Below are 72,089 nucleotides of genomic sequence, written 5' to 3'. Positions count from 1 at the left end.
GACTGAAGAAATCACTATATGGACTGAAGTAGGCTTTGAGGTAATGTTATTTAAAGTTTGATCAAATAGTGACTTCTTTTGGTTTTGCTGAGAATGCGATTGATAATTGCATCTACATGAAGTCTACCAAGGGCAAGTTTATTTTCTTGGTACTTTATGTTGATGATATCCTTCTTGCTAGCAGTGATCTTGGTTTACTTCAGGAAACCAAGCCGTTTTTGTCCAGTAACTTTGAGATGAAGGACATGGGAGAGAGCACCTATGTACTTGGCGTCGAGATAAGTCGGGATAGAAAGAGAGGTCTTCTTGGTCTGTCACAGAGGGCTTATATTGACAGAATCTTGAAGAGATTCAACATGTCTCAATGTTTAGAGAATGATGCACCTATTAGTAAAGGAGACAAGTTGAATAAGCAGTAGTGCCCGAAGAACAACCTTGAGAGAGACTCCATGAAGGACAAGCCATATGCCTCGGCTGTTGGTAGTTTGATGTATGCACAGGTATGCACTCGACCGAACATTGCCTTCACAGTTAGCATGCTTGGGAGTTCCAATCTGATGCCAGATTGGCCTATTAGACGGTAGCTAAGAAGGTAATGTGGTACTTACTGAGGACCAGAGATTTTAGGCTTGCTTACAGAAGAAGTGAGAGACTAGAGGTGGTCAGATACTCAGACCCTGATTTCAGTGGCTGTACTAATGACATGAAGTCAACTTCTGGATATGTCTTCCTGATGGGTGGAGGCGCAATTTCATGCAACAATGTCAAGCAGACAATCATTACTTCATCCACCATGCAGGCAGAGTTTGTGGCAATGTTTGAGGCAACCAAGCAGGCAGTTTGGCTGAGAAACTTCATTGCAGAACTGAAGGTTGTTGACTCCATCTCCAAACCGTTACGACTATGGTGTGACAACAACTCAACAGTCATCTTCTCAAAGAACAACAAGAAGTCCAACAGTTCAAAGCACATTAAAATAAAGTATCTTCTTGTCAGAGAGAAAGTGACTGAGGGAGAGGTTGATGTGGTACACATCCCTACAGAGAAGATGGTGGCGGATCCTCTCACTAAGGCTCTTTCCGTGGGAGTTTTCAGAGGTCATGTTACTAGCATAGGACTTGCAGAGTGTTTTGATATGCTTGTCTAGTGGGAGTCTGTTTTAATGTACTTGTTTAAATGAAGTTTGTTTTGAGCTCATTTATTCAAACCAGTGGTTTCTATATTCATTACTATTTTAATATATTTACTGGTTATGTTCTCTTATTTGACATGTCTTGCGAAATGCCAGTTAGCCATAGGCGGTAATTAGCCAAAGTTTTCAAAATGACAATTAGCCATAGGTGGTATTTAGCCAAAGTTTCTAAAGTGGCGGATAAGCCACAGGCGGTTAGCCAAAGCGTGGTATTAACTCAAGTTTATGGCGGTTTAGCCCAAGTATGAGTTAATGTCAAAGTATGCTACCTGTGAGGATTTTCAAGGTAGAGGACCTACAGGGAAAGAGTATCACTTACTAATCACTCGTCATGCTCTAGTTTCCTTGTTTATACATATGCCCAAAGTGGTTCGCGTTGATAGATCATTTGTGGCTATGATGACAGAAAGTCATATGCCGTATATTGAGGTATATCTTCTGCTGTCGTTCGACACAAATGGATGTTGACAGAATCAAAGTTATTTGAGTGAAGAATGGGACTCTGGCCAATTCCAATGAAGATACATGTGTTAATTTTGCCCAAGTGGGAGATTGTTGGGTTTTGGGCCTCATTAACACAAGTATTTTTAATTGGGCCCATAAAGGTTATTAACCCACTCTAGTTAGTCAGGGGCATAACTGACCTAACGCATTGTGGGGATGTGATTAGGGTCAGGGAATATGCTATAAATTCAACCCAAGGTCCCCACAGCCGTCATTCTGAATATTCTATTATTCCTACTCACGGGAGAGAAAGGTGAAAAGCTGTGGAAGGCTTTTGGGGAGAAGTTCAAGCTTGGGGATCAACTACAAGTTTCAACCGAAAAGGTATGAATCTATCTCTCCTTTATTTGTTTGTTTTCCATATCTGTGTAGGATCACTGTTTAGAGATCAAGGTACTGCTTTGAATCTCACACTCATTGCAATGGGCATTCGCCTAGGGTTCCAATGAGTGGCAGCAACCTCCATGGAGAAGGAGATGAACCAGGAACTATCCAACTTGTTATCAGTTGTTTTTACCTACTAGTATATATTGATTAATAAATTCTCTTGATTATTACTTCATCACTGCCTTTTGTTTAATTTTACTTTTTGGTTTTCAAAATTTCTTTGCCAATGAGAACATACGAGGAAGCATCAATAGGAGCAAAATTTTTGCCTTTCATGGAGGGAAAGGTGGTCTGGGGAGCTACACTCCAGGGCAGTCCTTTTACCTACTTTTTTATTACTAGAACAATCCACTACAAGTTGGTAGTATGATTGAGTTTAGCCATCAAAGCTTTTCAATAGCTAATCTAAGATGACCTTTCCTTTTCATATGGTTGCAACTTATAGGTACCCAATTTTATCACCCGAAGGTGGGTATGGTAATGATAAATAGGTGCCTTAAAATGAGGGATTCAAATCCTCTCCAACACGTTTAGCACCCATTGGATGGCTGGGCACTATCCCTTGGGGTGCGTGCTACCCGTCCAGCCATCTGATGCGCATTGAAATCCTATAATGAGGTAACGATCCATTTTTATTCTCAAAGAAAGATTTCTGTGACCTTAAACATGTTTGGAGTCGTTGTAAAGGGTCTAATGAGAATAATATAGGAAATGATGAAAACAATTCTGAAATTAATTTAATCTCTAATATCTAAAAATGGTATAAAAATGATTCAATTTGGTAAGTGTTTTACAAAAGAATTCGAGGCCGTTTGATAATACTCCAAGAAACGCATTTTTTCCGTTTTTCTGTGATAAGAAATGAAAAAACACCCTAAATAGTGTTTGATAAACTTGTTTCGTTTCTACTATTTTTTAAAATATAAATTAAAATTTACGGGCCAGAGAACGGATTCGAAGAAACAAGTATGAGACAAGAAGAAATTCAGTGCCAATAAATAGAAACACCCTAAATATTGTTTTTCTATTGCTTAAAACAAAAAAAACCTAAAACTGTGCCCAATAAAATAAGGAGGGGTGGGGGAATCATTTGAGACAAGAAGAAATTCAGCGCCATCGTCATCCTCAAGCTCCTCCAGCGGCCAAGCTCCTGCAACTCGCCATCGCCATCTAGGGTAAGAAGAAACTCAACGCCATCGTCATCCTCAAGCTCCTCCAGCGACATCCTCAAGTTGCAGCGCCTGCAACTCGCCTATTGCTTTTTTCTTCTGTATCGCCGCTGCCTCCATTCCCTTTCATCATCCATTACCACCACAAGAATCCAGAAGGGCCCCTTTCGATTTGTTATCAGAGCTTTAAACCCTCTTCTATTTCTCCATTGAAGGCAATATGTTGTCGAAAAGAAGCTGTTCGTTTTACTGATCACCGTCGTTCATCCTCCCTTGGTATCCAGACTCTTTCGGCGTGTTGAGAAAAGTGTGAAAATCCTTTTCCACCTGTGTGCAAAGAAGACTGGAGAAAATACGGCAGTACGTGAATAGTAACTATAAATAGTGTGATATAAATAGTATCACATAAATAGTGTCACACGAATAGTGATACGTGAATAATGACTACTTGTGGGACACACGTTAACACAAAATGAGAACGTACAAAGAGCGTATAAAAATGATAAAAGCAAACAAACTCACAGACACAAGTATTTACGTGGTTCGACAATGCCTACATCCACGGGTATAATTGGGACTTCTTCAATAGGAGAGAACTAAGACAACAATCGTACAAGTCATAACACTTGGATTTAAACCAAACCCAACCCTGTATCCAAAGTCAGATACCCCTTGTACACCCTCTCTCAACTCACACTCTCAAACCCCTGAAGAGAATACACTAAACCCAATAACTCCAAACAGCTCTCCTACACTCACAGCTCTTGAACTTGAATGTTCGTTCAATGTGTTCATTGAGTCCTTGCTCTTAACCCCTATTTATAGGAAATGCAAGAAGTGAACTCACAGCATTCTTCACGTTGTTTGAGCGACACAAAGTAGGTGGGAGGCACCCCCTCCCTATTTTTTTCTTCCTTTAATGGCCGATCCATATTTTAGCCATTAGCCCATTAATTTTCCAATTCTTCTTCCCTTTTTGTTTTTTCTTGACTTGTTTACACAACACACCACTGCCCAACCCATTTGTCAAGGGTGGTGGCTGGCCCTCATAAATGAGGAGGACCCAAAAAACTCCCCCTCCGACTCATAAGGAGGGATCTACCATGCCTGTAATGCTTTTGCAAAAGTCGTGCTTTACTTCAGATAAAGCATTTATCATCATATTTGCTCCGTTTTTGTCAGTATGAATCTTTTCAAGCTGCAAAAGTTTCTGCTCCAATGCATCTTGTATTCAATGATACCTTACATTGATGTGCTTGGTCTTGCAATGGAAACTCGGGTTTTTAATTATGTGGATAGCACTTTGACTATCGTAATGAACGACATATTTATCTTGCTTCAGGCCTTGTTCTTGAGTGAACCACTTCATCTATAGCATCTCCTTACAAGCTTCTACAACAACTATGTATTCAGCTTCTGCGGTTGATAAGACCACACATTTCTGCAACTTGGATTGCCATGAGACTGCTCCCCCTGCAAAAGTAAAGAGGAATCCTGATGTGGATTTTCTTTAGTCAATGTCACCTGCCATATCAGTATCTGTGTATCCCTATAACACAGGTTTACCACCTCCAAAGCACAAACAAGAATTAGTTGTACCTTTAAGATATCTCATAATCCATTTCACTGTTTCCCAGTGCTCTTTGCCTGGGTTAGCAAGAAATCTACTTACAGCTCCAATTGCATGTGCAATATCCGGTCTTATACATACCATGGCATACATCAAGCTTCCTACCGCCGACGAGTAGGGTATATTCTTCATTCCAATTCTTCCTTCTTCAGGTGAGGGGCTCTAGTCACTGCTCAACTTGAAATGATATGCAATTAGGGTACTTACATGCTTTGCTTTATCCATATTGAACCTTTCAAATACCTTCTACACGTATGTTTCTTGTGATAGCCATAGCTTGTCGGCATTCTGATCACGGAAAATCTTCATCCCTAAGATTTGTCGTGCATGCCCCAAATCCTTCATGGCAAAGGACTTGCTCAATTCTTGCTTTAACCTGTCAATTTTATTGACATCTTGACTAACAATCAACATATCATCAACATAGAGCAAAAGAATAATAAAGTCATTTTTTGAAAAGTTCTTAACAAATACACAATGGTCTGATGTTGTTCTTGTATACCCGTGATCCATTATGAATGAATCAAATTTCTTGTACCATTGTCTTGGTGCTTGTTTCAAGCTATACAAGCTCTTTCTTACCTGCAGATCATATGTTCCTCACCCTTGTCTTTGAATGCTTCTGGTTACTCCATGTAAATTTCTTCTTCTAGATCATCATGAAGAAACGCTATCTTTACATCAAGTTGATGAACATCCAAGGTCATGCTTGCAGTCAGACTTAATACTACCCATATGGATGATATTTTTACAATGGGTGAAAAAATTTCTTCAAAGTCAATACCTTTCTTTTGCCCAAAACCTTTCACAACCAACCTTGCCTTGTACCTTGGTTGTGGGCGTAAGTACCGTGGTCCTTGGGACGAGGGTTCCTCAGCCTTATGGCGACAAGGATTGGCTTTGATGAATAACGGCGTATTGTTCCGATATATCATCATGGGGATTGGGATCATGCTTTATAAAGAAATGGAGTCGCCACCTAGGATTAGGGCCTAGGACCCAATGGGTGTAGCCCCATCTGGGGTTAGCGGAAAGGGCTACGTGATTCCATATGGTCTGGTCAGAGATTCAGGGTAAGTAGTCAGGTTACGAGCATGGGAAGTTGTTAGGTACCCACCTCTCCGGGATAAACCGGTCTTTCTACTGGATGCTAGTTTTCGAATATTCTCCCTTAATAATATATCCTATACTAACATGTAAGGCTAAGTTATGATGCACTAATCATGACAAAGAAGGAAAAATCATTTACTATGTACACTAAAACGAGTTACTTTATAGTCTACATTATGCCAAAAATAATAAAAAGAAAAGATATAGATACCTGTAAAGAAATACATGAAATAAATGAAAGCGCACCGAGTGCGAAATATGTGATGTCCCACGGCTCAAGTGGAGATGGATGATCGGCTTGTCTCTCTCTTATCGGACAGAGTAAGGACTATATGAGATGGGTTTCGCTACTCAAACTTCGGGCAAAGTAACGGCTATATAAGGGATTCTTGTTATCTGTATGCAGACAGAATAACAACTATGAAGGGGATTTTTTGTTATTCGAACACTAACGGGATAACAAAGTTACGGGATAAGAACCGCTCTTTACTCGAATGGGTAATCGAAGGATCTACCCATACTTTTGGAGTCTCGCTCCAACAGACGCTCAAGAGGGAGAGAATCAAGGGAAAAAGGGGTAAAAAATGAGCTGGGAGGGTCTCTCTGCCCAAAAAACTCTGAAAAATAAGGGAGGGGGACCCTCCTATTTATAGGGGAGGGGGGACCCTCAGCCCTGGCCAGATAACACCTCCACGGAGCCGTGGAGGTGTCCACGGCGTAGTGAGGGATTTTTTCACGACGTCGTGGGTGACGTCAGCAGGCTGATATCACATCCCTTTACAGCGTCGTGGAAAAAGTACACTGGTGCCGTGGTGGGCCCCCACGGTGCTGTGGAAGTGTCCACGGCACCGTGGGAGCGCAGTGTCACTTTTTCCTCAATTTTGGGCTTTAAATGGGCTCCTCTGATATTGGGGTTCTGTTTGGGCCTGTGGGCTATCTTTTTGGGTTTTTGTCTCCCTTCTGACTCTTCAAAAAAATTTCTCTCAGGGGGCTGCCTGCCCCCTACACCCCCACGGCCCACTAACCGGCTAGCGGGACTATCGTGGTTGGAGAAGGTGAGCAATACCTCCTTCAGTGTTTTGGTAAAAGGGTCTTATAAGTCATTTTAGGGATGTCAGGGTGATTTGGCTTAGATGTAGGGACAAGAGTCCTTCTTGAGAGAGATACCAATGTCTGTCCGTGTCCTGTTGTCATCATCACCGAGGGGTGACAAAATTCAGCGTCTACAGTGGGTTGTTCTCTTCGGTCTATAATTTGAACACCCATTTGTTTCTGGGTGTCTTCTTACCCTTAGGTAAACTTACCAGATCATAGGTTTGGTTCTTATGCAGGGATTCCATCTCCTCGCGCATAGCTTTAAACCATTCAGCCTTGTGCTTATTAGCGTTTGCTTCTTCGATGCACTCTGGTTCACCTACATTTGTTAGTGTAACATACTGATGAGGAGGGTACCTGGTAGATTATTGTCGCTCCCTAGTGGATCTTCTTAACTGGGATTCAACTGGTGGCTCTTGAGTCACTTGCTCCCCTTGTTCACCATCATCGGTACTATCTGTAGGAGTATCATTTTCACCATCGACATCATCGGTTGCATCTTCAACGCCTTCTTGCGCATCTCTCCCATCATCATGTGCCATGGGTGGAGAATCTGGATTAGAATCCACAAGGTCATCAATGAAAGGCTGAGATTTTTCAATCTTGTCAAAATCTTCAATTGTTTGATTTTCAAGAAAAACCACATCTCTGCTTCTGATCATCTTCTTCTCAACCGGATCCCATAACCTGTAACCAAACTTGTCATTAGCATATCCTAAGAAAATGCATTGTTTAAATTTGTCATCAAGTTTGGACTGTTCGTCTCTTGGAACGTGCACAAATGCTCTGCAATCGAACACCTTTAGATGGTTGTAGGATACGTCTTTTCCGCTCCATACCCGCTCGGGAATATCTCCATTCAAAGGAGTTGATGGAGACAAGTTAATCAAGTAAATGGCTATCCGCATAGCTTCTCCCCAGTAACACCGTGCCAATTTTGCATGTGAAAGCATGCATCTGATTCTTTCTATAATGATGTGGTTCATCCTTTCAGCTACACCATTATGTTGTGGGGTCTTGGGAATTATTTGTTCATGTCGAATTCCATTGTCTTTGCAGTACTCTTCAAATGGACCAATGTACTCACCACCATTATCAGTACGAATGCATTTGAGAGGTTTTCTTATTTCTCTTTCAACAGAAACATGAAATTGTTTAAATACACCAAAAACTTGATCTTTAGTTTTTAATGCAAATGCCCACACTTTTCTTGATGCATCATCTATGAAAGTAACAAAATAAGACGCAACACCAACTGATTTTACTTTCATAGGTCCATAGACATCAGAATGTACCAATTCTAAGATGTCTCTTTTCGTTTGGGGAGAACTTTTGTTGAAGGTGACTCGGTGTTGTTTACCGACTAAACAATGAACACAATGGTTAAGGGATGTACCTTTAATGTTTGGTAAAAGATTACCTTTTGTGAGAATTTGCATCTCTTTCTCACTCATGTGGCCAAGTCGCCGATACGACACGTCCGTAGTGGACTCATCCTCCGTTGTGTTTATTTCAACCTTGCAAATTTGCACTTTTATTTTGTACAAAATGCAGCACTTACTTTCCCTTGCCATCACAAGAGATCTTTTGGTAAGCTTCCATCAATCGTTACCAAAGTGATTGTGAGATCCTTCTTCATCTAATTTTTCTGCAGAGATCAAATTTAAACAGACGTCTGGTATATACCTCACGTCCTTGAAAACCACTTTACAACCAACATTTGTTTCAATGCTTACATCATCCATCCCCATAATTTTGGAGGTACCACTGTTGCCCATTTTTACAACACCAAAATCACCCATTTTAAGAGAAGTAAAAAATTCTTTATGAGGGAAAACATGGTAAGATGCACCTGAATCGATGACCCAATCTGAGTCATTGCATGCGAAGGTGAGATAAGATTTTTCACAGCTTGAGATGATGACAATGTCTCCATCTGAGCTCATGGCAGTGGTGTCATTTTCTTCTTTCTTGTTATCCTGGTTCTCCTTTTTTGCTTTAAGCTTTCTGCAGTACTTTTTCATATGCCCTACCTTTTTGCAGTAGTAGCATGTGATTCTTCCTTTTGACTTGGATCTTTCCTGTGACTTCTCACGATCTTGTGGCCGTCTGATTCTGCTTCTCCCTCGATTTTCCATGATAAGTGTCTCATACTGAGACAGCCTCAAGGATTTTCTCCTTGTCTCATTTTTCAATAAAACCACTGTCACCTCATCAACTTCAAGGGTGTCTTTTCCAACCAATAGGTCAGTCACCAGTATATCAAATGAAGATGGAAGAGAAGCCAAAAGAAGAAGAGTTTTATCCTCAGCTTCAATTTTTACTTCAAGATTTAACAGTTGAGTAACAATTCTGTTAAAAACATTCAGATGATCCATGAGGTTAGTTCCTTCTTCCATCCTCAATTGATATAATTTTTTTTCAAAAACAATTTGTTTGTGAGGGATTTTGACATATATAAACTTTCTAGTTTTAACCATAATTTAGAAGCAGAGGTTTCATTCAACACATTATACTTTACCTCAGGTGCGAGACATAAGCGGATGGTACTTACTATCTTCATTTCAAGTTCTTCCCAGTCATCATCAGATATGGATTGCGGCTTCTTGGCTTTGCCTGACAATGCTTTGAACAACCCTTATTGCACTAAAATATCTTTGACCGTGTTTTGCCACAAACTAAAGTTATTTTTGCCATCAAAAAGCTCCATGTCAAACTTATCCATCGAGATTCCTTTTTCAGTCATCGTACTACAATCAAACTTTTACACACAGTCACGCAAACTAAAGCTCTGATACCACTTGTTGGGAAAAGTACAAAAATCCTTTTCCACCTATGTGCAAAGAAGACTAGAGAAAATACGGCAGTATATGAATAGTATCACATGAATAGTGATCACGTGTGAGACCCACGTTAACATAAAGTGAGAGCATATAAAGAGCGTATAAAAATGATAAAAGCAAACAAACTCACAGACACAAGTATTTATGTGGTTCGAAAATGCCTACATCAACGGGTGTTGTTATACCCGTACCCCGGGATATAATTAAATATTATTCCTTCTCGTGACGTGTAGATATCGCTGCCATGTATGCTGGTGACCTGTTCTCCATGATGGTCAAACCTAGTTACAAAATCATTGATCATAGTACGGGTTTGCCTGTGGAAGAAAGATTCCTCAACCGCCAGTGGGGAAAGTTCGTTGACGGCGACTTTGTTGACTATCCTCTAAGTACCAGCCCGAGAAGCGAGGAGTTTAGGAAAGAGCATCCTAGACCATCGCCTCAGTTGGACACTTCATTCAGTGATGAGCTTGGCATTGCGGTGGCGAAGCTATTCGAGGTCATGGGTGATAAACCATGACAGGGGAAAAGTAAGTTCTAGCCCTTAAGTCTTATTATTTATTCTTTCCTTGGTGACCTCGAAGTGCGGGTCAAGGCCTGAATCGCTCGAGCTATTTCATGTGAGAAGGGAATATTTTAATTTCGGGTCCCTCATTGAGGACATATACCCATCTCATGTGAACCCATCTTAAAGTGGGCCTTTTTCCCTACTTAAAGCTTGTGGGCAGGCCCATTTAACTTAAGAAGCCATTTAACTTGTATGGCCCATTTCACTAAAGGCCCATTTAACCTATGGACCCCATGATGGGTTATTCCATTCACTTACGCACATAGAACTAATGGGTCAACCCATTAGGTCCTCATGACCCATTTGACTTGAGATACCCAAATACCCACTTATTATAAATAAGTCCAAGGGAGAGAGAGAGAGAACATTTACTTCTCCTTCATCATTCTCATCTACCCTAAACGTGGAGGAGTAAAGAGGAAGGAGAGAAGGAGGGAGAAGAGTGCAGCAGAGTGGGAGGTTAGAGACCCCACCTCTTGAAGCCTCAATGTGGCTTCTCCTTAAGGTAGTAGCCATTAAGTGTCTTCCTTCTTTTGTTTTGGTTTGGGATTTGGAGAAATGGGAGAGAATCGGTCTAGGGTTGTCTTTGAACCCAAGGTCGATTGAAACCCTTGGCTATAATTATTGTGGAGCTATTTCACTCCATGGCCAGTCCTAAAGCTCACAATCCCTCTCCAATCGAAAGGCTTAGGGTTTCTACCCTATTATGCCCTCAAATAGGATTCTTGTTGCTTTCCCTCTTGAGTTCTTGGGATTACATGGACCTAATGAGGTCATAGGACCCTACTAAACTTAGGGAAGCTTTCTTGAAGCCTCCTTACCCTCAAACCCCTTGGGAAGAAACCCCTAATGAGAAACCTTTTCATTTTTGGTTACTGCGGTATGTGGTTTTACATACGGTTTCGATACCTACGAGAAACCACCCTGAAACCACCCTCTGAGAAAGCTCTGTTAAAGTCGATTTTAGGTGTGGTTTCATGTTCTGAGATAAACCACCCAAAAAACCACACTTGGCGAGAGACCTTCCTAAGCCCCGGTTAGCTAGGATTTACATGTGGATTCGTTTTGGGCAGAAACCACCCATAAAATCACCTGTCTCGAAACCTTAAACTTAGCTAAATTATGGGGTATCTTTTGGGATTCTTCCCTTTATATAATTACCCTGTTTCCCTTTTCCATTAGGTTGTATTTTCATTTCTTGCAACGTGTTACTTAACCTCGACGGCAACCCATAACTTGAGAAATAACACATACGGTGAGTGGGTTTGGTTGTTTGGCTTGATATTATTATTGCATTGTATATTATGTAATCATTATAATTATTAAGCATGTTTGCGCATATTGCATACTTTTATATATGATTGTTATAATGTTGATTGGAGATGTTTTACTTTGACGGTCTCGGTGCGGTGGATACGTGGACCGTACTATATACATTTATGAAGTAATTTATGTTGAATGTCATGTTGAATCGATGTGCCGTGCCGTGTTGGTAATCGGGCACTAAACCAGATGAAAAGTTGATGCGCCCGGATTACCTCTCGGGACGATAGGACTTGCATATAGTATATCTGCGGCTAGGATTTCACACCCTTATGCTACGACCCTTACCAACAGGGGTTTAGGTGTTGGGTAATCAGTACACCAAATTCTGTGGAGGTGGGAGAGGCCAGTCATGGTAGTATTGGTTATCAGGGGTCTGCCACTGAGTGGTCTTGGAGGCTTCGATCGGCGTAGGTCCTAGGTGACAATTGAGGTTTCATTGTGGCGATAAGTTAAGTAACCCACAGTGTCTCCCGAGTTGTCATAGTAGCATATACCATTGACTTAGTTGTTTGTTAGGTGGAAAAATAGAATTAACATGTGCATGTATCATTGGACTATGTGAATTGCATGTTTGTGCATCCCCATCCCCTCACTGGCTCAGTGGAGCTAACCCCCTCTTGCGCACATTTTTTAGATTATAATGCAGGTGACGGATATCTCGCGGGACTTGGAGTTCAGCCCTCGGGATACGATGAGATTGGTGAGGGAGAGCTGGAAGTCGTGTTTGAGGAACATGGTAATGGTTGTCCTTGTGATGATTGCGCCTACGGGCCGTGAGGATATTCGGGACTTGGTCCCTTTTTGATTTACTTTTGGGGCTTAGGCCTATGTTGAAACATTTACTATTATACCCTTTTAATAGTTATTAGATGGTCATTGGAAATATAACTAACTACTATAATTATCATCTAGCCTTTGAACATTTTGTAACTATTTGATTTTATACGCTTCCGCAATACTACTGATCTTTGGAATGTAATATTCCTTTTTCCCGCATTCTGATATTATATTGTGTTAATATTGGTTATGACTGTGCGTTGGGACACTGTGTCAGTGATCCGGGTGGTTTAGTAGGATGACATGCGTCTTCCTAGTCACCCTTTATATTATATTATATTTCTTATCTGGAATAGGGGCGTGACATCGTGGTATCAGAGCGTGATGCTCTGCACCAGCCACAGTCTTGCGGACTTATGATTTACTCTATACAACTAGGGTCTAATTTAAAAGCCTTCAACAAGAATAATTGGAATGTGTGTGTACTTTAGGGAGAAGACAAGGCAAGGTGAAAGCCGGTGATAATAGTGAATAATAGGAACAATGGTAGAAGGAAAAGACATATGCATATATATATTCCTAGATTTTTTCAGCTGTTTAGTACATGGTTCCCAAGTCCAAAAAAAAAAAAAAAAAAAAAGGGGGAATTACAAAATTTCAGCTGAAGTGATAACTGCGAGTTCTTACAACCAGGGAAGAAAAAGAAAATGGTAAATAGTGAGGCTAATAACTGGAAGTTCCAAGGAGAAACATGCTAGAAAGGGTTGGGAGTCTATAAGTCCATCTCATCATCACTGCCTGACTCATCATCGGTCCCTTCATCATGAAGATAGGAATGTATGTCATGCACCTGCCTCTCGAGGTCCTCGATGTGCTGGTCGGATACATCTAGCCGGGCATTTACACCAGCGAAGCCCTGAGTCATGTCAGTGCTCATCTGACCCAAGGCCGTAAGAATCCTGTCTATGTCTGACCCTCCTGGAGCAGTGCCTGATGTCGAGGCCACGTGTGCAGCTGGCTGAGGAGGAGGCTCTGGTACCTGAGGCTCAGGCCCGTAACCCTCTACTGGGGGGATTGGTTCCCCATCACTGTATGTGTCAACTGCAATCCGCATCCTCGCCATGGCATTGCGATCTAGAGGTGGATCTTCAGTTAAGTCTTGATCCTCCCCGCTCAAGTCAACCTCGAAGTGTAGAAAGATAGTTGTAAGCAACCTCCCATAAGGTAAATCTAAGTTCTTCTTAGGATTCTCCCCAGCATGAGCCATGGTGCGCATAATGATGTAGGGTAGGCAGATTGGTATGCCCTTGTAAAGATGATAGGCCACACACCCCACAAAGATAGAAGGCATGGTGCGGTGACCTGCTATGGGCACGATGTTGTGCTGAACGATTCGGCTCAGTATCCTTAGAGACGTAGCAAATGAAGTTTCAGGCACCTTCTTCTCAAATGTCCCGTGGGTAAGCTCCTTGTATAGTCCTATGTAAGCCTCTCGCTTGAGGAAGGAGTAAGGACTCTTTCCCGGTGCACTATAGGTCTTCTCTCCCCAAACACCCACATTTAGGATACCTGCTAGCTGTGCTGCTGTGAAAGTTATAATAACTCCCTTGACATATGAGATAATTCTATAGTCTCTTGTGCCCAAATTCTCGGTGACCAGATTGGAGTAAAAGTGACGGATGAGCTTGGGATAAAATGGTTCTGGGAGATTGAGGAGGTTGGTCCACCCCAATGCATCAAATCTTGGCCCCACCTTGTAGGCTTTGAGGTCTTCCAATACTACATCCCGTCCCTCCACGATACTCTTGAGGCGGAAGTAGTCTCGGTAAAGTCCCTGTTTCTCTATGTCTCGAAACCACAGTGGATCCAGAACTCTAGGTGCAACTTGTTCAGCCCGTGCACGACGTGTCCTTGGGGCCATGGATTTTGTTAACCTGCAGCCAAAACCAAACATGTATAGCAGGTTAATATATTGAATGCTAAGGCATGCACAAATGAACAAAGTAAGGAAAATGAAGCTTAAATTTTAGTCCATGATTTTCCTTTTCAAGTAACTAAATTATAGCAGGATTTTAAATTTGAAAGTTCAGATTTCTATCAATTTATGGCCTAAGATGCTAGAAAAATAGGAAATGCATGGCCATTGTGGGGGTGATTTGGTAGATAACAAAGGTCTATGGTTATATCTCATACAAAACATCAAGACCAAACAAGAAGAAAAAAAAAAATATATATATATATATATATATATATATATATATATATATATATATATATATGGATGTATTGGTATAAAGCATGCTCAAAATTTCAAAGGAAATTTTCAGATGTGGTGCTTGGAGTTACATCATGATGAACAAGTAACTATGTCTTGAGGCAACTAAATTAGAAGAAACTAAGCATATATAGAGCAAAAAAAAAAAAAATTCAATTCAGATTTGACAAAAAGGAGAACAGAAATTTTGGTCCAGACTTGGGGTTGGGAATTTGAGTAATGGAAAACAAAGTAAAGATGATAGTGACAATCCCAAATAAGTGCAAATTGATACTACATAGTAAAACCGAATTCATTTGGGGCAAAAAGAAAAGGAATTTTTTGGATAGGGTTTGGGATTTCTCCAAAACCCAACCCAAATCCCTAATGTAGGTGCAAAATCGTGGGAGATTCCTCATATATGTTGCATATGGTGTGAGATCAATTAAGATTGGGCTATAAACAGTCTATCTTACAAAAAGAAGTGAAACCCCAAGTTTCCATAAACCAGAAAACGCATATTGGGGCTTCTCCATGAGAGAAATTGATGGGAGAGAGAGAGGGATCGATAGAAAAGGAAGAGACCATACCTGAAATCGATCTAGTGCTGTGGTGGAGTGATTTGAGTACCAAAATCTACCAAGAAATGGTGGAGAGAGAGGCTACGGTTGCTCCTAAGGTTCTCCAAAGCCTTTCAAAGGTGTTTTAAAAATAGAATAGTAACCCTTTAAGTCGCGGGTTTTTAATTTTTAAGTTTTGGGCCATGTGGTTTTACCTGTGGTTTTAGTCTAGTGAAACCACCTGTGAATCCGCACTTAACAGAAGCTATTTTCTGGGCTCTATTAAAGTCGGATTTACCTGCGGTTTTGAGAATTAAGTGAAACCACACTTAAAACCACCCTGACCAGAAAGAGTTTTTGGCCCTGTTTTGCTTAACCAACTTGTTTCTAATGCTTATTACCCTCATTATTGTTTCCCTTACCCCTCTTATGGTCTATGGTTACCTTTGTAAAGCAATTTTATGGTTAATTGCTTATGATTGCTATTGTGCCCATAACTGTGGGTGTTGACTGTAACCAGGTGTGAACCATGGTTAACACGCGGTCCAATGCCAACCGTTCCCCTGTTAGGGAAGAGGTCGGTGAGGCTTCAAATACGGTTTTATCGGTTGCACCGCCAGTTAATAATAATGCGGATGTCGCCGCCTTGTTGAGCAATAGGTTGCAATCCATGGAACGAGAGCATAGGGAGGCGCAACAAGAACAGCGCCAATTTATGCAAAATATGACTGCTATGTTCCAAGACTTTGTTAAGGAAAGGCAGCCAGTGCCCCCTCCTGTGCAAGTCAATCCTCCCCCACCTGCCCCTGTGGGTTCTGCAGTACCTAGTGTTCCTCTAGCTCAAGCTACTGCCGGAATTCCTTTGACACAAGAGGTGCTAACACCTACTCTACCTCCCACTTCAGTGGTTCCTCCAGTCCAAGCGGTGGCTCCAGCTTGGATAGATGCTGCTAGGCTATCGGAAAGATTTCAGAAACATCGTCCTCCAACCTTCTACAAGATGGCCCATGATTCCTTTTTCTGGCAACATTTATAAGGGATCTTGAGAGGATCTTTGAAGTGATACAGTGCAATGACACGGACAAGATCCGATGTGCTACCTACCAGCTCCGGGGTGATTCTGATGCTTGGTGGCTCTCCTCTAAAGACCATTTTTGGGCAACTTACCCAAAGGCAACTTGGGCTCAATTCAAAGAAGTCTTCGTCAAAAATTTCTTCCCTCAGAACTTCCGTGATAAGAAGGAGTCTGAGTTTATGAGCTTCTTTCAAGGATCCAAATCAGTCCTTGAGTACCAGCAAGCTTTTGAGGAGTTGTTTTACTTCACCCCGGTGCACATGATGGCCGAGGATGTGAAGGCTAGGAAGTTTGAGAAGGGGCTTAGACCTAGCATTAGTACTTCTGTGGTGCTTCACAAGTACCTACTTATGCTGAGACGGTCCAGCCCGCTAAGGTGATTGAGGACCAACAGAGAGAGAACTACAGGGCCATTCAGGCTGGTAAAAGACCCATGACCTCTCATGAGCCTAAGGGATCCACAAAATTCCAAAAGAGAGGATCCTACATTACTGCTTTTCCGATCCAGTCCCGTAGGTTAGATGCGGTGCAAGCACCTAGGCCTACATCAACTCCTCACTATGGTTCCCAGACCCTTATATGTTACAATTGTAAGGAGTCCGGGCATATGGTTCGAGACTGTCCTCATCCTCGGATGACAGGTCCTCCAGGTGCAGCTACACAAAAGGCACCCCAAGTCAAGGCAGTTGTGCATTCTCTTCTTCCTACTTCGGGCCACAGATCTCAAGGTCGGGAGTATTCTGTGACAAATGAAGAGGCCCAGGCCGATCCTAGTGTTATTACAGGTAATGCACTCTACTCTTAAGATGTGCATATTTATAGCTTTTGTTTCTATGATTGGTTATCTGTTGCTTGTCAAGTGTGGTTCTTGTTTGCTCTCAGCCTGCTTATGCTTTGTTTGACTCGAGGGCATCACATTCTTTTGTGTCCCCTAGCTTTGCTAAGAAGATACCTGTCGAACCAAAGCAAATGGCCCAGAAATTGATAGTCAATACACCAACGGGAAGCAAGGTTAAACTTGACTCGAGTTGTGGTCCTTGCCCTGTACATGTGTGTGGTCATGGGCTCGAAGCAAGTTTAGTACTGCTGGCTATGAAAGACTTTGATGTGATTTTGGGAATGGATTGGCTATCAACTCACAAGGCCAGCCTAATCTGCTCAGAGAGGAAGGTTTTGTTCAAACCAGCTGAAGGTGAAGAGTTTGTGTTTATGGGTACTAGGCGGGAGAGACCCAAGAAAGTTATCATCTCTGCCCTCCAAGTACAGAAGTTGTTGGCAGAGGGATGTCAGTGTTATCTGGCATCTGTGATAGACACTGAAGCCAAAGTCAAGCCTTTGGAAGAGTTGTGTGTGGTGAAAGACTTTCCAGATGTCTTTCCTGAGGATCTAACGCGGTTGCCACCAGATCGCGAGATAGAGTTCATGATAGATCTGATTCCTGGTGCAGCCCCAGTATCCAAGGCACCTTACAGGATGGCCCCAACTGAGTTGAAGGAGCTACAAGAGCAGTTGAATGACCTGTTGAAGAAGGGTTTCATTAGACCCAGTGTATCTCCTTGGGGAGCACCTGTGTTGTTTGTGAAAAAGAAGGACGGTAGTATGCATCTGTGTATTGACTACCGTGAGTTAAACAAATTGACAATCAAGAACCGGTATCCTTTGCCTAGGATCGATGACCTATTCGATCAACTACAGGGTGCTAAGGTATTCTCGAAGATTGATCTCCGGTCAGGGTACCATCGATTGAAGATCGAGAGATAGTGATATCGGCAAAGACAAGATTCGATCTCGCTATGGTCATTATGAGTTCTTGGTCATGTCCTTCGGGTTGACCAATGCCCCAGCCGCATTTATGGAGTTGATGAACCGGGTGTTCCACGATGTTCTAGACAAGTATGTCATTGTCTTCATTGATGACATCTTGGTCTATTCCAAGAGCGAGGAGGAGCATGCAGACCATCTTTGCCTAGTATTGCAACGCTTGAGGGAGAAGCAGTTGTATGCCAAATTCAGTAAGTGTGAGTTTTGGCTACAACAGGTGGCATTTCTGGGACACCTTGTTTCTGGTAAGGGTATAGAGGTTGACCCTGGCAAGGTGAAGTCAGTAGTTGACTGGGCGACACCCAAGAGTGTGGCAGACGTTCGCAGTTTTTTGGGACTAACTGGCTATTACAGGAGATTTATTGAGAACTTCTCAAGGCTCTCCGCTCCTATGACACGACTGACTCGAAAGGGAGTGAAGTTCGAGTGGTCTGATAGCTGTGAAAAGAGCTTTCAAGAGCTCAAGCAGAGACTGATTTTCACCCCAGTACTTACTATTCCTAATGGTACTGGAGGGATGGTAGTCTACAGTGATGCATCCAAAATGGGCTTAGGTTGTGTCCTAATGCAAGATGGAAAGGTTGTGGCTTATGCTTCTCGGCAACTGAAGGACTATGAGAAGAATTACCCGACCCATGATTTGGAGCTTGCAGCTGTGGTTTTCGCTCTAAAAATCTGGAGACATTATTTATATGGTGAGAAGAGCGAAATATACAGCAATCACAAGAGCCTTAAATACTTCTTTACACAAAAGGAGCTTAATATGAGGCAGCGACGGTGGTTGGAGTTGTTGAAAGATTATGATTGTACTATCCATTACCACCCCAGTAAGGCAAATGTAGTAGCTGATGCGCTGAGCCAAAATCTCAGTCCTTGTCACTGGCATCACTGGCAGTCAGTGAGAAACTCATTGAGGAAGCTAGAAGAATGGACCTAGAACTGTTGGTTGATGGTGTTACCTTATCTTTGTCAGCTTTATCAGTACAGTCAACACTGGTAGGGCGAATCCAGTCAGCCCAGGTTTCTGATGAGGAGTTTCAAAAGATTATTGAGGCTATCAAGGGAGACACGCAGTGAGAACTGGACTTTACTTTAACAGAGAGTGGTGTTCTCATGTTTAGACATCGCTTATGTGTTCCTAGTGACCCTCAGTTGAGGAAGGAAGTGTTAGCTGAAGCCCATGACTCTCCTTATTCTATTCATCCAGGTAGTACGAAGATGTATAGAGATCTGAAGGAATATTACTGGTAGAGTGGAATGAAGAGGGATGTGGCTGAGTATGTGGCAAAATGTCTTACTTGTCAGCAGGTGAAGGCGGACAGACAACGACCTCATGGCCTCTTACAGTCATTGCCTGTTCCAGAGTGGAAGTGGGAGCATGTTACTATGGACTTCGTCACCGGGCTGCCCCGCACACCTAGAGGTGTCGATACCATATGGGTTGTCGTTGACAGATTTACAAAGATGGCTCACTTCATCCCCATGAAGATCACATATTCGATGGACAAGTTGGCTCGCTTGTACATTGATAATGTAGTTCGTCTGCACGGAGTTCCTGTTAGCATCATCTCCGATCGGGATCCCAGATTCACATCTAAGTTCTGGGGTGGTTTTCAGAAGGCAATGGGTACACTATTGAGTTTCAGTACGGCCTTCCACCCTCAGACTGATGGACAGTCGGAGAGGACTATTCAGACATTGGAAGATATGCTCCGAGCTTGTGCCATTGATATGCAGGGCAGCTAGGACGAGCATCTCTCACTTATTGAATTTGCTTACAATAACAGTTACCAGGCTACTATAAGCATGTCACCGTTTGAGGCTCAGTATGGGAAGAAGTGTCGGACACCTTTATATTGGGACGAAGTAGATGAATGGCGTATTCTTGGATCCGAGTTGATTCAGGCAACATGCGAGAAGGTGGATTTGATTCGTGAGCGGATCAAGGCGGCTCAGTCTAGGCAGAAGGGTTATGCAGACCTGAGGCGGAAAGACCTTGAGTTCACTATCGGCGATAAAGTGTTGCTTAAGGTATCACCCTCCAAGGGGGTGATGAGTTTCAGCAAGAAGGGCAAGCTGAGTCCGAGATTTATAGGACCTTTTAAGATCCTTGCACGGATTGGACCAATGGCATATCGGTTAGCACTCCCTCCATCTTTAGAAGGTGTGCATGACGTCTTCCACTTGTCCATGCTGAGGAAGTATGTCCATGATCCAAGCCATGTACTAACCCACGAACCGCCAGAGCTCGCTGCCGACATGTCCTACAAAGAACTGCCTGAAAAGATTTTGCACAGCAAGGTTGTTCATCTTCGCAACCGGCCCATCCATTATGTGAAGGTGAAATGGTGCAACCATCCTAAAGAAGAAGCGTCTTGGGAGGTAGAGGTAGAGATGCGGGCGAAATACCCTTTTCTTCCCTATCTACAAGGTACGTCAAATTTTGAGGATGAAATTTCTTATAAGGTGGGGGGGATGTTATACCCGTACCCAGGGATATAATTAAATATTATTCTTTCTCGGGACGTGTAGATACCGCTGCCATGTATGCTGGTGACCGGTTCTCCATGATGGTCAAACCTAGTTACAAAATCATTGACCACAGTATGGGTTTGCCTGTGGAGGAAAGATTCCTCAACCGCCAGTGGGAAAAGTTCATTGACGGCGACTTCGTTGACTATCCTCCAAGTACCAGCCCGGGAAGCGAGGAGTTTAGGAAAGAGCATCCTAGACCGTCGCCTCAGTTGGACACTTCGTTCAGTGATGAGCTTGGCATTGCGGTGGCGAAGCTATTCGGGGTCATGGGTGATAAACCATGACAGGGGAAAAGTAAGTTCTAGCCCTCAAGTCTTATTATTTATTCTTTCCTTGGTGACCTCGAAGTGCAGGTCAAGGCCTGAACCGCTCGAGCTATTTCATGTGAGAAGGGAATATTTTAATTTCGGGTCCCTCATTGAGGACTTATACCCATCTCATGTGAACCCATCTTAAAGTGGGCCTTTTTTCCTACTTAAAGCTCGTGGGCAGGCCCATTTCACTTAAGAAGCCATTTAACTTGTATGGCCCATTTCACTAAAGGCCCATTTAACCTATGGACCCCATGATGGGTTATTCCATTCACTTACCCACATAGAACTAATGGGTCAACCCATTAGGCCCTCATGACCCAATTGACTTGAGATACCCAAATACCCACTTATTATAAATAAGTCCAAGGGAGAGAGAGAGAGAACATTTACTTCTCCTTCATCATTCTCATCTACCCTAAACGTGGAGGAGTAAAGAGGAAGGAGAGAAGGAGGGAGAAGAGTGCAGCAGCTTAGTGGGAGGTTAGAGACCCCACCTCTTGAAGCCTCAACGTGGAGCTTCTCCCTTAAGGTAGGTAAGCCATTAAAGCTGTCTTCCTTCTTTTATTTTGGTTTGGGATTTGGAGAAATGGAAGAGAATCGGTCTAGGGTTGTCTTTGAACCCAAAGGTCGATTGGAACCCTTGGCTGTAATTATTGTGGAGCTATTTCAGTCCATGGCCAGTCCTAAAGCTCACAATCCCTCTCCAATCGAAAGGCTTAGGGTTTCTACCCTATTATGCCCTAAAATAGGATTCTTGTTGCTTTCCCTCTTGAGTTCTTGGGATTACATGGACCTAATGAGGTCATAGGACCCTACTAAACTTAGGGGGAAGCTTTCTTGAAGCCTCCTTACCCTCAAACCCCTTGGGGAAGAAACCCCTAATGAGAAACCTTTCCATTTTCAATTCTGCAGGTATGTGGTTTTACATACGATTTCAGTACCTACGAGAAACCACCCTCCTGAGAAAGCTTTGTTAAAGTCGGTTTTAGGTGTGGTTTCATGTTCTGAGACAAGCCACCCATAAAACCACACTGGGTAGAGACCTTCCTAAGCCCCTGGTTAGCTAGGATTTATATGTGGATTCAGGTTTTGGGCACGAAACCACCCTGTCTCTGAAACCTTAAACTTAGCTAAATTATGGGGTATCTTTTGGGGATTCTTCCCTTTTATATAATTAACCCTGTTTCCACTGTTTCCATTAGGTTGTATTTTCCATTTCTTGCAACGTGTTACTTAACCTCGATGGCAACCCATAACTTGAGAAATAACACATACGGTGAGTGGGTTTGGTTGTTTGGGCTTGATATTATTATTGCATTGTATATTATGTAATCATTATAATTATTAAGCATGTTTGCATATATTGCATACTTTTATATATGATTGTTATAATATTGATTGGAGATGTTTTACTTTGACGGGTCTCGGTGCCGGTGGGTACTGGTGCCAGAACCCCGGATACTATATACATTTATGAAGTAATTATGTTGAATGTCGTGTTGAACTGTATGTGTCGTGCCGTACTGGTAACCGGACACTAAACCAGATGAAAAGTTGATGCGCCCGGATTACCTCTCGGGACGATAGGACTTGTATGTAGTATATCTGCGGCTAGGATTTCACACCCTTATGCTACGACCCTTACCAACAGGGGTTTAGGTGTTGGATAATCAGTACATCGGATTCTGTGGAGGTGGGAGAGGCCAGTCATGGTAGTATTGGTTATCAGGGGTCTGCCACTGAGTGGTCTTGGAGGCTTCGATCGGCGTAGGTCCCAGGTGACAATTGAGGTTTCATTGTGGCGATAAGTTAAGTGACCCACAGTGTCTCCCGAGTTGTCACAGTAGCATATACCATTGACTTAGTTGTTTGTTAGGTGGAAAAATAGAATTAACATGTGTATGCATCATTGGACTATGTGAATTGCGTGTTTGTGCATCCCCATCCCCTCACTGGCTCAGTGGAGCTAACCCCCTCGTGTGCACACTTTTTAGATTATGATGCAGGTGACGGATATCTCGTGGGACTTGGAGTTCAGCCCTCGGGATACGATGAGATTGGTGAGGGAGAGCCGGAAGCCGTGTTTGACGAACATGGTGATGGTTGTGCTTGTGATGATTGCGCCTACGGGCCGTGAGGATATTCGGGACTTGGTCCCTTTTTTATTTACTTTTGGGGCTTAGGCCTATGTTGAAACATTTACTATTATACCCTTTTGATAGTTATTAGATGGTCATTGGAAATGTAACTAACTACTGTAATTATCATCTAGCCTTTGAACATTTTGTAACTATTTGATTTTATACGTTTTCGCAATACTACTGATCTTTGGAATGTAATATTCTTTTTTCCCGCATTCTGATATTATATTGTGTTAATATTGGTTATGATTGTGCGTTGAGACACTGTGTCAGTGATCCGGGCGATTTAGTAGGATGACACGCGTCGTCCTAATCACCATTTATATAGTCACCATTTATACTATATTATATTCCTTGTCTGGAATAGGGGAGTGACAGGCGTAATTGGGACTTCTTCAATATGAGAGAACTGAGACAACAATCGTACAAGTAATAACACTTGGATTTAAACCAAACCCAACCCTGTATCCAAAGTCGGATACCCCTTGTACACCCTCTCTCAACTCACACTCTCAAACCCCTGAAGAGAATACACTAAACCCAATAACTCCAAACAGCTCTCCTACACTCACAGCTGTTGAACTTGAATGTTCGTTCATGTGTTCATCGAGTCCTTGCTCTTAACCCCTATTTATAGGAAATGCAGGAAGTGAGCTCACAGCATTCTTCATGTTGCTTGAGCGACACAAGGTAGGTGGGAGGCACCCCCTACCTATTTTTTTCTTCCTTTCATTTAATGGCCGATCCATATTTTGGCCATTAGCCCATTAATTTCCCAGTTCTTCTTCCCTTTTTGTTTTTTCTTGACTTGTTTACACAACACACCACCGCCCATCCCATTTGTCAAGGGCGGTGGCTGGCCCTCATAAATGAGGAGGACCCAACACGGCGTTTTCTCCGTTTCTTTCTTGACCCATTACAAAATCACTATAACAATGTAAAAAAAAAACAAACCCACAAGTGAAAAAGGTTTTCCATACTATCGTTTCTTCTTCTCTTTCATCATTTTCTCTTGCAGGCTACAAGTGTGAGCTTTGTTCCTTTAGTTTTATTGTAATGTATCTCTCTATCCCTCTGGTTTTCCTCCATTGCAAACGAAGCTTTCTTTTTGGTTTCCTAGGTCCTTCATTCTTCCGCAAAGAAGAATTCCCACCAACGAACCATTTTGCCAATCCCTACTTTTTTGGCCTCTAAAGTTCTGAAAGGATATATTACTCTTCCTCTGCTTTTGTTACTCTAAGATTGGATTTTTGTCAGGCCTTAGTGTGTTTAAGATCTCATTTGTTTTTGGGTCTATCTCCACTTATTAACTACTCTACAAATTTTTATTTTTGGACTCCTGCAGTGGCATTGCCTATGTATCTATTAGCAGTGTTGCTTGAGAAATTCAAAAGCAGGTCTGTTCTTGCTTCTGTGAGGTCTCAGAGTGGAAGATCAAGGGCGTTAGATCCCCATGAATGATACTTTTTTAAAACTTTTTGGTGGATTCACATCTTAGTCTCTATTGGTCGCAAGTGGAGAAGAAGATGAGTTCGTACCCCACCGTTTTTCCGATTTCGGGAACAAGTTTACTAAACACCCCAAAAACTGTTCTTGTTGTTTCTTAGTACAGAAACAGCAAAAAGGTTATCAAATAGTGCCTTCATTTTTAGCCCTCTGGAACGGTTTCCTACTTTTCGACTAAAATGAACTTCAATTTTATCCATTTCAAGAAATGGGAATGAGTTTTCTAACTTGTTTTAGGGTCACTTTGGTATTATTTTATTTTTTCCTATTTAACAAAATCATTAAGGAAAACCATTTTTTTATTAAAAAAAACCTAAAATCATTTGGTAACTACTAGACATAAGCTCTCTTTGGTATCATTTTTACTTTTATTTATGGCCTATTTAAAAAAATCATTAATGAATACCATTTTCGATTAAAAAAAGAAAATTGTTTGGTAAACATGAGACATAATAGAGTATGGAATGAGAAACTATTTAGTAACTACGTAGGCGTAAATAATTTCTGGGAAAAGGTCCAAACCATGGAAAAGTTACATGCCCAAAACCCATATATAGTTTAAGTAGTAGGTGAGGGGATTCTTCCATCTCAGTTCCTTCATGTAAGGTCAGTCTATAGGGTGTAGCTAACCAGAGTAGAAATGCTTGATACAATCATACAACATATATAGTTTTAGCTAACATAAGGTCTAAATAAGCCTTAACCAATGTCGGATATGCATCTCCCAAGGCTACACAACTTCCACCCCAAGTGGAGCATCCTGTTGGTCAAGCGAAGCATCTCGGGGGTTAGGTGAGAGTATACAATACATCCAAAAGAGAGAATGGGATGTTCCCACACTCCCTAGAGCCCTTAATAAACTAACAAGCTGATGTGCAAGGGTCTAAGAATGGAAAAAAAAAAAAAAAAAAATCACAAAACATCACCTTTGAATCGAAGGAAAATGAAACAAAATGATGAGCACATTTATGTGTGAAATCTTAGGATATAAAGCATTCATTTTACCACATTGAACAGTGCTACTCGGGTATTTTTTGTCATTTTTCAGGTTTAGGGGCATTTTGGTCAAAGTGGAGAATACATGTCTAATTGGACCGCCAAACGCTAGATTACAAGGTTGAAGACTTCAGTCGGGTTAGCTTTCCAATGCGCAACATCGGAAGTCACTTGATTAGAGCCGATTCGAGTTTAGAAGAAGAAGAAGAGAGAGAAAATCAAGCATAGGGGCATAACGGTAATTTTGGAGAATCAAGAATCTTTCAAAAGATATCGGATATTGGGATCATATTGTCTGGAATTTAAAATGGTGTAACTTTAATTCTCGGGTTAGTTCCATCTGGACCTAGGATAAAAAGATATAGCCCAAAAACGATTCTTAGTGAAGTTGGAATTTAAGATAAAAAAATATAATAAAAAAATGAGAAAAATATCTTTTCTCTCTAATCTCTCTCCTAACTCTCTCGGATTCTCTCTCGGATTGTATTTCTTTTATTTTGGTAAATTCGGTTTCTATATCTTCTCTCTCCCACATCCTCTTAAATTTCCTCATTTCTCCTATCTCCTTGCCATCTCCCTTTCACGAGCTCTCTCCCCCATATAAAACCCATCTTGATCGCACTCCAGCGGCTCTCTCCCTTCAGTCCTTCGTTTTTTCTTTTTCATTTTTAATTTTCTATTCTAGAATGATAATAGCAGTAGTACCGTTCCTCTTCGTTATACCCGATCTTTCATCCTCTTCTTTTTATTTTCAGTTTTTAGATCTTATGTAATTAGGTTATCATATGTAATTTTTTTTTTTTTTAGAATCATTGTTAGGATAAATTTTATTTCCCCATCCCTTCGATCATATGTGTAATCTTCATTATACACTTTGGTAATTTGTTCTTCAATATTGGATGTGGCTTCAAGTGACGGAATCATCTTCATTGGAGTTATTCGAATCAGCTAAGTTCTTCTTCTTATAAATTTTAGTTTTAATAATTTCTATGTCTTTTTCTCCATCAATCCTTCCTTCCCTCTTCATTGCTTTCATGGCTAGCTAAAACCTCTCCTTTTGGGAGTGGGTGAAACCATGAGAGAAGGAAGAATTGATGGCTAGCATTGTCTATGTGATTAATGGACATGATCAATATTGGACTTACGATGGATGACCGCCCACAGTTTGTATGTCATTCCAAGGGGAACTATATACATGTTCGTTAGCCGTATCCATTATGACACCATTATGTTCATTTATTTTTTTTTTTGTTTACATTGTATGTTGTATGAGCACTGTTTTCATAGGATATGTTAGTCGTATATGAGCCGTGCCGCATATCTTATAGACTTAGGCCGTATGCATGCTTTGCCCTAATATGCTAGTCATTGATCTACCCTAATTCTCATGGTGGAACTCATTCCCAAGTGACTTTCTTATTTTTAATTCATCCATTCCCTTATCAGTTGCCCTAGTTTCTATTTTTAATTTGTTATCTTGGTAATTTAGTTGCTTCTATATTTGCTAGTTTCCATAATTAGTAATTTCTATATATAGGTTGTTTCCATATTTGATAAGTTGTACACTTCGCGTTAATTAAAAGTGAAAATTTATTCAAGGTTGACCTCCTCGTGTTCGACCTGTAGCTACGATTGACCAGTACGCTTGCGGTTATTATTTTAAACTCAAACAAGTTTTTGGCGCCGTTGCCGGGGAGGTGATGCTTGTTTAGTTTCCAATTTTAATTGATTCGTAGTGTTTTCAAAAAAAAAAAAAAAAAAAAAAAAATTTTAAAAAAAATCTAAAAGAAAAAAAAAAAAAAAAGAGCTTTGTGCTTTAAATTTCGGATTGTGACTTTTGTATGCTTGTTTGGGAGAGGAATTTTAAGAACCGGATAGAACGAGTTGAGATTCCAACTATGGGTGAGGAAGGAGAGAGGCAACCTATGACCCTTAGGGACCGCTTTTATCCCGCACGGGCTGCACAACCCTCATGCATTCGCTTACCCGCAGCCCAAGGAAACAATTATGAGCTTAAATCTAATTTCATTAGTATGTTGCCTCACTTTCATGGGGTAACTAATGAAGATGCATATTTGTTTCTTAGGGAGTTTGAGGAGGTATGTGTGCTCATTAAAATGCAACAATTGACTGATGATGCGGTTAAGTTAAGATTCATCCCCTTTGCACTTAAGGATCAAGCTAAAAAGTGGCTCTATGGTTTGCCTAGAGACTCAATAACTACATGGGATCAATTTATAGTTGTCTTCCTAAAGAAGTTCTTTCCCTTGCATAAGACCAATAGGATTAGGAATGATATTCTACAGTTCAGACACAGGCCAAACGAATCCTTCTCTAAATTCATGGAGAGATTCAACAATCTTCTTTAAGAGTGTCCTCACCATGGCCTAGATACTTGGCATCTGTGCCAAATCATTTATGAGGGTATAGATTATCAAACCAAGGAGTTGGTGGAATCCATGTGCCCAACTGGATTCACATCATTCACCGATGAAAATCAAGCTTGGGAGTTTTTGGTTGACTTAGCAAACAAGACCAGAGAGTGGGAATCCACTCAAGAAAATGAAAACTCCGGTGAGGGATTTTTGGTAGAGGGAACTGTAGCCAAAGAGGCTCAGTTGGACAGTCTTATTAGAAGACTGGAAGCCATAGTGACCAAGGGACCTTCCCTGATAAATCAGGTTTGTCAGACCACCCCTTTGTGTAGTGGATACCAATCCTCATCACATGTGATGGATGAGTGCCATAATAGGTGTAGTGGGCATGGAAGCTATGAGAGTGTGCATGTAATGAACAATACTTATAGTGGAACCTATAATCCTGGGTGGAGAAATCACCCTAACTTCTCATGGAACCAAGATCCCAATCAAGTTGGTTCATCTACATTCCAGCCTCCAATCCAAGGTCAGTTTGCTCCCCAGCAGACTAACCCTAGATTTGTCTCCCCTCCCAATAATCTAACCCCAATGATGAATCAGCAACCACCTAAATTTTTGAAAAATAGTGATGAGTCTACTAGGTTAAATTCCCTTGAGAAGAGTATGGAGCTCCTCATGAGCACATTCCTAACCAGCCAACATAACATGGAGAGGCAAATCTCTCAACTGGCCAATACTCTCCATGAAAGGGAAAAGGGTAAGGTGGCAAGTCAACCAGATCCGAACCCTGGGACCTCTATGCCCTATCCACCTCACACTCAATTGAACTCTATCCATCAGAGTCCACACCACTCAGAACCCTCTAGTCAATGTAATGCCATATATGCTCTGAGGAGTGGACGTGAGAACCAACAAGAGACTCCAATTCAGCCAACTCCTTTAACTTCTGAGCCTCCTATTGATGCTGTGAATGTTCTCCATCCATCACCCATTGTAAGTGCCCCACATGATCCTCCCATAGTTGTGAATGACCAGCCCCCTGTCCAAGGTTCGTCTGATGAACCTATAGTGGTTAGTGAAGAGAAACATGAAGAGCCACCTGAGAAGAATTATGTCTCTAAGGCTCCATTTCCCAATAGGCTTAAAAGCAACAAGAATGATGCAATAACTGAAAAAGTTTTAAATGTCTTAAAAAGTGTGCAAGTTAACATCCCTCTTTTAGATGCTATTTCCCAGGTACCTACCTATGCAAAGGTCCTCAAGGACTTGTGTACTCAGAAAAGAAAAATCAATGTACCTAAGAAAGTCTTCCTGACTGCCAATGTGAGCTCAGTTTTGTCACAACAGATAGTGGCTAAGTATAAGGATCCTGGTTGCCCAACTATCTCATGTATGATTGGTAACACTAGAATTGACCATGCCCTTCTTGATCTAGGAGCTAGTGTCAATTTATTGTCATATTCAGTGTACCAACAATTAGGGTTAGGAGACCTTAAGCCTACATCTGTCACATTACAATTGGCAGATAGATCAGTCAAGACTCCCAAGGGAGTAATTGAGGATGTGTTATTAAAGGTTGGGGAATTTCTTTTTCCCGTGGATTTCATAGTCCTAGATATCCAACTTGTGACCAATATCAAAGGTCAAATCCCAATTATCCTTGGTAGACCTTTCTTAGCTACTAGCAATGCTCTGATCAATTGTAGGAATGGTCTGATGAGGCTGTCTTTTGAGAATGCATCTCGTGATTTTAATGTCTTTCGATTGGGAAAGCAACCATGCTTAGATGAAGACGTGCATCTAATTTTTGAACCACCTGATTTGGTTACAACTGCTCTTAACACAGGTATTAATCAATGTCTAAAGGATTTGCCTCAATCCAAGTATGGGGGAGAACCTTCTAAATTGTGGACCAAGCCACCACCTGTTGAGCCAGATGGTAATCTGTCTACTTCTCTTCCCAAGTCACCACCAGTGGAACCGCCTGAAAAGGAACAAGAGGTATTGTCCCAACAACACAATGGAGGCTCTGTAATATTTGATCCAGGTAAGGGTACACACTCTACAATCTCTAGCACATCTTTTAATTCCTCTCTCATACCACTTTCTTCACCACATTCTTACGAGGTCAAGGATTTCCATGCACCTCCTTATTTTGAGCCACCATGATCATATCCGGTACGCCCCCTCTTCTTTGTCCTTATTTTTATTTTTTTTTCATGCATTGAGGACACTGCATCATTTAAGTATGGGGGGGATTTCATTGAATTGTAGTCTTTACTTTGGTTTGAGTGCGAGTGTGTAGCCTCTTTAGTTTACTTTTCTGAAAGACTTTGAGAGCATCCAAAATACCCTACACTTTGAAGTAATAAAAAATTCCACACTAAGGAGGGAATTGAAATATACTGATCAAAGGGATTTTAAATTCTTTGAAAGTACGCTATCTACTGAGAGAGCCGATTTTGTTAGTCATCCTGTTTACACGAGTTTTGGCTAGGTGCTAAGGTTGAACCATGATATACTTGCATGATATAGTTGATTGCCAAGAAAAAAAAATTATTTACTCTTTGATCCAGTCTTGGCTTGTAGCCTATTTGGTTTGAGTAAGTAAGCCCGAGGGGTGTTTTACACCTAATTCCTTAAAGCCGTCTGGTTTGAGAGTAATTGGCTAAAAGCTCGCTACAAGAGCCACCTAGAAAGCTTAAGAAGTCAAGACATTGCACGGATTGGAGTAATATGTGCTGAAAAAAAAAAAAAAGAAGAAGTTTGAACTCATGCTGCATCAATGTCTAAAGCCACAATGTGGCAATCAAATGATATATGCACTGAGAATCTATTCCAACACTACTTAGTAACTTGGGTGTCTGGTGCAAGCCCTGCATGTCATTCAAGCCAATTGTAGTGGAGGGAAACTTGAGTTCAATACTTGAAAATGTATGGCAAAGTGAAATCGAAGTGAAATTGAAAGTGTGCATATGTTTAAAGGTTCTACCAAGGTTCCGAGCTGAAATCTTTTGTAGCCTTGATGACCTACTCGATCTAATCTCAAGGAAAAACAGTGTGACTCACCCGACCCCAAACCTCCCTAAGTTAGATGTATGATAATTCTCCAACTCAGAGTGGGATAATAAAGTTCAAGTGTGGGGGAATATCTAGAAAATCTCAAAGTAAATTATCTTGGGGTTGCATTCCTTATCTTAGCTATAGTATGGATTTACAAATTGAATTTTGTGTGTATATTCACTGCAAACACTCACGAGACACAACTCGTCCACTAGGGGTAACCTAGGGGTTTAAAGGCTTGTTGCACATGCTAAATGCAACCGTGATTCCTACGAAAGTGAGTTAGGATTTTTGCATTCTAGATTAGTTTTTGTTTTGTTTACTTGAGGACAAGTAACATTCAAGTGTGGGGGAATCTGATGAGCACATTTATGTGTGAAATCTTAGGATATAAAGCATTCATTTTACCACATTGAACAATGTTACTCGGGTATTTTTTATCATTTTTCAGGTTTAGGGGCATTTTGATTAAAGTGGAGAATACATGTCTAATTGGACCGCCAAACGCTAGATTACAAGGTTGAAGACTTCAGTCGGGTTAGCTTTCCAATGCGCAACATCGGAAGTCACTTGATTAGAGCCAATTCGAGTTTAGAAGAAGAAGAAGAGAGAAAAATCAAGCATAGGGGCATAACGATAATTTTGGAGAATCAAGAATCTTTCAAAAGATATCGGATATTGGGATCATATTGTCTTAAATTTAAAATGGTGTAACTTTAATTCTCGGGTTAGTTCCATCTGGACCTAGGATAAAAAGATATAGCCCAAAAACGATTCTTAGTGAAGTTGGAATTTAAGATAAAAAAATATAATAAAAAAAATGAGAAAAATATCTTTTCTCTCTAATCTCTCTCCTAACTCTCTCGGATTCTCTCTCGGATTGTATTTCTTTTATTTTGGTAAATTCGGTTTCTATATCTTCTCTCTCCCACTTCCTCTTAAATTTCCTCATCTCTCCTATCTCCTTGCCATCTCCCTTTCACGAGCTCTCTCCCCCATATAAAACCCATCTTGACCCCACTCCAGCGGCTCTCTCTCTTTAGTCCTTTGTTTTTTCTTTTTCATTTTTAATTTTCTATTCTAGAATGATAATAGCAGTAGTACCGTTCCTCTTCGTTATACCCGATCTTTCATCCTCTTCTTTTTATTTTTAGTTTTTAGATCTTATGTAATTAGGTTATCATATGTAATTTTTTTTTTTTTTAGAATCATTGTTAGGATAAATTTTATTTCCCCATCCCTTCGATCATATGTGTAATCTTCATTATACACTTTGGTAATTTGTTCTTCAATATTGGATGTGGCTTCAAGTGATGGGATTCAAGTGACGGAATCATCTTCATTGGAGTTATTCGAATCAGCTAAGTTCTTCTTCTTATAAATTTTAGTTTTAATAATTTCTATGTCTTTTTCTCCATCAATCCTTCCTTCCCTCTTCATTGCTTTCATGGCTAGCTAAACCTCTCCTTTTGGGAGTGGTTGAAACCATGAGAGAAGGAAGAATTGATGGCTAGCATTGTCTATGTGATTAATGGACATGATCAATATTGGACTTACGATGGATGACCGCCCACAGCTTGTATGTCATTCCAAGGGGAACTATATACATGTTCGTTAGCCGTATCCATTGTGACACCATTATGTTCATGTATTTTTTTTTTGTTTACATTGTATGTTATATGAGCACTGTTTTCATAGGATATGTTAGCCGTATATGAGTCGTGCCGCATATCTTATAGACTTAGGCCGTATGCATGCTTTGCCCTAATATGCTAGTCATTGATCTGCCCTAATTCTCATGGTGGAACTCATTCCCAAGTGACTTTCTTATTTTTAATTCATCCATTCCCTTAGCAGTTGCCTTAGTTTCTATTTTTAATTTGTTATCTTGGTAATTTAGTTTCTTCTATATTTGCTAGTTTCCATAATTAGTAGTTTCTATATATAGGTTGTTTCCATATTTGGTAAGTTGTATACTTCACGTTAATTAAAAGTGAAAATTTATTCAAGGTTGACCTCCTCGTGTTCGACCCGTAGCTACGATTGACCCGTACGCTTGCGGTTATTATTTTAAACTCAAACACAAAACATAATTGAAAACTCGGGATTAACAGTGAAAGACCTCGAGTCGACATCGAACCATGGTCATGTCGACATCGGCATGTCGAGGATTTGAACTCGATGCCAAGTGGTTCATTGTCGAACATAACATCCCTATTGTCGAAGTCCAATTGATATTCAAATAAAAGCCTTCGATGTCGACAGCATCCTCACTCGATGTTGATGGATCCCGTTTCAATGTCGATCAACAGCAACTCGATGTCCACGTACTGCTGTAATCTCATAGACCATCATTGATGGTGAGGCATCATCATCCATTTTTACTGGGAACTCCGGACTTTGTAGGTGGGCCCTAGCTAATAATTGCCCAGGCACCAACATATCTCCTCAACCTCCACCAGCATATGATGATGCCAAAGTTGATGGAAATCAAAATGAAGAATGGATGGATAAGCTATGATTTTACATCGGCGGAGTTAGGGGTTTCATAGTGGGATTTTGGGCAGTTTGGAGCACTTTATTTTTCAAGAAATCTTGGAGGATTGCCTACTTTCAGTTTTTGTCATCTTATATTGAATGAGGAGGTAGCGTTTGCAGAATTAAGAAGCTGGAGCTGATCAAAGGAAACAAAACTTCAAGGCCTTGAAGAAATTGAACGATGCCATCTCTATTGCCTGCGTGTCTTATTACCATGAGATCGAGACAATAAATAAAAAGTACATAAGAGAGTTTTTTATTTTCCCCCTCTTTGTTCTCTTCTTTTCTTTTCCTCATCATAGGAATGTGTCTAGTAGGGGTTGTTGGCATATATCTATGTAAGCAAGAATGCTACGTCTTGGTTTATGTTGTAAGTTTTAATTTTGAATCAATAAGATAGTGGTGGTACGTACAGCTTATTTTACACAAATTTACTGAAAATGCCAAGATAAATTTTGTGATACAATATTAATGGGTCCCCAAATTTGAGACATGATGAAATACATGGTTGGTATCTTCTTCTCATTTTAAAATTCAGATTTATCCAGTTAATAGCAGATCACTTGGAGTGTCAGTCCACTCTTCTAGAACAACTTAGGTCATTGCATGAGCCTTTGGCAGCAGCAAAGAAGGCTGGTCCATACATGGCCCAAGCATTGATATACATGGCCTTTACTTTCTATCTTGGTTTAAACCCCCCACCCCTTTTTTTTTATTGTGTAGCAATTAGGATACTCGCGGATTAGTGGAACAATCTTATTCAAATAATTAAGCTATCTAGGTGAACTCAACGGAAACTTTTTACTAGTAGGACTGGTTCAAGTTTGAAAACAGCCTCTACGAAAGCATGGGTAAGGTTGCGTACATTATGATCTTTCTCAGACCCCGCAATGGCAGAATCGTCTTACATAGGGTACGCCCTTTTTTTTCTCTAATCCCAATATATATAATGATAATGATCTCAATTAATTGTTAACCTTAGCAATTGCATAGAAAAGAGAATAAACAAGACTAACAAAATGAGAGGAAGCGGTTATGTAGATTTCTTCGTCAAACACTATGGATTCAAGTACAAGATTGAGTCTCTTGTATGTAATTTAATGTTCAATGACTCCTTTTATTTATTACTTAAATTATTTGTTCAAGATTTCAAGTTGCTAAAGGAAGTTCTAACGTGATCGTACTGATAGGTTTTAGTGAAGGTCCTCTGGATACATCTTTGTTTTTTAATGGGTTTTGCTAACCTCACAAACGTTGCTCGCCAAATCACCACTCAATCAGGGCAAAATCATATGGGATCTGGAAAAGAAGGGTAGGCAGGATGAAAGTTATTTTTCCTGGCAAGTGATTGGAAAATAAGGCTCGTTGTTCTTGTGAGGTTAACAATTTTCATCTGCAAGTTCATGGCTTGGAAGGAATTTCTAATATTCAGTTGGCTTCTAATTGTCGAGAGGTTATCCAATGTCTCAACAACCCAACAAGTCCTTTTCTAATGTTGAGGCCTATCATATCATTGAAGACATCTTCCATCTCTCAAACCAATTTTTGTCCAGTAATTTTTTCTTTGTTCCTAGGGATGGAAATGCTATTGCATATTCCTTAGCTCAGAAGGCTCTGTCGTTGACTCTCTAACATGTAAGACAGAATGACCTATTTCTACTCCTTGGCTTCATGGACTCTGTAAAAATGAAGCCTTGTATCCCCAGTGAGCCCCACTGTGCACACATGGGCGTTGTTACGCCGCACGATGCGCACAGCAGCGCCCCCAATACTGGGGGCGATAAAGATCCGTATCACACAGCTGACCGATGTGTAAACCACGTGTGAAGTAGCGGGTTGGACCCACTCGAGTTTCATAAGAAACGATGACTCAATTTCAGTTCACTGGGCCCTACGGACACAAATTGATCTTTTTTCCTTTTCGGGGCAATTACTATCACTACCCTACACTTAGCCTATATTTATTAAAACTATCCTATCTTAAACTTCTTTTCTTATACTACCCTGCTTTTAAACTTTTACATGTCCTTCTACCTTCATGTTTTTAAATACCCAGATTGCCCTTCCTTTTCACCAAGTAACCTGCTAATCTATCTAACCTACCATTCATCTTCTAATTTTTACTATTTTTGTCATTGAAATAGTAAAAAATGAGAGCACTCACCCAAATCTTCTCTCTCTCGTTTTTTATTCCATTTTGTTTTTTTTTCTTCAATTTTTCTATTTAATTAATTTTTTATTCAACATTTCATCCTCATCGTTTTTCTTTGAACAGATCATGGTTCTAAGTATTGGTATCGTATCGCCCGTATCGGGCAATACGTACTGATTTTTCTAGTCACCGATACCAATACCGATATCATATAGATAGCACGGTACGGACAAAGGGTAAAATGATCAAAAAACTCATTTTTAAAGGAGATTCAAGGGTAATTTTGCCCGATACCACCGATCCAGGTCAATATCGTATCGATTTTGTAGGTTACCGATATCCATTCTGATACTGTGCACTAAACCATGAAACAGATCGACTCTCTTCAAAGCACCCAACTTCTCTCTCTCTTCCTATTTTTATTCAATTTACTTTTTACTATTTTTTAAGAGAGTTGACCTGTTCCATGGTTTTAGTGCACGGTATCAGAACGGATATCGGTAACCTACAAAACCGATATAATATTGATATGGTATCGGCCTAGATCGGCTGTATCGGTCAAAATTACCCATAAATCTCCTTAAAAAATGAGTTTTCTAACCATTTTACCCCTTGTTGTACCGTGCTACCGATACAGTATCGACATGGTATCGATATCAATGACTAGCAAAACTGGTACCAGACGATACGATATCGATACTTAGAACCATGATCTGTTCGAAGAAAAACGATGAGGATGAAATGTTGAATAGAAAATTACTTAAATAGAAAAATTGAAGAAAAAACGAATGGAATAAAAAACAGGAGAGAAAAGAAGCGGGCGGGTGCTTTCATTTTTACTATTTTAATGACAAAAATAGTAAAAAATAGAAGATGAATGGTAGGTGAAATAGAATAGCAGGTTACTAGGTGAAAAGGAAGGACAATCTGGGTATTTAAAAACATGAGGGTAGAAGGAGATGTAAAAGTTTAAAAGCAAGGTAGTTTCACAAGAAAAGTTTAAGATAGGGTAGTTTTAATAAATATAAGCTAAATGAAGAATAGTGATAGTAATTGCCCCATCTTTTTAACCACCGGGTTTTTCTAACCTAAAGAAAATAATCTTACAGATTTCTCACCAGCTGATGGGAACAAGTCAAATAGAATCTAAGCCTTGGAAAGGGTAAAAAGATCGATAAGCATTATTTGTTTGGACTGTAAACAACTTTTCAGCAGTGTGTTTTAGTTTTTTATGTTGTTTAAGGTCTCCATTCACGGATCTTTAGCCCCTCAATTTATCTGCCCCTCAATTTTCTCAATTCCGGTGATATTTTTCCCTCCAGTCACGCATAGAATTCAACCACTGGGTAACTTCCACCAAACTTCCATCAGCATCACAGGCACAGCTGACCGCACTATGAACCACGGTTCAAGTACTGAAGTCGCCATTGAAAGTCCTAAAGAGGTAGTACTGGTAAGGCCCAGTGAAGTAGCGGGTTGGACCCACCCGGTCCTCCGCTTGGCCTCGCGACCATGCCTACAAAAGGAAGAGAATTTGAATACAGCTCAACTCTTGACTTGGTGAATAGCATTGATCTTTCATACAATCATCTATCTGGAAAGATTCCAGATAGGATAACAAAGCTGGAGGGATTGGGTTCCTTGAACTTATCAATGAATCATTTGACAGGAAAGATCCCGGAGAAGATTGGGGATTTGCGAAATCTGGAAACCCTTGACCTTTCCAGAAACCAACTTTCTGGTGAGATTCCTCCAACCATATCTTCTTTAACTTTCTTGAGCCACTTGAACCTCTCACATAACAATTTATCTGGGAAAATTCCAGTAAGTAACCAGATCCAGACCATCATTGATGGTGATGCATCATCATCCATTTATTCTGGCCGGGAACTCCGGACTTTGTGGGTTGTCCCTATCTAATAATTGCCCAGACACCAACATATCTCCTCCAGCAGATGATGATGCCAAAGTTGATGGAGATCATCAAAATGAAGAATGGATGGATATGCTATGGTTTTACATTGGCAGCGTTATGGGTTTCATTGTGGGATTTTGGGCTGTTTGGGGCACTTTATTTTTCAAGAAATCTTGGAGGATTGCCTACTTTCGGTTTTTGTCATATTATATTGAATGAGGAGGTAGCATTTGCAGAATTAAGAAGTTAATTGGAGCTGATCAAAAATGAAACAAAACTTCAGTGCCTTAAAGAAATTGATTGCTGCCATCTCCACTGCTGGTCTTACCATGAGAGACAATAAATAAAAGGTGCGTTCCGTCCATCCTTTAGTGTGTGTGTGTGTATTTCCTATTTGAAACATAACAGTGTTTTTTTTTCCCTTTTTCCTCTCCTGTTATGTTCTTTTTCTTTTCCTCATCATACGAATATGTGTCTAGGGGTTGCAATATATCTGTATAAGCAGGAATGCTATATGCCTTGGTTTATGTTGTAAGTTTTAATTTTGAATCAATAAGATTGTGGTGGTACATACAACTTATTTTACACAAATTTACTCCTACCAAAATAGCTACTAAGCGTTTACTGAAAATGCCAAGTTAAAAATTGTGTGACACAATATTGGAACCCCAAATTTGAGACCTGATGAAATACATGGTATCTTCTTCTCACTAAAAAAAAATTGGATTTATCCAATAAACATGTTACATGAGAGAAATCAAGGTACATGTACTGCACTTCACTTCTTAGTGCTACAATGAGAATATAGAAAGTTCAATAATCATACTTCATAAGTGCAGAAATCTGGGAGTAAAAATTAAGTATTCATCTTTAAGGATAATAGTATAGTATGATTTAGGAGCTTCAGATTTCAGAACCAACTGACAAAAAGCCTGGCTTTGCCCAACTTCCATGTACATGGAGAAGGCATCCTAAAATCATCTCAAAAAATTCAGAAGTAATAACGATTCAGTTGATGTGTGACCCATCATACTTCTCACTCCTTACTATCAGTACAGAGAAACCTAGCAGAGTCATTGCAAATTATTATAGGAGGCTTTCATCTCCTAAAGGTTTAAAATGCCCTAGTAGTTGATAAAATTCTATCAAGAATTACAAACAGCAGCAGAAAGACCAGCTTCCAATCAGTTCTGTTATGCACCTCTCAAACATTACAGATCAATTCTAGCCTTGTATGGACAGACACACATAATTTGAAAAGCCGTTTCGTTTTGGTGTCTCGACCAGGTTGACACAACCAAAACCTTGAAATTTCGTTGAAACATTGTATTTTTTTTCCTAGAGTTTTTCTTGGCCATTTCTGAGTACAAAACGCCAACAAGAGCAAAATACCGAAACGAAATGATCGAAATAACTCAAATTTTGATGAAACGGTGCATTTTTTAGACCGCATTGAGCGAGATTCCAAAACAAAATTTCCAAACTTCCAGTCAAAACTGTCTGTTTTGGGTTTCAATGTTTCGTATGATGTTTCATTTCCCGGGGGATTTCAAAATTACCAAAATATTCGAAATTCCGGCAAAATTTCGCCAAGTTTTTGAACTATGCAGACACTGTAAATGAAACCCATTTTCTAATCCAACCATAATATGGTCATCTTCTTCTTTGTCCTATTCTGCTTCAAAATCATCTTCCAAAGCGCTTATACTAAGCACCAATATCCCAATGGATTCGAGAGTCCACCTATAAGGAATTCAAGAGCCTTGCCTAGCCTCGATAAAAGCCAATAAGGAGTATACAAAATAGTTTATCACAAAAGAACACAAAATATATAGAAGGGATAATAAAAGCCACCTTTTCTTGATTCGTGGCAGAGCAATGTCACAGGAATAATCATTAGTTAGGACTTACGAGCATACCAACAACCTCATCCACATGAGTCATAGTAAAACCTGAGCTAAGAAAAGAAAAACATATGGGTTGATTTACTTCTAAGCTAATCCTAACCATTTATTGTTTTACTAGCCATTAACCTATTACTTCTTGTAACAATGTCGTCGTTACCTCGAATAAAACCTAACCAGAGGAAGAAGATTCTCGATGGATTCACTTTCCCTCCCGGCAAAAGATTCTCTCTCTCTCTCTCTCTCTCTCTCTGAAAAACTTCTTATATTTTTTTTTGGATTACGGGAAAAATCGAGCTTTTGTCCAACTCTAAAGTCTGGAACGAAGGAATCAGGCCTAATTAGTTTACAAAACCGAAATCAGGGTTTGGATCGGAATCGGAATGGGCTTGGATGGGTTCAGAACTTCAAATTGGCCTTAGAATTGGTACATACCAGGCATCTAAGGTTTTTCTGTACAGAATAACCTTGAGTCGGTCTATTTTTATAACATTGTACAGGATGAACCATCAAATTATTTCAAGGTTGCATATGGTTTGCTATAATGATCTAAAGTTTGAACTTGAACTGGCTCATGTTCATGGTTATTGTCTAATTTGGTTTTTAAACCTAATTTATAAATGGGAAAAAGAGCGCTGTCTGGTTGCATATATCCTGCACCCAGATATATGAATGCTCAAAATTACAATCCTGTCCCATCCGTGTTCATAAATTAAAGACAACAAGAAATACAACACACCGTGTCTGGTTGGTTTTCAGTAGTCTTGTTAGTGACCTTATATTTTGAACTGTTGAAAAAACCATTGAAAAATATGTACTACAAGATAGGTCGGCTGTTTTAGGGCTTCAAATTTGAGACATCAACATAACACGTGGTAAAAATCAAGGTGTATATATTCCCTGTCCGGTCTTTGGTTCCTCTTCTTTTTGCCTATAAAATAAAGGGAAAGAGAAAACACTTTTTGGTGAATCAATGCTATTTTATGTTAGGGAGACGGTCCTAATCAAGCGGCATAGGGTATCGCAACAATGAGGTAATTTCACATGAGGAGGAGAGGGATAGACAATGAAATGTTAGCGTACCCTATCCCAACCAGTTCAGTGAATCTTTTTTCTTAATTTTATTTGGGTTTTTTTTTCACGTATCGTCCCTGAGGTTTGACGTAATTATGGAAAAATCCCTCACTTTTCAAAAATGCTCTGTGCTTCCCTGAGGTTCTTCACTGTTAACATATTCCCCCGTTCTGTTACTCTAAGACTAACAATGTTAAAAGTATGGGATAAAGTGACAAAAATACCCTTCTAAGAAAAAAAACCTGCAACTCATCTTCTTCATTTAACACTTCTTCAATTCCAGCCATCTCTCTCTGTGATGCCATTAGCCATTAGCCATTAGCCATTGGTCATGAGTGGCTTTGGTGAGAAGGTGAACTTCCAAACCCCAAGAAGCTTTCTCACAGCATTCAAATCCGATCTAAAAGAGACATTCTTCCCAGACGATCCATTTTCGGCAATTCAAGAACGAATCACAGCCGCTAGGTCGGACGAAGAAGGCCTTCCAATACTTCATCCCTGTCTTCTAGTGGCTTCCCAATTACAATTTCCACCTCTTCTGCTACGACCTCCTTGACCTCCTTGCCGGAATCACCATTGCCAGTCTTGCCATCCCTCAAGGGATTAGCTACACTAACTCCCTAACATTCCTCCTATCGGCCTTTGTAAGTTACAATTCTCTTCTTTATCTCTACTTCAGCTTCTCTAGATCATGATTGGAAGTAATTTATAGATCAAATTCCTTTTTTTATTTTTTTTTTGGTTGTAGATTCAAGCTTTGTGCCTCCTCTGGTTTATGCCATTTTCGGTAGTTCAAGAGATCTCACCGTGGGGACTGTTGCTGCTGCGCCATTGCTCCTCGCTTCAAATATTAGAGATTTAATATCCGCCACAAACGACCCTACATTGTATCTTGGATTGATTTTTACATGCGCTTTCTTCACCGAAAATTTTCAATTGGCTTTAGGGATTTTCAGGTTCAGACTTCAGACACAGAGAAAATTTCAATTTTGGACAGTGGAATGTGCCCTAATAACTTCCCTTTATTTATTTATGAAGTTATGGAATGGTTTGATTTGCAGATTAGGATTTTTGATACATTTCTTGTCTCATTCAACCGTTATTGGATTTATGGGAGGAACTGCAATGATCAATATTCTGCAACAATTAAAAGGGATATTTGGTTTGACTCATTTCACATCCAAAACCGATGTAATCACTGTTATGAAATCAGTCTTCAGCAAAAGGAAGGAGGTTTGGGTTCTTCGATTCTTGAACCAACAACCTACATCTATTTGGTGTTCAAGAGCTTGAACCGATCTGGGCGGAGAAGTTGCATGTCCAACAATGGTGGTCCAAGAACCGATCTGGGCGGAGGAGTTGTAGGTGAAAGATTAAACTCTAATCGATTCAGGTGATAGTGATTCTTCCTTGAGGGCACGATTGGGGAAGATGACCAGGAGGAACGAAGGCAAAGGAGTAGATGAGATTTGCGATTTCCCCCCAAATTTCAAACCCTAAATGCAAAGGGTAGAATGGTTTTCATTCCCAACTAGGAGGGTTATTTTTATCACTTCATCTCATACTTTTAACGTTGTTAGTCCTGTACTAACAAAAAGGAGAAATATGTTTTTTTTTTTTTTTTTTGGAGACAGGAGGGGTATCCGAAAGGAGAAATATGTTAACTGTTAAGAACCTCAGGGGGCACGTAGCATTTTTTAAAACTGAGGGATTTTTCCATAATTACATCAAACCGCAAGAGGGGTATGTGAAAAAAACCCATTTTATTTTTTGGAATATGGTTTAGTGTTGCTAGGTTTATTAGAGACCAAATTGCACCTAAAGTAACCCCAACTTTGGGTGAAAAAGGGTTCCGCTAGTAAAGGATTAGGAATTTGGATAGATGTTGAGGACCTTTCGTGAATGGTTACTGCAGGGAAGTCCAAAAGAGTGGCCGTGGGATCTGTTTGATTTACTTTTATCCTTTAACAAATATTATGTCTCTTTACCCAAATAAAAAACAAATATTATGTCTAAATTGAACGGGATCAATGGTGGTAGAGACCAATGTGAACAGTTTTTATTGCTTAGTTTAAGTTTCCTTTTCCATAAAAAAATAAAACTCTCTCTCTTTTTTATCAGGGCATCAACTTCTATGGTTATTCTTACCAAAAAGAACACTTCTATGGTTTTTTTTTGGTAAAAAGAACACTTCTATGGTTAATATGCCAAAGTTTGAGCGAATTCAAGCGTAGTTTTAGTTCACAATGTCGGATCAGGCATAGATACCTCTACGATACCGGTATGTATAAAATGATATCAATCCAAAACGGCCAAAAATTCAAACAAGGCCATCGTTTTCAACCAATACCAATAATACGTATCAGTATTGTATCAATATTAGTCAAGACCGACACCAATATAGATCGATCGATCCAATATCTAAAACTATGAATACAAGTGTTAGAGGATCAAATTTGACAGATGATTAATACACAGTATTGAGGGTGAATCTTGATGCAATGGTTAGATTACTTCATTGTGACCAAGTGGTCACGGGTTTGAATCTCTAAAAACAGCCTCTTTGCAAAGCCTAGGTAAGGCTACAAACTCCATATTAACATTATTTGGAACCAATTAAGAAGTGGTCAGATATTGATCCAATCCACTAGTAAATTCCTTGTCCTGATTATTGAATGAATTCCTATGGATGGACTTGTTACATGTTAACAACCAACAATCAAGGAAGAAAATAAATGAGAAAACAACAAAAAAAGTACACAAAATTTGGGTCCCTCAGGCATGTGTTTGTTGTTCAGTCCATTATTGCAAGTGAAGGTGAAGATACAAAGCACACAAACACTGGTTTACTAAACGCACATGAGACTGCCAGCGGTGTTGGAGGACCACAACCATGAAGAAGCCAGTCAACTCTTCAATTATGTTACATATGTATTGATGAGAAGATCATGCACAGCCTTCTTCTTGTTTGTCAAATTTTTTTCTCTGAATCAAAGTACTTTTTTTCTGAAACGGTCCAAAATAAACACCGATGATCATAAACCAAATGGAGTGAATGAAGGCCGGAGCAGTCAGCCAGTAGCTGAGTGGTCAGACACTTAAATATTGGGCTTAGAAGATCAGCGTCTACTAGCGATAAACACTTGATCCGATAGACCAACAATTGAAATCAGAGCCAAGGTCGCAAGTTCAAATCACTAGGCAAACGCTGAAGGAGGTTTCTTCGGCCTGATCTAAAAGACCTACGATTGATATCAGATCCAATATCACAAATTCAAATCACTCGCCGAGGCAAGGGGGTTCTTAGGCCTAGAAGATCAGATTTATAAACTTAAGTGCCCACAGAGAATCCTTTCAATTTTGTGTGATATTTTCTTTCCAAAAGAAATTTCACCATTCTCTCTCCAAATTTACTATTTCAATTGTTCTCTATATAAGAGAACTTTTTTCTCTAATCCCTACAAACTGAGAGCCAGTTACATAGCCTTCACCTTGCTGATGTAAAATCACAGATGGTGCAGTCACGGAACAACCAGGACCCGACCATCTCATCAACCACCTCGCCGTTTCCTACCACAGAGAAAAATCCTTCTCATTCTGTGTGATAATTCTCTTTCAAATTGTATTCTTTCATTCTCTTTCCAAATGTACTATATCCATTCTTTCATTATTTTCATCTGTATCACAGTAATTTTGTAAAGTTCTTTGTTATATAAGAAAACCTTCTTCCCTCTAGTCGGAACAAAACGGAGAGAACCAACAACAAGGCCTCCACCTTGTTATCTATAACCATAGGTGGTATGGTCACAGAACAACTAGGACCCAACCACTGGAATGGTCCTTAACTTTCATGTGGATTCATTATTTTTGTCGTCTCGTGTCTTCCATGGCTTCCTCTGCCACTGTGTTTTCGCATGTGTCGGCGTTCAGCTCCAATCAATATTAATTGAAGGTGTTAACAGTTAACACACTTGAATGCTTGGAATTGTTTCTTTGCACACTAGCAGTTCCATAAGATTACCAATCACTCATCTTGTTCGTTTCAATAACCTGAAAATGAGTTGATGGCACCTGCAAATTTCTAAATCAAATGTGCATGCAGAAATCCAAGACCTCCACTTCATAGACCACTTTCTTCCAGCATCACATTGAGGCTTCCTAATGGGTCTGTCGGTCACCTGTACAGACGAGATATCCTTGTACAGAAAGCATCCCTTGAAATTTCAATCCGAGAATGACAGAGAACATAAAAAGAACAACAAAGAGTACACATATACACAAGAAAGAAGAAAAGAGAGAATAACTCATCAACCTCAGCAACCCTTTATTCCAATCACAACGTTCTACCTGGACACTACTTGGGCTGCTCCACCCTGGCCCAACAGCCACTATCCCTCTTGCACAACAGAGCCAATGTAGGATCATGTAACATGTACAACAATATAAGAATAAATGATTATATTAAAGAGAAAACAGAAAGCATGTAGTGCTAACAATCTCAGTCACTTGAGCTACAATTCCTACCAAAACTTTCCTTACACAAGAATGAAGAAATGAGACTGTACACATAAGTAGCTGATAAGGCATGACACCAGCTTCAATATAGTTTCGGTGTATGATGAGAGTATAGGCGAAAATTGAACAACTGAAGGTTCAGAATCTGGATTTTATTTGGAAAGAATTCAACTGAATTCAAGAAGGAACTGAATGGGTTTCTCTCTCGTTGTACAGGAGCTGCAACGAAGTATTTGCAAAGTGAAAATCTCACAAGGCTGCAGCATAACCATCAGAAGGTGCCAGGGAAAAGCAGGCAGATGAAGAATTTGAATAAGAGCTCTTGAGATCCGGACATGGTTCTGGGAACACTGAATCAGAAAATCCCAATACATTTGAACAGTACCATGAAGCAGATGTGCCAGAAGTCATTAAAAAAGAGACATTGAAAAGACAGATGGAGGTGAAGGGAGACTCTTGAATTCCTTCAAGATCTCCAGCAACATTGATGTTTGTGCCAACAATGTTTTTCAAGGTGATGCGATCAATAACTGGCAGAGCATTTGGATCAAACTTGTCATCCGGGTGGGATCCAAATTGCCCTGTGGCTTTGAGTGCCTTGTAGACATTTTCCATTTCTAAATATGACAAAAAGATGTCTTTTATATAACCGCCTCTGCCCTTGGTAGTCTTGAATGCAATACCAGTGAAGGAATTATGTATGTGCAGACCCTCCACAATGATGTCAGAGATGCCACCAGACATCTCACTACCAAAAGCCAGGGCAGAACCTGTAGAACCTTGAAGGTGAGTCCCTCTGATGTGAACATTCCTGGTCGATCTTCCATAGGCAATGCCATACTCATCCCAACCACTCTTAAATGAAATAGCATCATAACCCACGCTAATACTGGAGTCCTCAATGCACACATTGTCGGAAGAATCTAATAAATAAAAAAAAAAGAGAGATTCAAGAACCTTAAATGAGAATAAAATGCTACATCTATTTAAAACAGCAGGAAACAGCAAATAACTTGAAAAGCAGATTTAATTTTGCAGATGTGTATAAACAGGAGGTACATAATACTCATCCCGTTTCAAGGGCTATTCTATCTATCCATCATTCAAAAAATTCCATGGTAGATATGTATAGAATGAAGATGCTTCAAGTCCATTCTGTAATACTAAAAAAATTAGAGATTAAATCATACGGCTATATGGAAAGATTACAAACTCAGATTGTTGGGAACTATGCGATATAAATTTCATGGAAAATGCAATCGTATTTTGACAGATGCCCTATATTTACATGAGGAAGGTATGGTGACAATCCAGTAAGTTCCATAAAATCACCACCTCTGAGTGCTCATATGGCAAAAAGGAGGATTGGACAGGTATACTAAACACATGGCTAATCTAGTAGCTTGCCATCACAGAAAGAAGGGTCATTCATGAGTAATCAAGGAGTACGAATAGACAAAAATACACTACTGGAAGAGTTTAGCATCACAAACCTGGAACTATACCAACAGTGTGGGGAGATTCAGGTGGAGCATGAATAGTAATATTTTGCACTTGCACATTGCTGCATAAAGGTAATAAAAATATGACTCAGAGCTTCCCTTCCACAAATAACTATTGGAAATTACAAAATTGGAAAAGAATGTGAACTCAGCAGAATATATGCAGTGTACCTGCAATAAACTGGATGGATGTTCCAGGCAGGGGAATTCAAGAATGTGAGATTCGAAACTACAACATCCTTGCAGCCAATATATTCCACAAGATGAGGACGGCTATAGTTTAAAGAATGAGAACTGAATGACTCCCACCATACAGATCCCTGCCCATCTATAGTTCCATTATCACCTGGTACATTTAATAAAACAAAGATTGTTATATGGGAGAGAGAATTAACATGCCTAAAGTGAAACAAAAATTAGCAACGGTGCAGAAGGAATGAAGCAAATTTCCTTGCCTGTTATCACCACATCTGTTAAGTTATATCCAGTTATCAAGCTGCGATATCTTCCACCTGGGAGTTCAACTCCTCGACCATATGATGGCAAGGGATCAATGATATCCCAGTGAGCAGCATTCTGCAAGGGAAGAGGATACAAAAAGAGAGAGATAAATACCTTGAGGACTTGAATTTAAAAGAAACAGAGTACGACCAATATACGTTGATATTAAGACATGCATTTACACCTACTCTAGACAGCAGATGGTGGTACTTGGGGAAACTGAACAGGAAAAGGGACAGACAAACATAAGCATTTTAAGTTGAGTCACCAAAATGCTCAACCGAATTGAAGCATCTGACAAAGCCTAGAGATCTTGAATTTAAAAGTAAATACATGCTACAAATAAGAAACATGAAATATCATAATTTGGTCTGTCTAACCATCAAGAATATATCCAAACGTCAATAGTTTGACTCAATAACGTGCTGAGGCCTCTATGGAGCCAAAGGAACAACTAAGAGCCACACAGAATATTACATCTTTCCAAGGAGGTGGGGAGCTAATTCAGTCTTTCATTAAAAGGGGATTTCATAGTCAATGGTCCATAAGCTTGTAAGCTAATCCTCTTCTGTTTTCCCTATTCAGAATTCCTTCTTTGATATTATTCTTCCTGGCTATCAGAGAAAAGGAAGGGGGGTCACTTAAAGAAAGGGAAAACAAGAGAAGAATTAGACGGAATGAAGACCTGTGATCCAAGAATGAAGGCACCTCTTTCCAAGAAAAGCGTGAGGTGACTAGTGAGGTTGAAGCTTCCCGTAAGCCACCTGCCTGATGGTACATAGAGCTGAGCACCTCCTTTGTCAGCAAAAGACTTGAGATAGAAGATGGCATTTTGAAAGGCAATCGTATTCACTGTTTTCCCATCCCCAACTGCACCAAACTCTAAGATGGATACACTATGAGGTCTAGGATCCAAAGTTCTCTTGTTATCACACTGTCCACCACTCCATCCTCCCTCAATTACACCAGCAGTTGCTAATACCATAAACAAAAGCAGTGCCACCTGAAAAGAAGACAGAGTAGATTTAAGGAGGAAAAACAAAACCAATACCAATTCTTAGTACAGTTTGTCAATCGATGCAGAAAAGAAAAACAACAAAAGGGGAAATTCCACTAAAAACACAATTACGACATATTCAATGGTTAACCAAAAATTAGGATCGTCAACAAAATTAGCAGGAAAGAAAACTACAGCAAATCAAAGAAGCATGGAGAATATTTGGGAAAACACTAAACATGCTTTATCTCTAAAAGAACGACAGATTAGAGAGAGAATAGGAGTAATTCAAAGAAGTAATAGAAATGTCCAGAGTGCATTCAATAAGATTTGCAAAAACTAATAAAAAAATCTCAGTTAAAGTATACTCATGCCACTGAGAAAACAGAGGTTGGTTCACCAAAAACATTAACAGGGCCACCAGAAGACATGATCACAACAACTTCACACAATGCAAGGAAGTTGAAGCTAAATTGACAGAGTAATGGACGTCATAAATATTTGAGAAGGAAAAAAAAAAAAAACAATCTTTTGCTAAAGGAACAGGACAAAAAATTGCTAAAGCTCCCTGGAATCAAAGCAAAACTGTGAAACTTAACCACATAATTCAATGAGGAAGAAAATTGTGATCCTGGTTAAGACTTAAACTGAGGAATATTAAGTAGACAATGCAATGGACAAAGATGAATTCATTATCAAAACAATACAAGATTTTAGGACTACTGCTTTGTAAACAAGAAAGCGAAAACCTAATGATGTTAAGATTTTTAACTAAGCAGGAAGAATGAGAACCGTGACAGAGGTCAAAAGTCCCAACTTACCCACGGAAAAGCAGAAACTTGATCACAAGCACGACATCCATATCAAGGATCACCGTAAGTAAGCAGTAACTACTACAAAATAAAAACTAAGATCCAAAACCCACCTGGAAAATCACTATCAGAAGACAAAAAAAAACATATCTACAGCACCTGCAAAACCAGATTACAGAACTAACCCCTAACTCCATCCCGCCGCGCCTCGAAATAAAATTTTAATAGTGAAAAATGTTCAACAAAAGCAGATTCTAAATTAGAGAGCGGTTCATGATTTAAGGCACAGAGTAGCATCTTCAGAAATTACTTATGGTATCAAATTCTACAATACCACAACAATTGAGAGGAGAGGAGAGCAAACTGAAGAAAAAGAGATCAGTGTGAAGATTTGTCAAATACCCAAGTCGCAAAATTTTATGGAGTCAACCAAGAAAACCCAGTGAAGAATAGTATGAAGAAAACAAAAAAAAAAAAATAACAACGTACTTACTAGCCTCTTCATTAGCTTATGCCCTTCTTCAACACCTTGGGCAGCAGCCACTCCAATGGAACTGCAACCGAAAGAGGAATCAAAAAAGAAGGGAAGAAGAAGAAGCAGAAAGAAAGAGAAAAGCTTGGGTATATGTATATATGTACAGAGTCAAGTTGTCATCTGAATGAGAGATAAAAAATAAGGGAAGGAAGGAAGTAGTGAACGGTAACAAAATAATAGTGGAGAGTTGGAAAATGGAAGAGGCCAGCTCTTCAATGTCTCTAATTCAGACACAAACACACACAGCCCACCACCTTAATAGGCCAAATCAAAATTAGAAAGACAGCAAAGAGAATAAGTACTTAAAATAATAATAATTACCGCTAATTGCTCAATTGTTCTTCCTATAAACATAGTATTAAATTGTCAACCAAAACGTCTGTCTCCGACAGTAAATTCGCTTGAAACGTTCTTCCATCACATTCAAAAATCACAGTTGTGTTCTCATCTTCTCTGTCTGAAGGAAAATTGTGAGAAGAGAGAGAGAGAGACCTGGTGGGTTTTTCTTCTTTTTGAAACGGCTATCCACTTTAATTTCAATTACAATTATTGAATAGCATTAAGAGAGGTGGAAAATCACGACAAAGGAACAGGAAGAAGGCAAGAATGGATTTTTATTGACTGTGTCTGTAATTGAGGGAAGTAATGAAAGGGTTTTGTATAATGAGATTAGAAAGTGGGGAAGACGACGAAAGATAGAACCCAGAAAAAATAAAAGGGTAAAAAATGGGAATGAACGAATGAATTAATAAAGAAAAGAGAAAGAGGAAGAAGAGAGAAGATGACTGGAGAAGGGAATTGAGTGAATAGTAGAAGGAGAAGAAGAAGTGTATTGGAGGATGAGGTGTTGCATGGGGTTTCGAGACGCATGTGGTTTGCCAGGGAGAGTGGGGCCCACACCAATCATGTCCTGAATGCTAGCCTGGCATCACTCACCTTAATAAGAGGACCCTCCAATCCAGGGTCCCACCTTTTACTACCTCCTGCCGTGATATCTATTGCAAATTTGCTGTCCACGTGTCGTTGGAGACTCTGGAAATCTGGACCCCACCATTCCAATTCCACCGCTGCAACCGCATAATCGGAATGGGTAGGGCCCCTCCATGGGCCGCATCTGGCGCCCAACGTCCCAAACCAGACTTGACTGTGCGTGCATGCGTGTATCTGGTGTAATTTGTCTGGTGTCACAGCCTGATTGGACGCACAATCATTTCATTGTCCTCATCTCTCTCTGTGTTTGTGTGTCGTGTAATGCTAATATTTGCTTACCTTTATGATTAATAAATAGTTTTGGACGATAATACATAATAGCAACCGTCAATCATCAGCGTAGTCAGTATCAAAAGGGTAAATAAATAAATGATTAATCCCCTATACTTAGTCTTAACTTATATTTACTTAGCACAAATAATTAGGGATGTCAGGAATAAAATAGAACCATATCAGCGACCAAAACTGATACAAACCAATTTGACTCTCCTCCAGCCGTGGCGGGAGCGAGAGGGTCCAACCCAGCAAAACAATGGTGGGTTTTTTTTTTTGGATGAAGAAAACAAAGGTGGTTTTGATCATTTCACAAGTGGAATCAAAATGGGACCCTATGAAATGGACTTGGATCTTGTGCAGCTGTGCCGGGAGCTGCACTGTGTAATTCGAAAACCACCCCAAATACAGGGGGGAGGTGGTCATTTCACATGTGGGGTCCAGGATGGACCCACCTGTGAAATGACCACCTTACCCCTATTTTTGCTGTCGTTTAACGGTGCTGCACAGGTGCAGCTCCCACCACGGCTGCATAAGATCTGTTTCCCTATGAAATGACCATATCCCCTATTTTTGGGTGTTTTTGCTGGGATAGACCCTCCAACTCCTGCCATGTTTGGAGGAGAGCCTGATCTGATACAAACACGAAAAATTATATTAAAAAAGAGGGAAAAATGCTACCTGGTTGTGTGCGATCGTGTGAAATGACCATTGCAATCTATGGAAAGGCAAAAATCCCTGAAGGCATGGTAGTCATTGTGCACGACCATGTGTCTAGATGCAAAAGTCATGTGCCTTCACGACCAAGTAGCATTCTCTTTCCCATCAAAATAAAAAAGAAGTGTTCTTTGTCTAGGAGCATGGCTCCTGCACTTTGTGTGAGACCCAATCAATGCCTTCATTTTGTTCAATCTATGGGGGGGGTGGTAGGGAGGTCATTTTATTCATTTATTGGGAGAGTAAAGAGACCGACACAAGGGTGTAGGCATTGGAGCCATGCTCTTGGACAAAGAACTTTCTTCCAAAAAACTTATGTTTTTTTTTTCATAATTGCTTATATTTATATGCATGGTAAACCGAAATTGAACCTACTTGAGCCCAATACCGAACCGACAAAAGCTCGATAGAAAATCGAAATAAATCGAAACCAAAGTCGAAACCAAGTCGTCCTTTATTGAGCCTTCTTCGGTTTGGCCTAGTCCAACACAATCGAAATCGGATTGAACCGACCGTTTGACACCCCTAAGTACAAAGAGTTTTCACGCAGCTCTTGTGGAAACCTTCCACGTCACATCAATCATGGTGTGGAAAATGATTTCGTTGATAAACAATCCACATGGTTAGAGAATAGAGAATATCGATGTGGAGCCCGTAGGGTTAGGATATAAGAGGGCATGGTCAAACATGCCCACATGGTGCGCATGGGCATCCATTTCTCTTGTGAAATTCTCATGGATTCTTGCCCTCCAATCAACTCTATTCGAGGTCATACTTGATACACGAACTAAACTATGCATGTATTTCCTCACCACTTCTCCTAGGGTCATTCTAGGTCCGTCCTTAACTCGTTTAATCCATTCAATCTAAATCAAATTACTCTTCTGTACTGGAGCATCCAAAGGCTCCGTTGAACATGGCCATGTCACCACAATTGTGTTTCTCGTAGTTTATCATGTATTGGAGCTATTCCCAAAGAAGTTCTAATATGATCAATCATTATTTACTTTATCCTTCCTAGTTTTTCCACTCATCCATCTCAACATCACCATCTTTGTTACAGTGAGTATATCTATATGATGTTTCTTGATTGTCCAACATTCCACATCATACATCATAGACGGTCATATGACTATCCAATAAAATTTTTCTTTTTAAGTTTAAAAAAAAAATACGTCAATCACACAGTACTCTGAATGCACCTCTCCACTCCATCTGTCCTAGTTTAATTATCTAGGAAACAGCATCTTGTATATTTTCTTCTTTATTTATGATTGAGCTCAAATATCAAAAATAATCACTTTGCAGAATCTCCCTCACATCAATTTTCACCACCTCATTATCTATCCTAATGTAACTAAAGTTACACGTCATATACTGTGCCTTCATTCTACTTATCTTAAAACCTTTTGATTTCAAAATTGATCTTCATAACTCCAACTTGGTGTTAATCCCTGCTTTTGTCTCATCCACCAAAACAACATCATCAGCCAAAAGCATACTCCAAGGAACCTCATTAAATATTTTTTATTAAATCATTCTTGATAAGTACAAACAAATAAGGGCTTAAAGCTTATCCTTGATGTAACTCCATTGTAAATGAAATTTTACTACCTTGACCCCCACTGTTCTGACACTAGCCACCACATCATCATACATATTTTTAATTATGTCCACATATTGCTGGAAACACTTCTCTTCTTTAGTACTTGCCAAATTAACTCTCTAGAGACTCTGTCATAAGCTTTTTTTAGGTGAATAAATACCATATGGAGATCTTCCGTGCATTCTCTAAATCTTTTCACGAGTCTCCCTAGTAAGTAAATAGCTAATGTCATGGATCTTTCTGGCATAAAATCAAATTGGTTCTCCGTAATAGTAGTTTCTTGTTTTAGGTAGATTGCAATAACCCTCTCCCATAATTTCATAGTATGACCCATTAGTTTTATGTCTATACATATAGTTATTGTTGCTCTGAATATCACCTTTACTTTTGTGAAATCGGAACCACAATGTTTCTTCTCCATTCATCTAACATTTTTCTTGTACTCGTAATCGTATTAAACAGTTTGGTTAGTCAAGATAAACCACAGATTCCTAAGCTCTTCCATACTTCTATTGGGTTTCATCTAGGCCTTGTGTCTTGTTCACTTTTTATCTTCTTTGAAGCTTCGTTTACTTCAGGCACCCTATTTTTTTGTATATATTTATGATGTGTAGTGTCTTTATAGGTAATGTTGTCTTTTGGGATATTATTACTCGAAGTGTCTTCATTTATTAGGTTGTAGAAATAATTGTTTCATCTCTCCCTAATGTCCTCATCTCTTATTAGTACTTTACCATTCTTACTTTTAATACATCTAACATGGTCGAGATCTCTACTCTTCTTATCTCTCATTTTAACTATCTCATGAATAACCTTTTTTCCTTTCCTTTGTGCTCAAATTGTTATAAAGATCTTCAAATTTCTTCTTTTTTGCTTATCGCATAAACTTATAGTTTTATTTCTTACAAATGTATATCTTTTTAAATCCTCTACATCCTTAATCATTTGCCGTCTTAAAACTAGAGGTTTAGTCTTAATGGTTGTTTGAACCTCGTCATCCCACCACCAAGTCCCCCTAGAGGAATGACATTTACTTTTTGATTCGTTTAAAACATCTTTATCAACCTTCTTAATACAAGTAGTCATTTCATTCCACATCTTTTAGTGTCTCCCTCAAAGTCTCACTTTCCTTGTTCAACCACTTTATCAGTAAATGATTCCAAAGTATCTCTTGTTAAGCTTCAATACCTTATTTTAGGGCGAATAGGTTCTCCTTTCTTATAATTCTGGGTAGTGAGGCACATATCCATAAGCACTAATCCATGTTATGGTTAGGCTCTCCCCTGGTACAACCTTATAGCCTTTACATAACGATCTATCGAACCTTCTAGTTAGGAAGAAATCTATTGGGCTACTATGATGCCAACTTTTGAAGGTAATAATATGCTCTTCTCACTTTTCAAAGTAACTGGTTACAATGGATAAATCATAAGCCATAACGAAATCTAAAACTAAGATCCCCTCATTCTTCTCTCCAAAACCATTCAAATCACATTATACAATAATCTTTTCTCCTTGACTAAAACCTTGCACTAATCCATCTATGTGTTCCCAAAATTATAACTTACTAATTTCATCCAATCCCACTTGGGGTGTGTAAGCGTTAATTATGTTGACAACCCCTTTCTCCAACACAAACTTGATGGATGTAGTCCTATCTCTAAAGCTTTTAACACCTATCACATCATTTTTTAAATTTTTATCCACTACTATGCTCATTACACTTCCATTAGTTTTATCCCAGTATAACAATGTTTAAAATCGTCAAACTCTATAGCTTTTTCACCTTTCAATCTATTCTCTTGAATACATGCTATGTTAGCCCTTCTTCCCTTCATAACATCTATCATTTTTAGACTCTTACCCATTAAAGATCCAATGTTCTAAGATGCTAATTTAATTCTACAATTTTGGATTAGCTTCTATACCCACTCTCGTCCATGGTGTGAGAACTCTTACCTACTTGTCACCGTATCGTTGCACGTTGCTTACAAGGACGCCCTAGCCAACCACTGCTTACTTTTCACTACACATGGTCATAGTGTAGCACATCTCTTATTGTGGCGAAGAGTGCCCTAGCATAACGTTGATAATATTAATGGATTAATTAAATCATTAAATTACTCTAGTATGCAATTACGCTTATTCTAGTATGTGGTATGTTTTTTTTGTGGGGGAGGGGGGATCCTAGACTAGAAGAGGAACATGAGGTCTCGAACTTTAACCTCCTGGGACTAGCCTACAACACTAGCCTCAAGCCAACTATGCTAGCAGTTGTCCTCTGTAGTTATGTTAAAGTAATATGTAAATAGAAAATATGCTATAAATTGATCAATCCGTATCACATACTGGTATACCATACCTTGTTGGCTTAAGGCCAACTATGCAGATGGTGGAATGAAGTAAGGCATTAAAATGATAATATGTGACATCAATAATTATGCAATGTGCAGTTAAGTCATTTTGGGGGGGGGTGTAAAAGGAAGATTTATTGAAGGATAGTAAAAGTATGTGTACAACCTAAAGCTTCAAATTCATAAAGATCATGAAGCCACGGAGTGAGATTTGGCCAATCTGTCATACACATAATAGACAGGATCTTCCTAGTCAGGGCATCTGAAATACCGTTCAAATTGATACATACCTAGGAGGTAGATTTAAAAGTAAAATGCAAAGTGCTACCAAAAAAGAAAAAAAGAAAAAAAAGTAAAATGCAAAATAAACTAATGAATATATATCATTAAGGGATAATTGGATATTAATGTCAAGGGAGAAGGATAAGTAAAAGTTTGCTTTATTAGAGAAATCAGAGAAATAAAGTATTTTATAAGAGAGTTTGGATAAATATGCATTAAGTTTAGATGAATGACAAATTTTGCCTTAACCATTCTCTGAATTTAAGACAAATTTTTTTTTTTTTTTGGTAAATTTTAACACAACGATAACCATTGTCTATGGAGTAGCTTCAATTTTTCGCATTCTAAGGTTGTTATCAAGGATCCATCTATTCCTTAAAAATGAAAAGTGAATTAACTATACTTTTGCCACACATGATCAGTCAAACCCTTGATACCATTTCCTCTATCGTCCTCTCCTCTTTTCACAAACTCTGGTTATGGATTGTCGTACATCACTATTATACTTTGTTGATAATTACTTTTTGGGAGAGGGATATAAGGTTATGTTCGGAAGCTAAGAAAAGAAAAGAAAAAACATAATATGATAAAATTATGATGAGGTAATAATTATTTCATGTGATTACCGAAAAAAAATAATTGTTTTATGTGTCTTTTTGTCTCATCAATTTTTTATTTTTTATTTTTATTTTTCTTTTCTTGCTTCCAAACATAGCCTAAATGTTTCATGCATGTATTGGCATCTTCCATGCCAAGCCAATGGGTATACGAGAAAGAGGCCTAATGATTTGTATACAGGGGGCTACATAGTCAGGGGGAGATAATGTAAGGGGGCATATACTACCGACAATGTACATCTTCCCTTAATACTGTTTAAAGAAAATTTTATATGTTTCTTAACAATTCAATTCAACTCAACTCAGCCTTATCCCACTAAATGGGGTCGGCTACATGAATCTTTTTTCTCTGTTCAGCTTTATTCGAAGCCATACTCATTACTAGCCCTAAGCTATGATTATCTTTCCCTACACTTCTCCTAGGGCCATTTTAAGCTTACCTCTGGTTCTTTTAGCTCCTTCAATCTGAGTTATCTACCCCTCTGTACATCCGTTTCAATATCCTCATTTCCTAAGTTTAACCTATATTCCTAAACTATCATATGAAAGACTTCTTTTCCGATGTTCCCAATAAAATAGACTTTCACCTCACATTTTGCTCTGACTTTTAATTACCCAGATTACATCTCCACAACACATTTCTCTATTCTTTCCCCCCTTTTTTTGGGTATGACATTTCACTATACTTTCAATTTCACTTTTTAGATCTACCTCATAAGTACGTTATGCGATAACCTATCTATGTCTTGTTTAATTATTACTAATATATTATCCCTTTAGAGTCTATTTTTAATGTAAATGTCAACATGGAAACCCTAAATCATATGATACATATTGTATAAATTTCTTACCGAAATAGTGTACTAATTAAAATATCAAGTTATTTAGTAACTTGTTGGATTGAAGATAACCATATGAAGAGTAAAATGAAATATAGGCATTAAAGATATAATACAAAATTAATAATCATGCAAAACACAGTTAGGCCATTGAAAAGGAGTTAAAGTTGAAGTGGAAAATAAAAAAAATGTGGGATAAATTTTGAGAATTTTAAAAAGCTATGGAAAAAAGAGAAATGAACATTTAATATCTTAGGAGAATCAATGTTTTATGGAGAAGTTTGGGTATAAATTAAATGAGAAAATGATATACATACTGTTGATAATGCACACCCTCTGACATTTGTCTTCTTCGTGACCATATGGGTCCCTTTGTATTGGAATCGTGAGGCACTTCTTTCTATGTGTTAATTGATTTGGCCTGAGAGATGATAATACATGTGAGCGGGATGCTTGTAGATACAGTTTTAGGAATAAATACCGAATCAATTGTATCAACCGATTCGTTTTAATATCTTCCATGACCAATACCAATACATGAACAATATAACAATAAGAATGTGATATGTCCTTTTAATAAAAATGTTATTTTGAAGTGAAATTGGTTAGTACCATAAACTTAAATCCATGCCAGTAGATCCCTCTCTTTGGACTACAGATTGTAACTTGCAAGGGTATTGCTTAGGATTTTAGGAATCGATATTGATTACGGGGTCGGTCGTAGCTGATACCGATCTGAATCACTCTGTATTGGTTTGGATAGGACAGATTTATCTCTAGTTTCCATTTAAAAAATAAGATTTTTACCTTTTTACCTTGGTCTGTATCGATCCACTGATACAAAATTACTCTCAAATTGGTATCAGAGACTCTACCCTAAAATCATAGTACTTCTACGTGTCCAAAGCTAAATTCATTTTGTCATGTGAAAAGTGGAAAAAAGATATCTAAAATCTGAACAACAATAGAGGAATGACTAAACTAAGGGAAGTGTCAAGCACAAAAAAATGACAAAAGTGTCCTCTCGATACCATCTTTCGCCCATCCAAATCAGATTCCCATCAATCGTTGGCAAAAGAAAACTCGATTCACCTATGCTCTCTTCTCAATTGTATTACAACATTTCCCTGATTCGTTGGGGCTTATTGCATCTTCGGGCCAATTTCATTACCACAAGTTGTGTGCTAAACCAAGAATCACGTCCCTTTGCTATGCAGACAATATATTCGTGTTTGACAAAGCCTTTGTGGAAAATACCGAGATTCTTCAACAATGTTTCAGTAATTTCTCAAATATATCAAGTCTATCTCTCAACAAAGACAAGTCGAATTTATTTTTTTCCAACTGTTTCCATCCTCTACAACTGCAAATATCAGCTTTACTTGGCATTCCTCTAGGGTGGTTTCCAATCAAGTATCTTGGGGGCCTTATCTCCAAAAAGATGAAACCCAACAACTTTAAGGACCTTACAACAAAGGTGGAACCAAATTTGGCATCTTGGAAAGGGAGGGCATTATCCTTTGCGGATCGACTGCAACTCATTTGATCCGTGATTTTGAGCACCATATCCTATTAGATTAATGTCTTTAACATCCCCAAACATGAAACCCATCATCTTGAGAAGATTATGGCTAGATTCCATTGACCGGGACATGTTGACCGGGGTCCATATAAGGTAGTGTGGTGATCTGTTTGTCAGCCCAAAGAGGAGAGGGGGGCTCGAGTTCGTCGGTTAACTTATTGGAACCAAGCCAGTCTAAATACGGCATGTTTGGAGCATCTCTTCTATAAAGGATTATTGCTGAGTGGACTTTATCTCTGCCCGTTGGTTACGCCGTCACTCTATCCGGTCCCTTCCTACTTCCTCCAGATGATCGACTACTTGGAGAGTAATTTTAGAGACCCGACCAACTGCTTTGCACTTCTCTCGTATCCTTCTCCGAGATAGAGAAAAAAATTTACTTTGGCATGACCCGTGGCTCTCAAGTGGGGTGCTTAACACTCAAGGGATCCTTATCGCACCTGCTCTCAACTGCAACCCTTTTGATAAAGTAAGTTCTCTCATAACTCCTCCCATCTGGGAATGGGATCCCCTTAGGTCCTCCAATCCCATTGGACAAATAATTTGTTCCACCAAATGGCTATCTTGTCTCCCCATGGACACAGTTGTTTGGACTCCCAATTCCTCCGAGAAATTTTTCATTTAAGTCTGCTTGGATCGCCATTCATTGCCCCAACCCAAAGGTTATTAGCACCAAATTGTTTGGGCATCTACGTCTCGCCCTCGCTTCTCTGTTATCACCTGATCAGTAGTGAGGGAGGCGCTCACCACATGGACGAAGGCAATGCTATGGGTAATTTCATCAGAGTACTTTTGCCACCAGGGTGGCGAGACCTTGATCACCTTTGGCTATGCTTATACAAACAGAATTTGGAAAGGCATCCTAGGTATGTGTGGCTACCATTGCGAGCCTCTTAGCTCCTGGCAAGGTGAGCTCGATTGGGTGTCTAATCATTTCAAAGGTAATTCTCTCTCATCTCATATTAAGCAATATTGCTTCTTTACCACTATCTACTGGATCTAGGCTAAGCGAAATCGGAGGGCATTTCAAAATCAAGCCCAACATCACTCATGCATAATCTGTTAGAATTATATTTGGAATATAATACTATATTCCCTAATATGCACTAATATTAAATAAAGTAAAACTCAGGCTAATTATGGTATTGGTCTAATTAAGGGGGTCATTGAGTTATATTAGGAATCCTATGTGGACTGGCTTTAGTGTGGGCAGATAGATTCCTATTGGGACTGTGATGAGTCAGACCCTATAGGGATTACTATATAAAGAGAGCTAGGTCCCCCCTCTACCCATTATTACAACTTCTAATTCTCAATTGCTATTGAGGAGTGCATTCTAGTCAGAGAGGAAGATATTCAGTGTTCATCGTCCCTGTGCATTCGGTATTCTCATCAGGCCAGTTACTTTGGGAATAGAGGAGAAGCACCTTGTTCTTTGGTCTTTATTTTCGCTGTGATCATCGTCATGGATGCGAAACAAGGTTGGTGGTTCTATCCCTATTTTCTATTATTTATTTGTTTGTGTTCTTAAACACCCTATGGAGATCCTGGCTTTTGGGATTTTGTCCCTATTCGGATCGATTTATTCTTACAAGTGGTATCAAAACTTCCATAGATCCGTTCTTGAACCTATATGGATTCAAAATAATAGAACATAATAAGGGAATCAAAATTTTTTCAATTCGAATCAAAGTTTTTAGGGTTTTTCCAAATTTTTGAAAAATCCGTACAGACACTCCCCCACTACCGGAGTTTTTCTCCGACGAAAGGTGAATCTGATCACACAGGCGTGTAGAGCTCGGAGAGCTAAACGTCTGCATGGGTGGATCGCCGCCGCTGGCCATCGAACGCGCTCTCACGCGCCGGCGACAACGGAGAGTGGATCTTACTCTCCAATTGGCTTTAAACAAAAAAAAAAAAAAAAGGAATCTGGGGTTTTGCTATCTTGCGCCACTTACTAAATTGTGGATCTGCTAACGTGTGCCGTTTTCTGACCCGAAAACCAGATTTTTGTGACCCGGTTGGACCGAGATTAAACCGGTTTGGTTGACCCAGGTTTGACCCAGAATTGATTGTGGTTTGACTGAACCAGTTTGACCATACGAACCGGTCAAACCAGTACAATCAACCGCTTTTGGCCTAAAACTTTGACCGGGCTTTCGGACTACAAGACTCCGTTTGGGGTCTCATTTTTTGCGTTGGCTCTATTTTTCTGTGCTCTACACAGTGGTGCCCTATGTTTTGATCAGATATGCATATTTTAAATATTTTTGATATTCTTTTGATGCATGCCTTTTTCTGGAATTTGTCAGTTCGTTTCATTTGGAACCGAACCAATTTTCTAACTTGCTGGAATACCTACCTTGATGAACAAAATTATTGTGTTACTTTTAAGACATTTAAACCCCTTATCATAAATTATAAAATAACATAAATTGTTTAAGGATGTAAGTAATTTGTAAAAATCCCAAGAGAGGGTTTCATGGGTTCGACAGGATGCAGCCGCCAAAGCGACCTTCCTTGTTGGATTTGTGAAACACCGGTCTCATACAGTTGTGGGATGTCCTTCAACTCTGATGTGTGGTCATACATCCAAAGGTGGTGGTCATGTATTGGTACTTGAAGGGGTACATATACAGTATGCATGTGAATAGGCTGACCTTAGAATTCTGCACACCCAAAGGTGGTGGATTTTGAAAGTTGAGTTGTGTTCCCATGGCCACTGGTATGTAGGGATTTTTATAATTGTATATTGAAAATTCAGCCCAAAGGTATTTTCACAATGATGTGTGTAAAATTCTCATTAGCTTATAAGGTTTCAAGCTATACTTGCATTATGCTAATTATTGTACTGTTCATTATTTAAATTTTCAGTCGCCTTTTCTGTCAACAATAACATGGTCACTATTGAGGTTCTTACTGGGTCAAACTTTAAGAAGTGGAAAGAGGACATTATGTTTGCTATGAAAATGGCAGATGTGCACACGTCCCTTGTTATAGATAAATCAATGGATCTAACTGTTGACAGTACTGAGGATGAAAAGTCCGTGCATGCTGCATGGCAAAACAGTAATCGACTCAGTATACTATCCATAAAGAGGTCGATATCGGAACACCTAAAAAGTGGTATGTCTGACCAAGGTACTGTCAGGGAATTGCTAGATGCAATTTCCAAGAGATACAAAGTTTCATCGAATGCTAAGATTGGGACACTTCTACAAGGGTTGTTTAATATGGAATATGATGGTTCTGGGGGTGTTAGGGATTACATTATTAGGATGGTTGATTACCAAACTAAACTCAATGCCTTGAACATTCCTCTTCCAGATGCCCTAATTGTCCATCAAGCCCTAAATACCCTACCTTCTGAATTTGGCATCATTTAAACCAATTACATTTCCCAAGATGGAATCTGGAGTATTAATGACCTAATTTCTAGGGTTGTGTCTGAGGAAGAGAAACTGAAGAAAGATAAAAAGCCTACTGCCCCGTTTACTTCCAAAGCCCGTAAGAGTAAAAAGTCTAAAAACTATATTCATAAGTCTACCAATAAATAGTCCGATCAGACTAACAATTTGGGACCCAAGAAAGACTCTTTGAAAAAAGAAAGTGATCGCTGCTTCTTTTGCAAGAAGAAGGGTCACATGAAGAAGGACTGCGATAAATACAAGGTTTGGTTACTCAAACCCAAGCAGCCATCAGATAATGATTCTTTGGCTTTTGTTTATGAATCCAATCTATCAGAAGCCCCATCCAGTTCTTGATGGCTAGATAGTGGTGCAACTAACCATGTTGCTTTTACCATACAGGGGTTCATAAATCGGAGGAGGCCAAACAAGGATGAATCAAGGCTGGTCGTAGGAAACGATGGACATTCTGACATAGAGTTCGTGGGAGATGTCAGTTTATTACTAGATTCTAGTTTTAAATTGACTTTAAAGAATACTTTTTATGTACCGTTCTTCAGGCGGAATTTAATTTCGGTTTCAGTTTTGGACATTGGTGGTTTCCATTTTGAAATAAAGAACACCATGATTAATTTATTTTTTAATTCAATTAAAGTTGGTTCCTGCCTTATGGAAAGCGTTGTTTCTAAAAGACCCTTACCTAAAGAACGGTCTTTCACATTGTGGCATAAGAGACTAGGTCATATTTCTAAGGCAAGAGTGGAAAGACTGATAAAGTCTGACATCCTACCCACTCTTGAAAGTGATCTAAAAACTTGTGTAGACTGTTGTAAGGGAAAGATGACCAAAATAAAGAAGAAAACTGTAGTCCGTAGTTCTGACCTGTTGGAGGTCATTCACACTGACAACAGTGGTCCTTATTCAGTCACATTGTGTAGAAATTTTTATTTCATCACTTTTACAGACTACTATTCCCGATATGGATACCTGTACTTAATTAAAGAAAAGTCTGAATCTCTTAACAAGTTCAAAATTTTTAGGACTGAAGTTGAGAAACAGTTAGGGAAAGTTATTAAAATTGTTAGATCTGATCGTGGGGGTGAGTATTATGGCAGATATGGCGATGCTGGACAGCTTAAGGGCCCGTTTGCCAAATACCTTGAGGACTCTGGAATAGTTAGTCAATTTACTATGCCAAGAAGTCCTGAACAAAATGGGATCGCCGAAAGGCGCAACCGCACCCTTATGGACATGGTGAGGAGTATGATTAGTAGGACAAATTTACCTAAGTTCTTATAGGGTGAAGCCTTGAAAACTGCTCTTTATATCCTTAACCGTGTACCTACTAAAGCCGCTCCTCTTACACCTTTTGAGTTGTGGACCGACCGTAAACCCAGTTTAAACCATCTTAGAGTTTGGGGGTGCCCTGCAGAAGTGAAGTTGTATAATCCGACTTTAAACAAGTTGGATCCCAAGACTACTCATTGCTACTTTGTCAGCTACCCAGATCATTCGAAGGGATATAAATTTTATAATCCCTGCGGAGGCACTAGGATTGTGGAGTCACAGACAGCGAAGTTTCTGGAATTTGATGTGGCCGAAAAGAATAATTGTTCTCAAACTGTTCAAGATAGTCACATGGTTGGTACATCAGTACCTATTCAAAAGGATGTGGGGCATACTGCGCCATTGGTTACACCTGCTGGAGTTCAGGAGCCTGATATTGATACGGTCCCTAACATTCATGTAGCACCTGATGAGATTCCTCTTATTCAGGATGCGGTTGAGGACCCTATTATTGATGTAGATCCAGCTGAGATTCCTCAGACTCAGGTTGAGGCAGTGGTGTCACCATTACGAAGATCCATCAGGGAGAGAAAGTCAGCTATATCATCTATCTATGAGGTCTATCTGGGAGAACATGTTATACCCGCACCCGGTATCCTAATATTTTCTTTCTTTTATCCTTGTGATGTGTAGAGGGTGTTGTCATGTATGCCGGTGAGCTGTTCACGATGGTGGTCAAACCAAGCCACAAGATTGTTGACTTCAACACAGGTTTGCCAGTCGAGGAAAGATTCCTCAATCGGGAATGGGGAAATTTGTCAATGATGACTTCGTCAACTACCCTCCAAGTACCAATCCCAAGAGTGAGGAGTATCGGACGGCACACCCCGTATTGCCCTACTTAGACACTTCACTTGGTGACGAACTTAGCGTCGCGGTGGGGAAGCTCTTTGGGATCACGGAGGTTGCACCTTGACATGTCAGGGGTAAGTAGTTGACCAAATTTTGTTGTGTGCTTACTGCCCTCTCAAAGCCCTCGAAGTGTGGTCCAAAGGCCCTGACCTCTTATGGTGGGAACCACCTTCCTACTCGCATCGGATACAAGGTTATTGGCTACCTCCGACCCTGTATCCAATGTTGCTGACAAGGACTCTTGTGGGTAAGACCCTGTGGCTAAGGTGCTATTGGTGCCCTGCCATGTTTGACCCTACCCTTACCCCTTTTTATTAACTTGACCTTGTGTGGGCCTTGGGACCAAAGTTAGGATTTTTAAAGCTTGTGTGAGGAAGGATGGTTGTTTGACCCTATCCAAACAGACCCTAGGTTACACTTATGAGGCCTTATCTAAATAGGCCAATAAAGGTGATTTTCTATATGAGAGAGATGGGTAGGACTATTCATTAGTCTTGGCTCACTTCTACCTAACCTAACCGTGCTTGAGAAGGGAGTTATGAGGAGAGAGGGTTAGCAAGGAGAAGGAAGGGAAGAAGAAGAAGGAAACGACTGCTGGGTTTGGAGCTTTAAAGAGGGCACATCTTGTGTATCTTAGACCAGGTAAGCCAAGTGCCCCTTTTCCCCCCTTTTTCTCTCTTTCTCCCTTGCTCGTTTGAGCTTGGGTGGTTCTTTGGTTGCAGCCCCAAGATGGGGATTTCCTTTTTTGAAACCCTAAGGGTTAGCTCGAGCCATGTGTAGTTTCCCCTTGTAGGATGCTATCTTATTTTCTTTACATCCCTTGAGATCTCCAACTGGGTCTCTTGACCTAAGGTTCCAACCACCTAGGAGCCCCAAATCTGGACATGGAGTAGTTGACTCCTTTAAACCCCCTTAAATCTTTGGATGTTGGGTGTTTCTAAGACCCAAATAGACTCCAAGACACCCCCTCCCTAGTCCCTTGAGGCTTAGAGAACCAAATGGGACAACCTTGGGCTTTTAAGGACCTTGAAATCGCATCTGGGTTGCATCGGAGGCAGAGTCTACGTGAGTCCGATGTTGCCTCTGATGTGGTCTGAGCCTGCAGGGAAGGTCGGACTCAAGGTCGGAGGCAAGCCTGCTGAGTCCGACGTTGCCTCCGATGCGGACTCAAGGTCGGAGGCAAGCCTGCTGAGTCCGACGTTGCCTCCGATGTGGCCTGAGCCTGCAGTGAAGGTCGGACTCAAGGTCGGAGGCAGATCTCTGCTGAGTCCGGCGTTGCCTCCGACGCAGTTTTCAAGGCTTATAACTTATGTAAACTGTGGGGTTTCTCTATGAGGCCTCCCCTACACTCTCTCACACTCTTATTCACTTCCATAGGTGCCAACATATGTGCAATGGAGTGATTTTGAGCTGAAATCGTTGCGCTTATACAAATTCTATTTGAAGTAATTGGTGAGTGGGTTTGGGTGACTGTCTGAGCTTATTTACTATTGCTTATTCATGCATTTATGAATTATATTGTGACATTATCATTCAAGCAAGATTGCATATTTGCATTTATTCTTATTCGATGATGATGATGATGATGATTAGGATGATATGAATTTGTGTTGGGTTACGGTGCCAGGAAGTACTGGCACCGAAACCATCGGATTACGTGGAATTGTATATTACATCTCATTCTTTCTTGTATGTGTCATGTTGTGCTGGTACCCGGGTGTTAGATGGAATGGGACGTTGACACACCCGGATGTACCTCTCAACACGATAGGATTCATGTAGTATATCGTGGTTAGGCTCGTTCCTATGCTACGACCCTTACCAACAGGGGTTTAGGTGTTGGGTAGCCGGAGCACTCGTGCTGTGGAGAGTTAGAGAGGCCAGGCCAGGGGTAGTAATGGTTATCGGGTCCGCCTCGGGTGGTGATGACTACGACCGGCGCGGGCTCCATAGTAATAATTGAGGTTGCATTGTGGTGAGAATGGAAGGATCCACAGTGTCTTCCCGAGTTATTGCAGTAGCATATACCCATTGACTTAGTATTGTGTGTTAGGTGGTAAATGAATTAATAATGGCATGCACCATGAACTATTTGTGATTATGTGATTGTGCATCCCCTTTTCTCTCTCACTAGCTCGGTGGAGCTAACTCCCGTGTACACATTCTTTTTAGATTTTGATGCAGATGATTACTGTGGAGCCAGAGACCGTGACTAAGGATCATGGCGATGGTTGCCCATGATGATTGTGCCTATGGGCTGTACTGTTACTTGGGATCGCTCCCGTTTTGTTATTTTTGAGAGCCTTGTGCTTTGTATAAAATTTTATGTTTTACCTTTTTGGTAGCTACTTGATGGTCATAGGAATTTTATAACTATGTTATTTATTATCATTAGCCAATGAACATCTTATAATTATTTCATTTACGCTTTCGCAAACTCTGACCTATCTTGGAATGTGATATTCCTTTGTCTTTCGCACTCTGATATTATTGTATTTTAATATTGGTTTATGACTGTGAGTTGGCTACTGCATTGAGATCCTGGCGGTGAAGTGGGATGACGCGTGTCACCCCAATCATTCCCTGATATTGTACTTTATCTCTTGTCGGGATAGGGGTGTGACAGAACATGACTATGACATTGGTTGTGTGGTTGATCCAGTTACTTATTCAGGCGTTATTTCTAGTCTTCAGTCAGATTTGTGGTTAGATGCGATGAGAGATGAAATACAATCGATGAAACATAATGATGTTTGGGAGCTTGTTGATTTACCTAAAGGTTGTAAGCCCATTGGTTGCAAATGGGTGTATAAAACCAAAAAAGATTCCAAAGAAAAAGTTGAGAGGTTTAAAGCCAGACTGGTAACCAAGGGATTCACTCAGAGAGAAGGAGTAGACTATAATGGGACTTTTTCTCTAGTCTCTTCGAAGGATTCTTTCAGGGTGATCATGGCATTGGTAGCTCATTTTGATATGGAGCTGCATCAGATGGATGTTAAAACTGCCTTCTCAATGGCAATCTTGATGAGGAAGTCTATATGGTTCAATCTGAAGGTTTTGCAGTGGATGATTCAGATCATCTTGTGTGTAGACTCAAAAAGTCTATCTATGGTCTCAAACAAGCTTCTAGGCAGTGGTATCTGAAGTTCGACAGTGTTGTGACTTCATTTGGTTTTGTGGAAAACAAAGTGGATCAGTGTATATATTACAAGGTCAGTGGGAGCAAATTCTGTTTTCTTATTCTTTATGTAGATGACATCCTGCTTGCAAGTAGTGACCTAGGGATGTTGCATAACACAAAGCAACTATTATCTAGGGAATTTGACATGAAGGACCTTGGTGAGGCTTATTTTGTTCTTGGCATTGAGATCCATAGGGATCGTTCTTGCCGTATATTAAGTCTTTCTCAGAGGGCTTATGTTGATCGTGTTCTGGAGAGGTTCAGTATACTGGATTGCAAACCTGAGAATGTTCCTGTTCTCAAGGGTGACAAACTGAGTTCGACACAGTGCCCGAAAAATAAAGCTGAGAGGAATGAAATGAAGAAGGTGTCTTATGCTAGCGCACTTGGTAGTATCATGTATGCTCAGGTCTGTACCAAACCGGATATTGCTTTTGTGGCGGCACTTCTTGGCAGATATCAGTCAGATCCTGGTCTTAGCCATTGGGTTGCTGCCAAGAAAGTATTGAGGTACTTAAAGGGGACAAGAGATTATATGCTGACTTACAGACACGTTTCTAAACTCAAGCTAGTGGGGTATACAGACCCTGACTTTGCTGGCTATGAGGATGATAGGAAATCCACATCAGGTTATGTTTTCTTGATGACAGGAGGGGCAGTATCATGGAAGAGTAAAAAACAGACATTGAGGACCACTTCGACTATGCAGGCAGAGTTTGTGACATGCTATGGGGCTGCTACTCAGGCTATTTGGCTCAGAAATCTCATAAAGGAGTTGACTATTGTAGATTTTGTGGATAGACCCATCCAGATGTACTATGCTAACAGCTCTGCTGTGTTGGTTATAAACAACAATAAAGGACTTAGAGGGTCTAAACACATGGAGGTCAAGTATTTGACCATAAAGGAGACAGTAAAGAAATGTGACATTACAGTGGAGCATATTGGTACAGATGATATGGTTGCAGATCCCCTAACCAAAGGTCTTCGCCCTTGTGTTTTTGAGAGACATGTCATGAGCATGAGCTTAGTTGCATCATGGGATGCGGTTAGTTAGTGGGAATTTATTTTATTTTGCTTTATTGTAATTTAAAGTTTATTTTCATCTGTATTTTTACCTCATGGTAAACTTTGGTTTATATATATATATCAGTCGTCATTGCATGCAGTTTCTTTTAAACACATGAATGTTTTATTTATTAACATGATGTATATATTTCTGGTTTCAAAGTCTTAAGGAATGTGTTAACCTTAAGCAAGACTGGGGCATTAAGTTATTAGCCTAAAGATATGTCTTGTGACACATAAAGTATAACTCGAGTTATTTCTGATGAGACATACAGATTCGTTGGAATCATAAAGATTATTTCTCTGGTGAGCCCGTACCACTTAAAGAAGAGAAATTTTGGGCAGACAAATGAATAATACATAAGGAATCACTATGTGAGTATTATCTCGTTGCCACACTACCACATTACATCCATGTTAGTAGAGTTTAGGGCTCTCGTGATCATGGAAGGCTCTGTGTCGCTTGATCATAGATGCAGTTACCGTCATGATTCGGTGTCTAAAACTCTATGGGACAGGATTGATTTTCTAATACGACCTCTAGACCAACTTGTTTTTAAAAATGTGCACATAAAGTTTTCTTAAAGGGTTGTTAGCCTGTGATTTGTTTGGTCAAAACTGTTTTTAAATCTCTTTAAAAATTAGTGATTTAATATAAGTCCAAGTGGGAGAATGTTAGAATTATATTTGGAATATAATACTATATTCCCTAATATGGACTAATATTAAATAAAGTAAAACTCAGGCTAATTAAGGTATTGGTCTAATTAAGGGGGTCATTGAGTTATATTAGGAATCCTATGTGGACTGACTTTAGTGTGGGTAGATAGATTCCTATTGGGACTGTGATGAGTCAGACCCTATAGGGATTATTATATAAAGAGAGCTAGGTCCCCCCTCTACCCATTATTACAACTTTTAATTCTCAATTGCTATTGAGGAATGCATTCTAGTCAGAGAGGAAGATATTCAGTGTTTATCGTCCCTGTGCATTCGATATTCTCATCAGGCCAGTTACTTTAGGAATAGAGGAGAAGCACCTTGTTCTTTGGTCTTTATTTCCACTGCGATCATCGTCATGGATGCGAAACAAGGTTGGTGGTTCTATCCCTGTTTTCTATTATTTATTTGTTTGTGTTCTTGAACGCCCATGAAGATCCTGGCTTTTGGGATTTTGTCCCTATTCAGATCGATTTATTCTTACATAATCCACTCCACCACCATTGACATAAGACTAAGGTTCACAAATTGTGATAGACCAGCCACTGAAAGATTCAACTCAATCCCAACACTTCTTCGACAGATGGAGAGTGTCGATCTCCTTCACCACAGACCATGAGGAGTCCTTTTTTGGGGTGGCTCCGTCATTGGCCGTAACCACATTGGTCAGCCCCTTTTCACCGTTGCATGAGGTACCTTGGATCCTAACATTCTTCGTATGGAGATGTGGGCCATTCGGGTCGGCCTCCTCAAAGTCCGCAGCCTCATGCTGGAGCACATCCTTTATACGTACTCCCTTACTGCCATTCATATTATTAATAACAACATGTCTGTGTCGTGTCATGTTTTGGGAAGTCTTCATGATATCTGGGATCTTCAAGACTTATTTAGGCGTATTGAGTTCCACTTTCAAATGATTTGTGCAGATTTTTTAAGGGAAATTTACACATACCACCCATGAGTATGATGAAAGGATATTTTCAACCCCAGTTTTGGAAAATTCTGCGTACCCCTCCTGAGGTTTGCGAACGGTAACAGATAAGCACATTCCGTCAGTTCATGACTAACACTATTAAATATTAGACTTAAATTGACGGAATTGCCCTTCTAAGAAGAACCCCCCAAAAAAAAAAAAATGAATAGACAAAATTACCCTTACAAAGGGCAAAAAAAAAAAAAAAAACCCTGGAACCCATCTTCGGATGAGTTGCAGGTTTCAAAACAATAAGGGTTTTTTTTTTTTGCTCCTCGATTGCTTCTCTACTTGAATCCCCAATTCGAGCTCCCCTCCCTCCAACGCCACTGGAAATCTGGGAATCGGAGAGGAAATATTGAATGGTTGGAAATAAGGAAAACCCTATCGCCAGTCATGGAAAGTTGGTTGCTGGGTTCATCAGAACAGAAGCGACATTACAAGGATCCAATCAGCCTCAAAACATTTTCCTCCACTCCCTAGCCCTCTGCCCTTGACTCATTTAAGCTTTTGATTCTTTCTAAATGTTCTCCATTCACTTTCAACCCTACCATGAACCAGAACAGAAACGACATTATATCTTTTATTAAAAAAAAAACCCAACTCTGAAAAACAGAAGCCCTCTTGTGTGATTCGATTTCCCATTGCAAGCCATAAAATGGACGCCATCTTGTCCAATGAGATTAATTAATATGGGCAATTGCCAATAATACCGAAATCCCTCTTCTCCTTCGAGCGGCAACCGATCAAGTTATAGATACAAGCGTTCCAGAGAAATGAATTGAACACTCTGAAAGCAAGTGGAAGAATACGAGAGGAGAATGATAGAAGAAAGCGGTAATTTAATTTGCAAGGAAAACAAAATAAGGTTAGGGATTTGATCTTTATTTCTTGCCAAATTAGAATTCTTTCTCTAATCAAGTGGATCGATCCGAGTCAATTCTACAGGTGCCTTCGATGAGATTGATTACCCATTACTGGGTTTTTTTCAATCAAAAAAGAGAAAAATAAGAAGGTCTCTTAGATTACGTTGCAAGACAACCAGCACTGGTGGAAGAGGATACCATGAAATCGGAGAGTAAAGAAATGGGTTTCGGATCTCAAGTTTTGAGTAGAATTAAAACCCTATTTCTCTTTTCTTCATTCTCTTCATTCTCTTCATTCTCTCATTCTTTTTAACTCTATTTTTGCTCCTCGATCGCTTTTCTGCTTGAATCCCCAATTCGACTGGGGAAGATGAGTTAGTTGCAGGTTTTTTTTTTTTTTTTTTTTTTTTTTTTTTTTTGTCCTTTGTAAGGATAATTTTGTCCATTCACCTTTTTTTTTTTTTGACGGGTTCTTCTTAGAAGGGTAATTCCATCAGTTCAAGTCTAATTTTTAACAGTGTTAGTCATGAACTGACGAAATAGACTTATTTGTTACTGTTTGCAAACCTCAGGGGGTACGTAGAATTTTCTAAAACTGAAAAATGAAAATATCCTTTCGACAAACCTCAGGATGGTATGTGTAAATTTCCCATTTTTTAACTAGTTTCATCTATAGTCTTCAGGAGTTTAATCTTTGTTTGTAGAGTCTCCCATTGAGGTTTTTGG

At 39.8% G+C, this 72,089-nt stretch overlaps 1 protein-coding gene and 2 long non-coding RNA genes across 6 annotated transcripts; 2 read left to right on the top strand and 1 right to left on the bottom strand.

The window, feature by feature from the left end:
* Positions 1–24,616: 24,616 nt before the first annotated feature.
* LOC122668058 lies at positions 24,617–46,320 on the top strand. The gene is made up of 3 exons (XR_006333896.1): positions 24,617–24,808; positions 32,821–32,827; positions 46,310–46,320. It is a non-coding gene; the product is annotated as an uncharacterized LOC122668058 (long non-coding RNA).
* Positions 41,405–41,923, top strand: LOC122668057. The gene is made up of 3 exons (XR_006333895.1): positions 41,405–41,471; positions 41,576–41,783; positions 41,889–41,923. It is a non-coding gene; the product is annotated as an uncharacterized LOC122668057 (long non-coding RNA).
* Positions 45,128–50,159, bottom strand: LOC122668056 (probable polygalacturonase). 4 transcript variants are annotated; one of them, XM_043864597.1, is made up of 6 exons: positions 50,011–50,159; positions 48,031–48,348; positions 47,300–47,420; positions 47,016–47,190; positions 46,836–46,906; positions 45,128–46,265 (listed from the first exon to the last, which is right to left on the bottom strand). In XM_043864597.1, the coding sequence occupies exons 1-6, from the start codon at positions 50,041–50,043 to the stop codon at positions 45,592–45,594; spliced, it is 1,392 nt and encodes a 463-aa protein (XP_043720532.1). In that variant the 5' UTR covers positions 50,044–50,159; the 3' UTR covers positions 45,128–45,591. The 4 variants fall into 4 exon arrangements, with proteins under 4 accessions (XP_043720532.1, XP_043720533.1, XP_043720535.1 ...); XM_043864598.1 differs by lacking the exon at positions 50,011–50,159 and adding an exon at positions 49,648–49,983; XM_043864600.1 differs by lacking the exon at positions 50,011–50,159 and adding an exon at positions 49,644–49,697.
* Between the last annotated feature and the right edge of the window lie 21,930 nt (positions 50,160–72,089).

The sequence above is a fragment of the Telopea speciosissima genome, chromosome 7, assembly GCF_018873765.1.
Source record: "Telopea speciosissima isolate NSW1024214 ecotype Mountain lineage chromosome 7, Tspe_v1, whole genome shotgun sequence".
Classification (NCBI taxonomy): domain Eukaryota; kingdom Viridiplantae; phylum Streptophyta; class Magnoliopsida; order Proteales; family Proteaceae; genus Telopea; species Telopea speciosissima.
Note: the sequence above shows the minus strand (reverse complement) of the source record. Positions and strands in the feature narration are given on the sequence as shown.

Excerpts from the sequence above, each read along its gene's own strand:
- LOC122668056 (XM_043864597.1), bottom strand. The coding sequence starts at position 50,043 with ATGTTTATAGGAAGAACAATTGAGCAATTAGCG. Across the intron at positions 48,349-50,010 it reads GAACAATTGAGCAATTAGCG|GTGGCACTGCTTTTGTTTAT; the intron begins GTAATTATTATT and ends TCTTCTTTTCAG. Across the intron at positions 46,907-47,015 it reads ATCCATCCAGTTTATTGCAG|CAATGTGCAAGTGCAAAATA; the intron begins GTACACTGCATA and ends ACCTTTATGCAG.